This window comes from Lampris incognitus, chromosome 18 (genome assembly GCF_029633865.1).
Source record: "Lampris incognitus isolate fLamInc1 chromosome 18, fLamInc1.hap2, whole genome shotgun sequence".
Lineage (NCBI taxonomy): Eukaryota > Metazoa > Chordata > Actinopteri > Lampriformes > Lampridae > Lampris > Lampris incognitus.
In genome coordinates this window covers 32,267,650-32,335,984 of record NC_079228.1, presented here as the reverse complement: position 1 = coordinate 32,335,984, position 68,335 = coordinate 32,267,650, and the positions used below count along the sequence as shown (strand labels likewise).

At 44.2% G+C, this 68,335-nt stretch overlaps 5 protein-coding genes and 1 non-coding gene across 7 annotated transcripts in view; 5 read left to right on the top strand and 1 right to left on the bottom strand.

The window, feature by feature from the left end:
• The first annotated feature begins 7,755 nt into the window (after positions 1-7,755).
• znf706 (zinc finger protein 706) lies at positions 7,756-13,760 on the top strand. Its single transcript, XM_056298429.1, has 3 exons — positions 7,756-7,895; positions 9,335-9,470; positions 11,821-13,760. The coding sequence occupies exons 2-3, from the start codon at positions 9,336-9,338 to the stop codon at positions 11,914-11,916; spliced, it is 231 nt and encodes a 76-aa protein (XP_056154404.1). The 5' UTR covers positions 7,756-7,895; position 9,335; the 3' UTR covers positions 11,917-13,760.
• Positions 13,761-15,708: 1,948 nt separating this feature from the next.
• On the top strand, positions 15,709-37,581 carry LOC130129075 (14-3-3 protein zeta-like). Of its 2 annotated transcripts, none has more exons than XM_056298872.1 (6): positions 15,709-15,776; positions 20,342-20,637; positions 23,759-23,882; positions 34,616-34,779; positions 35,306-35,401; positions 35,628-37,581. In XM_056298872.1, exons 2-6 carry the CDS (start codon positions 20,344-20,346, stop codon positions 35,688-35,690), a joined length of 741 nt encoding a protein of 246 aa, XP_056154847.1. In that variant the 5' UTR covers positions 15,709-15,776; positions 20,342-20,343; the 3' UTR covers positions 35,691-37,581. The 2 variants fall into 2 exon arrangements, with proteins under 2 accessions (XP_056154847.1, XP_056154846.1); XM_056298871.1 differs by having other exon boundaries at positions 20,339-20,637.
• A 5,317-nt stretch (positions 37,582-42,898) lies between these two features.
• Positions 42,899-54,660, top strand: LOC130128189 (polyadenylate-binding protein 1). Its single transcript, XM_056297808.1, has 14 exons — positions 42,899-43,747; positions 45,374-45,567; positions 46,943-47,058; positions 47,560-47,699; positions 48,054-48,148; positions 48,421-48,558; positions 48,910-49,005; positions 49,094-49,460; positions 49,599-49,709; positions 50,112-50,254; positions 51,184-51,268; positions 52,223-52,353; positions 53,739-53,838; positions 54,248-54,660. Exons 1-13 carry the CDS (start codon positions 43,555-43,557, stop codon positions 53,829-53,831), a joined length of 1,902 nt encoding a protein of 633 aa, XP_056153783.1. The 5' UTR covers positions 42,899-43,554; the 3' UTR covers positions 53,832-53,838; positions 54,248-54,660.
• LOC130129432 (small nucleolar RNA SNORA5) lies at positions 48,649-48,783 on the top strand. The gene has a single exon (XR_008812038.1). It is a non-coding gene; the product is annotated as a small nucleolar RNA SNORA5 (small nucleolar RNA).
• Positions 54,661-55,383: 723 nt separating the features above from the next.
• LOC130128190 (type-4 ice-structuring protein-like) lies at positions 55,384-57,733 on the bottom strand. Its single transcript, XM_056297809.1, has 4 exons — positions 57,649-57,733; positions 57,098-57,168; positions 56,363-56,495; positions 55,384-55,862 (listed from the first exon to the last, which is right to left on the bottom strand). Exons 2-4 carry the CDS (start codon positions 57,144-57,146, stop codon positions 55,649-55,651), a joined length of 396 nt encoding a protein of 131 aa, XP_056153784.1. The 5' UTR covers positions 57,147-57,168; positions 57,649-57,733; the 3' UTR covers positions 55,384-55,648.
• An 8,039-nt stretch (positions 57,734-65,772) lies between these two features.
• lix1l (limb and CNS expressed 1 like) overlaps positions 65,773-68,335 on the top strand; it is a 13,031-nt gene continuing 10,468 nt past the window's right edge. The window contains exon 1 of the mRNA XM_056298275.1: positions 65,773-66,369. Coding sequence (XP_056154250.1) covers positions 66,033-66,369 — 337 coding nt within the window. The 5' untranslated portion in view covers positions 65,773-66,032. The remainder of the gene's footprint in view (positions 66,370-68,335) is intronic.

Genomic DNA, 68,335 nt, shown 5'->3' with positions numbered 1-68,335 from the left:
AAAAACTGGTGATGTTCAAGCTATTTTTTTTGTCATCTGTACCTGCATGTTGCTCCACATGACTTCTGGTATGTCTGCCATGTGGCTGTATGACAACTAAGACAGTGGTGGGACTACCGGATAACTTACCAAAGACAGGCATGGACAAGACTGGTGAGTCAGAGGCCAAGAGCCACAGAATTCCTTCGTTCTTGTGTGTGTGTGTGTGTGTGTGTGTGTGTGTGTGTGTGTGTGTGTGTGTGTGTGTGTGTGTGTGTGTGTGTGTGTGTGTGTGTGTGTGTGTGTGTGTTTTCCACTCTGTGGAAGAGGTGAAATGTGTATCCTGCATACCAGGATTTTTTTCCTTGGAAGAAACAGCTTGTCTGGACTTGGCTGGGATTGGGTGTCTGTGTCTGCCTGTTTTGCAGCTAATCCTTGCAGACCACTGGCAAGTACCAAACGGAGAGGGCAGACAGAGGGACAGAGACAGATAGAGAGACAGAGATGGGAAGAGAGACAGAGAGAAACACACAGAGACAGAGAGAAAAAAGTGGCCATGACAAAAAGAGAGGGAGAGGTTGAGTGACAGAGAGAGGGGGGGGGAGAGGAGTGCCAGATGTTGTCTCCTGAGGGATGGTATGTACGGCGGTGGGGAGAGAAGAAGGTGTTAAAGAGATATATTGAGGGGGAAAGAGGGGATGGATGATTACAGATGTCTATATGGGGGAACCGAGACCAGCGGAAGACATGCAAACATACGCTGATGCCGCATTTCAGCAATTGGAAGAGGCGGCAGTATTTCACTCAGAAGCATTTAAGCACTTTAAACATCGCACCTAAACCAACTGTGATGCCGTTGAACCGACTCCCTCCTGCATATTCACACTGCAGCTGATCTCGGCAGAACGTTTATGACTCTTATGGCTCCAAGCTGTATATCCTCCAATGGACAGGAGGGATCAGAAATCACTTTCATAAAATCTGAATCTGTTGCACCTCCCCAGTAAGTTTTCTCATTAGTGCTGGGCAATATCAGGAATCAGGAACATTTATTTTTCATTTCATTTCATATCGTTTCCCCAGTGCAACACAAAAACACATATCCAAACTACAAGAACAAATTTATCCAACATATCCAAAAACATTTTTCACTGTCCAAGAGAGCGAATGCCAAGATGACTGTCGGAACTGCCGGTCTGCATGGGCTAGCAGTTAGCTTAGCCTGCCCCGCTTCCGCATCCTGTCAGACCACCCTCGGTGTCTCCTCTTCGGGCACAGCCCAGGCAGGGCCATGGTCCCTATATGGAAACTATTATCACAATAATCATTGGGAATTTTACATTAGAATTTACTTGACTCACTAGATTTATATGTATATATATCCCAATATCTGCTTACCTTGTAAAAATACTATATTTAAGAATCCAACTCAGACTCATCACATTGAACTGTTTGGCAATATAAAGTATAACAAACTAAACCTAGTTTTCAAATAATATTCCTTCAAATATTTCAGATTTTATTTTGTGAGAAATTTTATATCTCGGTTTGCCAAGATCCAAATTTCATCCCGATGGAGTATCATTAAAATATGATGATGATGATAATTGATTATATTGATTTACTACCCAGCTCCAATGTCACATACTGGGAATTTGACCTGATGCATTGCTCATTGTGCCGCTTAGAAACAAGACAAAAAAGAAAAAGAAAAAACCTAAGCAATAATATATATATATATATATATATATATATATATATATATATATATATATATATATATATATATATATATATATATATATATATACGTTTGTTTTTCTCTGCCCGAGCATTACACATTTGGACTTGAAGGTCTATAAAATGACCTAAATCAGATCCAATGCTTCTCCTGTTCACTCTTGTCCTGATTAGTCCAAACGGCTGATGGGGCCTTCAGAGCGCCATTGAGTCAGAGGCATGCAGGGGAGCTGTCAACACCTCCACAATCAGCCTCTTTCTCTGTCCGACCAGCTGACCAGCTAACGCCGACCACAACCCTCACCTCACCTTGAAATGCATCCTTTGGGGGCGCAATCTCTGTGTGTGTGTGTGTGTGTGTGCGTGCACATGCACGTGCACGTATGTGATAGCTGAGCCATGTGACACAGGGCCCTCTGGACGCAGCAGTGAAAGCTGCCGGTGTGTTGTGACTGTGTCACGGATGGCATACGGTCCAACTGGTCTGGCAGCATTGTGGCGTGTCAGGGCGGTGTAGTATAGGAGAACTACAGCGGTGGACTGTGGCCAAACCTGTTGGTCTGGGAGAAGAGGGATGTAGTGGGTGAGGACGATGGGGGAGGAGAGGATGGGAGGGGAGGGGCAGAGGGAGAGGAGAGGAGAGGAGAGGAGAGGAGAGGAGAGGAGAGGAGAGGAGAGGAGAGGAGAGGAGAGGAGAGGAGAGGAGAGGAGAGGAGAGGAGAGTGTGTCAGTAGTGTGAACAGAGGAAGTGTCTGACAGGGAAGATGAAATTCAACTTCCTCTTCCTTCAACAGCCTCTCTCTGTATTTATGTCTGTCTGTCTGTCTGTCTGTCTATTTATCTGTCTGTCTGTCTGTCTGTCTACCTGTCTGTCTATTTATGTCTGTCTACCTGTCTGTCTATTTATGTCTGTCTACCTGTCTGTCTCTCTACCTGTTTGTCTGTCTCTCTAATTGCCTGTCTATTTATGTCTATCTGTCTATCTGTCTGTCTACCTGTCTGCCTGTCTATCTGTCTGTCTCTGTCTTTCTACCTGTCTGCCTGTCTATCTGTCTGTCTACCTGTCTGCCTGTCTATCTGTCTGTCTGTCTGTCTGTCTACCTGTCTATCTGTCTGCCAGCCTGTCTCTGTCTGTCTCTGTCTGTCTGTCTGTCTGTCTGTCTGTCTGTCTGTCTGTCTGTCTGTCTGTCTGTCTGTCTGTCTGTCTGTCTGTCTGCCTGTCTGTCTGTTTCTGCCTGTCTTTCTGTCTGTCTATTTATGTCTGTCTACCTGTCTGTCTGTGTCTGTCTGTCTGTCTGTCTGTCTGTCTGTCTGTCTGTCTGACTGTCTATTTATCGATCTGTCCAACAAACGTAGTTGCCAGATGAGGTGCAGGAGACAGGCTCAGGGGTAGTGTCTGTCTTTCACGGCAGGTATAAAGACCACATGTTGAAAGGTATTTGTACAGTCCTTTCTCTACCCCGAGTTAGCGTTTGAAAACAAATGACCTCAGAAAAAAAAAGATCATATCACATCTAATCTAAGATAGCGCCTAAAATATGACGTCACAAAACTTATGGAAAACGGTGGAGAAAAAAACAAAACAAACAAGCAAACACAACGGCGGGTGGGTCGAGCTGAAAAAGAGCCCGAAAGGGCCTCGCGGCGGGAGGAAAAGGGAACCGAATGGGAAAAATCTCAGGCTGTCTGTGACAAAACCCTGCTTTCTCACACGCACAATGGACAGCCAGATAATATTCTCAGCAGCCATTGAGCGGCTGACACCTGGAAGATTTGCTTTCACACAGGCCCCGAGGCTGGACAACCCCACCCCAGCCGAGCCAGCAAGTTACTACACAGCAACCTCGAGGGTGGGGGAACTTGAGCAATGCGTGGCCTTTGTCACAAGACTTTTTTTTTAAGTACCCCCCCCCCCGATCCTTCTGAAAGGATAATCACATCCTTCTCTCTTGAGAGAAATTTCCCGGCCTCACAAAGGACTGTCTCTCTTTTCTTATGATCGAAAAGCAGGTGGAGTGGTGGCGGCGGTGGTGGTGGTGGTGGGGGGGGCGGATGGGGGACATAATGCACATCACGGTGCTGGAAGCTTTTCTCACCATGATAAGATTTCTTTTAAGAAAGTCAACACACCTCACTAACGGGAATATTTTTGATGCAAATATGGCTCTCGTAGAGACTCGGTTAACTAGTGACTGCAAACGTGCACACAGATATATGCACACACGCACACACACACACACACACACACACACACACACACACACACTGAGGATGAGAGAGAAAGCTACGGAGCCTTACTGGACTCGACTTACTTAAAGCGTGTATAACTCGCACACATGCTTTATAAAAATTTTTTGTCCATGTCACCTCCCGGGCTCTGTAGAAAACAGAGAGGACGGGGGAAAAGAGAAAGAGAGAGAAGTTTCTGTGTCCAAAAACCATTGAGGCACTCCTCCATCTGGAGCATCACAAATCGCACCTATCACACTTCGTTTCCTAAAATACCCCCCCCCCCATGCTCTCTGGTGCACTTCTGTGATCTTCTTCCACACCGAAATCCGATGGAGCAGTCGTGTGATGGACGTGTACAGTCAGTCAGCCGTCCGGGGTGATGACTGACTGCAGTGCAAACTCGCGTAGCCCCGAGGAACTGACGGATTGACACACGAAAACATCTTTTCATATAGCCGATTAAATTGTTTCTCTGTTGAATTAGGTTTGTTGGTTCTTGAGGGGTTGGCTTGCCAGCTGGCAGGGCCGCCGTCACGCGATAACTGACATACCAACGGAGCGTTCGGTCCATTTCCATGAAAGGTGAATGTATTCAAATCGCGGGGAAAAGGTGGACAACGTCGGTGTTTTCATTCAATGGCATGAGTTTCAGTTCCTCATAAATGTGGGTACACGGAGTCTAGTGCTCATTATTGGACGGCCTTACCATCCACGCACCAGCAGTGTGTGATTCGTTTGATTATAATCACAATAGTAATTGCAATGACCGTAACACCACTGCGACAACAAATAACTGTGCCCAAAGCTGTGCAGGGTTCCACGTTTGAAGCCACCTTAAGTGCTGAACATGGAGAAGCTGCCAGTGGCCTTTGACCCTTGGTTCCGGTGGTGAGCCTCGATACTATTTTGCACATGTGGCTTCTACCTCACACGGTCCTACTCAATTGTATTGCTTGCAAGTCTGCCCTCTAGTGTTCGCTTCGCGGTAGAAGGTTCTGATTGACTGCACGTGTGATCACATCAGAACGAGTGGTGGGGAGCTCAAACAGAGCCTGCCACGAGAGCCTCAGAAAACACCACCGAGAATAAAATGACCTTTATCTGACCTGATAGAAAAGATGTTTTATCCCTTTTTATGACAGTTCTCATCGATTAATAGAGTCGTTTAAATGGTGTAGCGAATTCGGGGGGCGGCCCGGGAGCCGTCGCCACAGCCGGGACGCGAACCCGTATCTCCCGCCCCCGCATCTCAGCTCCTTCACGCCTCTGGGCGCACGCGCTTCCGATGACCCCACGCTCGCACCATTCCCCCTCTGACGCCACTGTGGGGAATTCGGGGGGGGGGGCAAGTCCGGGAACCGCCACAGCCCGGACGCGAACCCGTATCTCCTGCACCGCAAGCGACAACGTTAACCAGTCGACTAAAGGGCCCGCCCCGTTAGTCAAGGACCAACGTGTCTGCTTGTCCATGCACGTTACAATATACTGTCTTACTGATTTCATTCTCTCCAAAACGGATTGAAAATAACAACAACAGCAACAACAACACGTTTTTGTGTCAGCTGTAACTGTGTTTGTGGCGCTAGCTCATGTTTCTCTCGCGCCGCGTCTTTCTGTCCACACGAATAGAAAATACGGAGCCCTTCGTTTCTCCACAAATATGACAAAGACATACACAGTCCAAGGCACCGAGATATGAGCCGCAGAGGAGTTCTTACAAATCTACCGTCTGAGCTTTAATCAACGGACAACTAAAGAAGCGGACACAGGGGCGGATCTACAGGGTGGCAAGGGGTGGCAGCTGCCACCTCAGGGACACAGTCTTGCCACCCCATTTATAAATCAGATAATATGTTTTTAAAGTATATTTTATGTACATGCATGGTGAAGGTCAATGAGACCCGCACCAAACTCATCTCAAACAGAAGTCGCCGATTTAGAATCCCCCCCCCCTCACAGGCGCGGATCTACAGGGTGGCAAGGGGTGGCAGCTGCCACCTCTGGGACACAGTCTTGCCACCCCTTTGCCACCCCAGGAAAAAAATCTCTAGATCCACCACTGAGCGGACAACAGTAAAAGAAAAGCGCAGGTTTAAAGGGACAAAATCGGACCATTCTAACCAAAATATAGGCGTTAGGTCTTTTGCTGTGGTAGCAATTTTATTTTTGTTTTTTTGCTTGATTTGATCTGTCTGACCACCATTCTTTATAAAACGGCAGGACAACTTGAAAAAAAATCCAAATGGAGCTGGGGGTAATAAAAAGTGACGTATAACCTGAGAGCGGTATCGTTGGTGAAACTGTACTAACTATTTCTGACCGCTTGGTGGCGGTACTGTCGATGGCATGTAGAGTTGGGGCGGCAAACCGCAGCCGTCCGACGGTGCGTTTGGAGGCTTGTCGTAAAATCGTAGATTAGGAATATCCCTGGCCTCGCGTGCCGCAGGTTGCCCACCCCTGTTCTAAGGTAAGATGAAACCTATTTTTCTTGAGGAATGTAGATTGACTGTGCTTTTAGGAATACGTCAATTGGTATTGTATCCCTAATGAAGCCCCTCTTGGTCAAAACATGTTGACGTTTTCATGTGTCGGTAAGCCATTACAATAAACCCCTTTTAATGACGTGAATTCATTCCTCTTCTTTTGCCTTTTGAAGTTGCTGGAAGCTCGTATTCTTTAGGACTTTGTATATGTTTCCAATTAGCTTTTTTCCTCTGTGTGTGTGTGTGTGTATTAATTGTGAAGCGCTTTGAGCGGCTGTTGCAATTAGAAAGGCGCTATATAAAATGCAACTTGATTGATTGATTGATTGATTGATTGATTGATTGATTGATTGATGAGCACCTGCATACATTTTGATTCCTACATTCCTATTGAGCTAAGACAAACCAAGTCTCTAGCTTCTTTTAAATCACCTCTTAAAACTTTTCTGTTTGTGAAAGCTATAACAAATGCTCGGTATTTGTTTTCATTCATTTATACAGTTTTGATTTGGCTTTATTCTCATTTTCTGCCTTGTCTGGTTTTATTTCTCTGTAAAGCACTTTGTAACATTCATCCATTATCCAAACCGCCTATGATAAGCGGTTTGTCGTGTGTGTGTGTGTGTGTGTGTGTGTGTGTGTGTGTGTGTGTGTGTGTACACACATATATGTGGTCCCCCCCCCCCCCAATTCGCTACAATATTATATATTGTAACGTGCATGGATAAGAAGACACGCTGGCCGTTAACTGGCGGGTCTGACCCTTTAGTCTAGCGGTTAGCGACGTCTCCCGCGGTGTGGGCGATACAGGTTCGCTTCCCGGCCGCGGCACTTCCTGTTGTTGCGTTGTCCCCCGAATTCGCTACTATATATATGATAGTACGCTCCTCATTTGTCGAGCGCTTTTATCTACACCGTTGATGGTTTCCGGGGGGGGCGCCATCTATGTCTATCTATATAAAGAATTTACTTGAATCACTGGATTATTTTGCCCCTTATTTGTTGAGCACTTTTATCTACACCGTTGATGGTTTCCGGGGGGGGCGCCATCTATGTCTATCTATATAAAGAATTTACTTGAATCACTGGATTATTTTGCCCCTTATTTGTTGAGCACTTTTCCTACCGTTGAGTGTTTCTTTTAACAAAGTTATATATAAAAACGAAATTCATGGCCTCAGATTCCGCCCCCCCCCCTGAAAATAGAAATAGAAAAGCTCCTTTGGGCGTCGCAGCTGCAGACCCTATGGCGACGAAGACGCCTCGGGTTCCGCTGCGTGTACAGCGCCGCCCCCGGACGTAACGTCACAACACCGAGTCCCGAATCCACCGATTTGAAAGCAGCCCTCCGAACACAGCACGGGTCTCCTGCGCGAGAGTCGAGCTCGGGCACAGCTGCCGCACTTGTGTTCGGGGCGTCAAACAAAGCAAGCCGCACATTAACTCTCTTCGCAGAGGAAGGTAAGCGCTGTCAGGGGGTTGTTTTTTTTTTTTAAATCCATTTTTGATTAACCAAGCATTACCGCAGAAAACGACCAAGTAAAAAGCCTGGGGTCGACGGAAAATCTCCTCCATATGGTTAGCCGGCTAAGCTAGCAGGCTAGCGTCGCTGTAGTCCCGGCACAGCTGACCGCCCGCTTGCCGTCGCCAGCCTCCGTGCCCCCGGCAGACTGGACCGGCTGCTGCTGTATTCCGGTCTGCGCCGTGTACTGACTAGAAGCGGAGCTGTGGGGAGCAGCAGACATTGCTGTTTGCGCCCGGTTTTCCGGATTAAACGAGGGTTTTTTGCGGGTGGCCGACTCGTTAGCAGCAGACTAATGGCTTACTGAGTGACAGCATGGTCTATTTCTGTCAAACGCTAGCAAGCGTCCCCCCCCCCCCCTCGCCTGTCTTCGTTTTCACGTGGCGGGGCTTGTTTGCCACCTGCGATCATCCGGGGGTCGTTGTCTTGGGTTTTGATTAATTTACAAGGCTTATTAGTGGACGCAGTAGTTGGCCACCGTTGACACGACGAGTGAGTATGTCGGGTAAAGCGCCTCGTTTCATGTTGAGAAAGCAATGCATAGGTAGATGGCTCCAGCTGCATACTCAAGACCTGGGAAACGGCTATTGATGGCTCACAACCATCCAGCCGACCACTGAGATTTAAATGAAGACGCTGGCTCTTGAAAACTGTGTTTTATTCTAGATCCTCAGCGTATTGTCGCTCCCTAGGGAGGTGTGTAGTTTCAGGCTAAACAGACCTAAACACAGTTTACCCACCTATTATTGATAGTTAACCCACCTTTAATTTACATCAGAGTGATGTAAGTTAAAGAGAATGGTGTAGTTTGATTGAAAATTACGTAAGTTAACGTTTCTCTGAAAATATTGCCCATATTGTCGGTGTCCCAATGATGATCACTGGCTGAACGTCCTAGTTTACCCACCTATTTGAATTACAGCTGTTTTATCTCTGTCCACTGTTTCAAATGTAAACATCAAGTAATGAAACGAGCTGCCTAACCACTACAACCAGTTAGATAAGATTTTCTTGTGCAGACTGCTTTTGCAGGTGTTGATTTTGTTTCGTTGGGGGCATCAGTCTTACCCAGAATGGGTGGCGAATTGAGCCTTATCTTGTTTACTTTGCCTGACCAGAGCTGAGCTGCTTAAATCAGGTGTCGGCATCCTTATCACACTATATTCTGGGTTTTATCCAGGAAACCTGTTAGATCTAGTGACAGCCCTTAATGGCTGATTGTTGAATGTAAAGGATAGTTACTGCACCAGTAACTGTTCTGTTCACAAACATAAATCATGGACATGTGGGAATAGGTGATTAGTGATTAACTTCTGTGCAGTTGCTACATAAAGGCAAACTTTGAATACCTTGTCGTCATCTTTGATCAACTGGCCAGCATGGCACGTGGGCACCAGAAGATCCAGTCCCAGCAGAAGAATGCCAAGAAGCAGGCAGAGATGAAGAAGGCTAAGGGCCATGACCAGAAGACAGCAGCCAAAGCCGCTCTTGTGTTCACCTGTTCTGTCTGTAGGGTAAGTACAAAGCCTAGGCTGACCAACACACGATAACAAAATGCTTTTTCTTTTTTCAATTTTTTTTCTTTCCTTTTTTTGTTAACTGGTTCGAAGATATGTCTACAACTGAGACATGATATTGTGGGGCTGGGAATCACTAGGCACCTCACGATTCGATTCCAATTCAGAGGGCTACGTTGCGATTATAAAATGATTATTGATGCATCAACATTTTTTATTCCTGTACATGATTTATTTTTTCTCACTGTGTGACTACTTGCTACTTTTAAAGCAGCATATTTGTAGTGACCCATAATTAAAATAAACAGATGAACTTACTTCCATTATTTTTTATTAGTACAGTAACAAATAGAAGAGATGTGTCAACTGAAGGGTCATGTTTCCCAGCATTGCAAAGAACCAACGAGAAAAGAATCCGAAGCGTGCCTGTAGCAGCATCCTTGTTGTAAATTAACACGGGCTTCAGCAAGACTTCCGTAATCACTTAATAACATAAAAAGCTGCCCTCATTCACAAATAAATAATAAAGACTTCAACCAAAATCCTCCTGTTATGGGCAATGAGTACAGAATCCCTCAGACAAAAAAAAAACCAAAACAAAACATTTTGCTGTATATTAAAATCAAGAACAGCTTTCATACAAAAACAACATAGAATTCTGTACCTGCTCTCATACAAAACTAATGCTTTCTGTGGAATATGTGGTAAAACAATAAATAATGGAGAAAATCAAATAATAGGCCACACTGAAATCACGGAAATGCAAGGAAGTGCAACATAGCAAATGGGCTTAGCTGGTGAATGCTGGAATGTGTAATTTTTTGTTTAAGAACAGGAGTTGGTCTACATGCTCTGGTGTAAGTGTGCTCAGCTGTGCAGTAACTATATCCCCTGCACGTGAGACATGAGCTACTAGTCATCAGTAATAAAGTGCGCCGTTACGGTGACATAAGATTCTGTAGCAATGGTTGCGCACGCATCGCATGTTATTGCTATCCTACACGCTTTCCTCAGTGATACCATGACTTTGGGTTTGGTTTCATTGTGGTGTGGTTATCGCTGTGTTGGTGAAAAAAATTCGAGATGGGATGTTGTATCTCGGCTCTGAAGTGTGCAGCATAGCGCGAAAGCCCTCCTTCTCAATGACCGAGTAGGGGCGCAAATCATTGGCAATAAAAGTTGCGATCGACTTTGTGATTCGCTTCGCCCTTTCGGAGTTCAGTGGAAGCTTTGATATCACTTCTTCTATTGCTCTCCGGTTGGCAATGTGAAATATGGTTTCTCATGTTTGTTGTGTTCCCAAAATATTTTTATTTTAGCTAGACACAACTTGCATACAGTGTGGCTCTTGTCCAGGTCCCTTTTCCCTTCAACTTCATAGAATCCAAAATGCTTCCATACGCTGGCTTTTAAGCCAGAGGGTGCCGCTCGGATTGTATCCAACTTCGGTTGTTCGCGCTCAGCCATCCTCGCCAGTACTGAAGAAGTAGCCTAGCTTAGAACGTACACACGACGCACATGTTTTACATCCGTTGTGTTTGACTATCCACTTGGTTCAGCGGCAGCCGTAAGAGAGCGTACAGCACAGTCAAGAACTGAGCTTTAAATTTCCGATTATGTCTCGATGCAGAAAATTCAATAATCTTATGAGAGAATCTCGATGCATCTAAGAATTGACCCCCCCCCACACACACACACACACGCACGCACCCCCCCCCCCCTATGATATTGTCAGTCGTGAAAGGGTGCAGAAAATTGTTGATATGCTTGAAGCAGAAGTTTTGTCACAACCTTTATTATGTTCAGGCTACTGTCAGCTGAGCCCACCTCTGTCACATGCCGTATTCCACTCTGTGAACATAAACGCCCGGTTTGGCCAAGTGTAGAAAGGAGAATTTTATCTAATGTAACATTTTATTGTGGATGATGGTGATCGCTATCTTTCAAAGATGGAGTGGTGATTATAAGATACACGGCCTCTTTAGAATGTCTGGAGACTTGAGCCACATTTCATACCCCCACACGAGTGTGGAACCATGTAACTCTGTCACTCTGGACAACTTGATAATTCTGTCATGCTCAGCAATCAGTTGCTTTAGGCAAGCACAATGAACAACCATTCAGTCCAGTGAAGAGACGTTTATCATAGCTTTCTTGGATTATGGGCTCCATCGTAAAGATCAGCTTTGGTCATTATCTATCACTTAGTCAGGATATACAACCTGGCAGAGGCCTTCAGTTTTTGCTGTTAATACATAAGAAAATCTTTATGGGCTCAATTGAAACATTTAGTAAACCTTATGGTCCAGAATGTTCTAATGATGTGCTCTATGTTTCCTTCCATCAGTCCCAGATGCCCGACCCTAAAACCTTCAAGCAACACTTTGAGAGCAAACACCCTAAATCCCCCATGCCCCCAGAGCTAGAGGGAGTGGAGGCATAAATGTCTGCAAACACTGGAGTCCCACCCTGGATGCCAAACCAAGCTCTTCTTGGCCCTGCAAAAACACTGCACCTTTCTCCATCCGATAGGATTGGATCGATGTAAGCAACATGGTAGTTAGCTTCTTTTAGCCTTCAACAGGCTAGGTTGGCTTTTGTCACACTACTTCCATCAATCCAGCCTTATATCCTTGTGCTTACATATGTAGAGGCTAAGCCCAAAGGCTGGTTTTGTTTTCAGGGACACTAAAGACCCTTATGATTCTTGAACAATGCAAACGGTCAATGCAGGTTTCTCCCTTCATTTTAAGCTGTTGTTTCAGAATGGACTTCCCACTGCCCTAAATTTAGCTCGAAAAACAGTCTGTCTGTTGGGGCTTTGTTCAGGTGAGGGTGAACGTCATCAAATGTTCAGAACGATATGTGATGTGCATATATGACTTCCTAGATGTCTGCTGTATACGTACATCTTCATCTGCATCGGTCTGAAGGTTTAACCCTCTTGACTACATCTGACAAGCAGCTCTTTCTCATTCTCTTTCTTCAGCAAGATGAGTACAACAGTGCGTTTACAAATCAATGGTTTGAACTTGGTTGTTGGTGGGGGTAATAATTTTGGAAATCCAGATGTTTCTTAACCTACTTTTCCTCCTAATCCAAGGTTTGTCCCTGTGAAATTAATAGAAAACAAGAAAAAAAATCGAGTCTATTACTCCTTCAGTTTCCTTTTACTTTGAATATATAGTGTTGAATCAAAAAGGAGATTGTGCTGCTTGTTTTGTCATATCTGCTGTTTAGGATGGATATCGAGATTTGTTTTTCAAGTCCTATTTGTCTTCAGCTGTGATTTTTTTTTTCTCTTTTCATCCAAATAATTATTTATGTTGGCCGCAACAATGTGCTATCTTGCCAGTCAATTCCAAGTGCAACATGACTTGTTTGTGAATAAAATTCTGTTGACACATGTCAGCAGCGTTTGTATGCTCGGGAAATGGAAGAAAAAAACATCTGTGGCCCGCTTATGTAATATAACATTTTAATAAAATTTTACTTTGTTTTACGTCTTGCTTTTTCAACTTGGGGACTTGAAACTTTGAACCAGTTCTTTTATTTTGAGGTTCCTGGGAAGGATTGTGCCATGAAATTGAACAGAGTAACTGGCGGCAGGACACGTATTAAACACGGACATGATTTGTCTTTGTCCCAGAGATCCTGCTTTGGCTTTTGACTTTTTCCGCTGTGTCTGGCCTTCTGGGTATTCTCTCAGGACTGACAGTTTTAGTCTTGGGTCTACATCAAACACTTGTCCAGTCCTTTTTGTTCGCCCAGTCATTTTTCTTTCTTCTGGATATCAGTTGTTTTTTACATGGCCCATTAACATTTACAGTGGAATGTTTTCGGTTTGTCTATCCAAGTATGTTTGTGCTCCAATCACATCCATTTAAATAAAATCTGTATTTGTGGCCATTAAAAATTGATAAAATCATGCTCAGCCTCAGTGAATAATGTAGTTGAATGGAAACTACATTGGGGAACAGTAATTTTGATCCAGCAGGTCTAATAGTGTCCTAAAATGGCCTTTAACTGCAGAAATAACCAGTCTTGTAGTGATTGTTAACATTTTTACTTTGCACACCATTAAGATGTGATTGTGATAAAACTTTTATTAATTCTTACATAAGCCTTGTATTGCTTTCTGGACCAACACCCTTTGCCTCTTGGGTGAGGCCAAAGATGGAAAAGTATAATCTTATTCAATTTAATCTCTAAAATACAACAAAGGTTAGGTGTTCTTATTAGATGATGTAATTATCCAACATAGTAAATAAAGTCCTTTATTAGACAAGCAATATTTCAAGCCACTTTTGGTCAGCAGTGGATGTTTTTTTTTCCAACAAAAGATCCAAGGCATAAAAAGCGATAATACATACAAATCGAATGTCTTGATTTCCCTGCTAATGTCGAGACAATGGATACCTGGCACGTTATATGATGGTCAAGGAGACATCAGTGGTATCAATCGGTGAAGATGTGGCAGATGAGATTCAATAACGGTGTTTCCGCCTCTGTCAATTTTGAGTGCATCCTTCCGAGGAATCGGATGAGTCAGATGGCAAAACGTGTGCAGAAGGAAGTCGTGAGATCAAGTGAGGGGAAAATATAATGCCAAATCTCAATAATTGAAATTCTAATTGGGTAACTATTCATGCTGGGATGCTTACACCATTACTGACTGAGGCTATGTCTCAGTAGGACAGCTGTCAGCAGGAAATTATTCAATATCAGGAGCTGTGGGCCCCTTTAAAAAACAACAAAAACAAACAAAGCGTCCCATCAGGAGCTGTGACTCTTTTGAACAAAAGAAACGGTTGGCTGTGGTTGACTTTCTCGTTTTGGATGCATTCATTTCCTGTGGGCCTTTTCTCTCCTTGTGAAAATAGGTCATTTTACATCAGAATACAGTGGATGCAAAGATGTGGTGTGGGGTTTGACAGACGTGAACATGGCATGCTGCCTGCAGTACTTTTGTAAGTTGTCAGTGACCTGAGCAGGACACGAGCTGCGGTTACAGACATGTGCTCTGTTCAGCTGGTGACCTATGGAATAGGTGACACAACATGACTGCATTTATTTTTAAGATCTGGTTTTGGGTACCATGCTGTCCTCTTGAAATAAAGCGGGTTGAGTAACTTGGCCGCTCCATAGATGTGAATGAGTCAGACTACAGGCGCTGTTGTTTTTTTCCCCATGGTGAATAATCCACCTCCTTCCTTCTTCCTTCCTGTAGTTAACAACTTTGTGAATGAGAAGCCGCAGCATATATTCATTCACAGAAAGTGGGGCAAAACTCCAGATAGCTTTTCCATTAACAAATGACCTTACAATTTCTCAAAATACTTTTATCACTCCTAATCCTGACAATGTTTTATTATTTCAGCATAAAACGTGTTTGAAATCATTCTGTATCTACCAGCGTTATAAAATTTGCAATCAGTTTATAAAAACATGGCAACTGGTAGATATTCAGTATTCGAAAGCTTTTAATATAGCGTATCCGGTTATTTTCCTGCCCGGTGCGGGATTCGATACGGGGTGTACTGCGCCACAAGGCGACATCACTAACCGCTCGGCTAAAAGGTTAGATACGTTAGCTAGGGGCTAACGTGTCTTATTAGTACTTTACAGTCGTCACCCTCCCCGGAAGCGCGCCCTCGCGCTTTGTTATTCCCGCGCTCCGAAGAGACTTCTGAGGATCTGCACACTTCCGGATCCCACCGCTGCCACCAATGTAACCGGTTATTTTCTTGCCCGGTGCGGGATTCGATACGGGATGTACTGCACCACAAGGCGACGTCATTAACCGCTCGGCTAAAGGGTCAGACCCGTTAGCTAGGGGCTGACGTGTCATATTAGTAGTTTACAATAGCTTCTGTACTACTTGATTATTTCCTCTTTTTTGCATCACCTCTGTTGATTAATGATTCTAAAGCGCAAACATCTTGTTCTGCCTTTATGTTACTGCCTGTGGTTATTTTGAGGCGCTCTTGTCTAACGTCCAGCAGTTCGACCTGCATCTCACGTATGACGAGCAGTATATCGTAATTATTAAGTTTGTTATTATTAGTATTATTATAAATTAACAATGAATTGCGCGAGGAAGCGAGCGCGACGTCTCGAAACGCGTGACGACCGACGGTTGCCTTGGTAGCGCCCCGTGACGTCACGGGCCCGTCTGTCCCCCCTCCCGCCGCCCCTGCGCGGAGCTGCAGGAAACCCCGTGAATGAGAGAAGAAGCAGGAGAAACCATCAGCTGTGTCACCGTAGCACATCGGGATCCCGCCGCGCTTACCGGACACGCAGGTCAGTCGCAGTTAATTCAGCCCCGGCTCGTCGACCGCAACGAAAACGCTAAATTGTTCGCTGGCTCGGTTCCCTTTCGGATATCGACGTTTCTAGCTCTGCGTCTGTCCTCGAAATGCTACTCGCTTGGGTGTTTGAGGTGATACCGGGAGGTGGTATGGGGGGGGGGGGATGCTCCGGAGCTCATTGTTTGGCGGTTGTTGAATGGATCTCGCCCACTTGTATTTGGCCGCTCTGGTTAAGCTGTCTTTCTTCAGCAAACCATCGATAACGTATCATTTTCCGATGCTTAGCGGTATCGCCTGGCACTGGGTTATACCTATCTGCCTCCCTCATCGATTATGACAAGCCCTTGCTAAAACAGCACACCCGTCCATTTGTTTTCCGGAAAATGGGAAAAAGGGCGTTCACTCGCAATAAATGAACGTTTCTTGCCTTCAGTTTGAACGTCAAGTGAGCAGACGTCTCCGTTGTTACCGGCCCATCCGCGCCACCTGGGTGTAATGGCCATCAACCAAACATTATTTTTCCTTTTTTAAATGGCTGTCAAAGCCATGCAGTAGGAGCCTTTAATCAGTGCACACCCTGCCCCTCGCTGGGCAGGTGAGTGAAGCTGGTTCGCAGCCATCCGTTAGGTGCCAGCCTTAAATGCTATGCACATGATAAAGCGATGCTGTGCACGTCTTAAGTATTGTCATGTTGGGGAAGCTAACTTATTAGTTGCTGTGTGCGTTTCAGTTGCTCGTCAGTAGACATTATCGACAAAAGAGGGCTGATTAGTACTGGTTACTGGTTTTATTTAATTGGATATTAAGGAATTGGCTATGTTCGGAATGGGATTTAGCGTTATCCGTGTTTGAATTATAATTCAAGCGTTGTTAATGACACCCTAAAATTGTATGCATCGCTTTGGTTATTGCTCATGAGAACGGTTTTGCAGCAAAGGTAAGGAGGTCCCTCCCTGCAATCACAATGATTGTCATCCAAATTTCCTACGTCCTGTCATCCTTTTCTTATTCAAGAGGGGTCCAGCCTAAGCCCTGGAAATATATGTCAGCAAGGCACTATGGTGGGGTCATTTGCTACTGTACAACCTTTGTGATACAGCCAATAAAGGTGAGCTTTATAAAGAGAGGAGCTGTGTAAAGGTGAACTGTTTTAAGGAAGTTCAAGAACTCAACTGGTGATAGAGAAGCTTAAGTATAAAGTATTAATTATAAATGCTGAAATCCATTCATTTTTCTCCACTGGATAATGAAAATTTTGCTTCCTGAACACTTTTGGGTGTATTTTATGGACTTTGGGCTGCTGATCACGAAAATCGCCATAGAATTTCCCTATCACATACCGTGTTGATATAACCTATTTTTGTGATTTCCATTTCCTGCCATATTTTATGTCTTTTAGTATATTGCCCACAAAGCAAGCTGCTTTGGTCAGTCCAAGTGTCCTGGGCATGCACTCATTGTAGGTGCTATGCAAATGTTGTCTTAGGCATGCCTGGGCATGCTTAGTCAGGTTAGATGTTGGCAGACAGACTATGAAAGCTGCTCACATTTACAGATGCTGTTTGGATGCGTGTTAATGCACATGTTCTTCAGGCAATAGCATAGTGAGTATACTTAACAATAGGATTTATTGTGTTCAGGAAGATTTATTGCAGCAGAAATGTCTCGTCAATGTTGCAACAGCTGTCATACATTGTTACATCTGTGGCGAGTATTAAGGCTCAAATATACACCATGACTGCACATATTAAGAAAGCCTATGAGCTCTAATTGGGATATAAAATTGGTGACCAAGAAAAACCCTGGGCTCCTCACATTTGTTGTGCAACATGTGCAGTCAACCTCAGAGCTTGGCTCAGAGGCACTTGGAAGTCAATGCCATTTGCAGTCTCGATGATATTACGAGAACAGAAGGCTCACATGACGGACTGTTACTTCTGTCTGACCAATGTATCTGGTTTCTCTACTAAAAATAAGAAATCTGTTGAATACCCCAATCTACCTTCAGCCATGACACCAGTGTCATATGATGACATCTTGCCAGTACCGAAGCCACCAGAGACATGGAGCCGAGATGAGGCAGATGAAGATGCCACAATGCATAAACCAGATGTGGAAAATGACACTGATCCAGATGCTGAACCTTTTTATGCCAGGTTATCCTCATCTGATAACACAGCCAGAATTAAATGACCTGGTCAGGGACTTAGTTATGTCAAAAGCTAAAGCAGTGGGTCCGCAGTGGTGTAGCGGTCTAAGCATCGGCTTTGTCGATGCAGTTGCCCACTGGGGACCGGGGTTCACGCCCCGGTCTCGTCAGATCTGACTATGGCCGGACTCGATGAAGGAGCAATAATTGGCAACGCCGTCTTTGGGAGGGGGGCGGAATCGGCTTGTGTTCGTCACATGAATGCGTCTGTGTGTGTCGGAAAAAGCAGTGGTTCGGCCTGGATTCACCTTGTCACAAAAGTGGCGAGGCGTCGCCTTCGAGACTGCTGGCCGGAGAGATGCAGTTGGCGAACGCATGCAGTACGAGGGTGGGTGTTTGAACTAAAATGGGGAGCGATTGGCCACTAAATCGGGAGAAAAAAAGGGAAAAATCAGAGATAAACGAAAAGCTAAAGCAGAACTACTTTGTTCAAGATTGCAAGGATTGGGTATGCTGTCACCACGTCCAAAAATTTCTGTCTTCCGGAATCGTCAAGAAAATTTGACAAACTTCTTCACGCAGGTTGACAACCGCTGTTTCTGCACTGACATTGAGGGATTGTTCATGGCTTATCAATTCGTCAAAGTTAAGCCTGAAAGCTGTCCTGTTACACAATGGCACCCTTCAGTAACCATTGGCTATGCAGTACACAAGAAAACCTACAATAACATGGAACTGTTGTTGAAACACATACAGTACAACAATTACGACTGGAACATCTGTGGTGATCTAAAAGTGTCGGCACTGCTACTAGGAATGTCGCTCAGATATGCAAAGTACTGTTGTTTCCTATGTTAATGGGATAGGTGTGCTAGAGAGTCACATTCCATTAAAAAGAACTGGACGCTCCGTGAGCATTTCGTTCCAGGGCAGAAAAGTGTGGCGCGTAAACCACTTGTCACCCCAACAAAGATATTTCTGCCTCCTTTTCATATAAAACTCAGATTGATGAAACATTTTGTGAAAGCACTGAACATAGAAAGTGATGGATTTTACTATTTGAGACAGGTGTTTCCAAGAATCACTGATGCCAAGATTAAGGAAGGCACCTGCCCCCCTTTTCTCCCCCATTGTACTAGGCCAATTACTCTATTTTTCCAAGCTCCACCCCTTCTGCCGATCCGGGGAGGGCTGCAGACTACCACGCCCTTCCTCCAATACATGTGGAGTTTCGCCAGGGGGATGTAGCGCGTGGGAAGATCATGCTATTGCCCCCAGTTCTCCCTCTCCCCTGAACAGGCGTCCCGACCAACCAGAGGAAGTGCCAGGGACACCCTACCAAGCCAGAGGTAACACGGGGACTCGAACCGGCGAGCCCCGTGTTGGTAGGCAACGGAATAGACCGCTACGCTACCTGGACGCCCAAGGAAGGCATTTTTGTTGGTCCACAAATCAGACAGGTCATCAATGACAGGGAATTAAAAGATCTGTTAGTGGGGCCAGAGAAAATAACATGGAATACATTTAGAAATTAAGTCTACTTTATTAATCCCCTTGGGGAAATTCAGTTACTGCAAATTGACCCATCCTAGCTGTGATCTGTGTAGCTAGGAGCATTGGACTGCTTCCTTCATGCTGGGGACCAACTCCAGTTCTTTTCCCATTGCCTTGGTCAGGGGCACAGACAGGACTATAAACCCTAACATGCATGTTTCTTTTTGTTGGTGGAGGAAACGAGAGCACCCGGAGAAAAGCCACCACAGACACAGGGAGAACATGCAAACTCCACACAGAGGACAACCGGGGATGACCCCCAAGGTTGGACAACCCTGGGGTTCGAACCCAAGACCTTCTTGCTGTGAGGCGACAGTGGTTAGCGCTTTAAGGATGTTGTCGAGAATTTTCATGGCAACTACAGAGCACCAAACTTGATAACATGCTTAAAGCATGCAAAACCATGAAGTGCAACATGTCATTGAAAATTCATTTTCTGCATTCACACTTGGACTTCTTCCCTGCTGATCTTGGTGTAGTCAGTGACGAACATGGTGAAAGGTTTCACCGGGACGTTGCGACCATGGAAAAGAGGTATCAGGGCAGCTGGAATCCATCAATGCTGGCCAACTATTGTTGGACACTGACAAGAGAAGCACCAGATGCTGAGTACAAACAAAAATCAGCTGCAAAACATTTTAAGCTTAGTTGAACTTACACAATTTGTCAGCATCATTATACAATTAAACATGTTAAATTCAATAAAAGTTATTTTAATGTTTCTCCAAATTCCTATGTGATAAAGCAAATCTGAAATTATTTTTGTGTTCAGCTTGACATTGTCTATCATAATCTCTATATTTTTTTCAGGAAGCAAAACGTTTGAACATTTTCTTTTGTCCACTTATCAGCAGCCATGACAGACAAGGAGGACCTGGTGCAGAAAGCCAAGTTGGCCGAACAGGCCGAGCGCTATGATGACATGGCCGCCGCCATGAAGGCTGTGACCGAGGAGGGTGGGGAGCTCAGCAATGAGGAGCGCAACCTGCTCTCTGTAGCCTACAAGAATGTGGTGGGTGCCAGGAGGTCATCCTGGAGGGTGGTGTCCAGCATTGAGCAGAAGTCCGAGGGCAGCGAGAAAGCCACCTTGGCTAAGGAGTACAGGGAGAAAATCGAGAAGGAGCTGAGGGAGATCTGCACCGACGTGTTGGTGAGCAGAAGGAATGGAGAGAAAGGAAAGACAGAAGACAGACAGTACATTTTTGGGAAGGCGTGGAGGAAGAGCAGTTAGAAGTGGATAGCTACTGGTGGGGTGGTAATGGAAGGGGGGTAGTTTGAGTCACTGGAGTGATGTGATTGGGGAAGAAGAACAGTAACTATTTGCTATTTTAATGTTTGATTTTATCATGGGAAAACCCCAGAGGAAACTCAAGATTCAATTCCTGGTTTCCAGTGGGGGGTTTTTGTGCCAACAGATTCACTTAAAAAAAGTGATTCCCAGTTTATAATTTATTGATATACATAAGCATAATTTAAATGTTTTGGTCATATGGCAGCTTGTGACATACTGGTCTAGCCAGATCACCTCTTGCAGTTGGGTAAGTTGTCACTTTCTTTGTGTATGTCCCCACAGTATTCTATATAAAATGACTCTAACATTTACTTACTGTAGTCCAGACTGAAATAGAGTCTCTAAATCCTGTCTTGACTCTCTTAAAGATAGAAAATAAAATTTGCTTGATGAAATGTCAGTAGAAAAACAAAGTTGCAATGGCATCAGCTCTTCAAGCTTGACATTTTGCCTCATTTTCAGCCTAGTTTGACATCTTTTTTTTCTTTTCTTTTTTGTGTCACCGTCTCCCAGCTCCAGTTATATGTTGTGAATGGGACCCATTCTCAGGCTAGCTTTGACAAAATAGCTAACAGAAAATCCCATGTCTTCACTATGACTTGGAAGTAAATAGTTGACAGTACATGGGAAAATGCTGTATTTGTACACAAACTCTGAACCATAGCCCTTTAGGTTAAAAGAATAAGAATAAGCTACTAGTTATGGCTCAGGAGCTGCCAGTCACCAGTATTTCAGCTGCTGTTGCGCTGCTAAATGCTTTATTTAAAGATAGTGCTTGAAATTGGATTAAAGTAGTGTTGGCCAATGGAAAATATTATCATGATACTCATAAGGAATTTAACATGACAATGATATACATCTCGGTAGATGCTTGCATATGAAAAAAATATATTTAGGAATCCAACTGAGGTTCACGATATTGACCTGTTTGTTAATATATAGTATAATACCAAACCAAAACTAGATTTCAAAATACTTCCTCAAATATTTCAGACTTCATTCAGTGTGAAATTTAAGGAAGTAGATTCTTGTCATCATTAATTTAGACCACAAAATTGTGTATGACGACAACATACAAATTTAATTCCAATACAATGTCATTTTAAATATGATGAACAATAAGTGAGCAGGGCAAAGTCTGCTGCCTAGATAGAGGACATTTCTGTTTTCACTCTTCAGATGACTGCCTAGGCATTCATATACAATGAATACTGCAGGTGAAAGTAAAAGTGCTACTTTTTATGTATTTTAACCTTTATTTGTATTCTTCTACTCTTGGGGAACAGTTGAGCCAACACTTAACCAGTGATTTAAGACACAGTGGTAGTTGTGGTAGGAAGGTGAAAAACTTTTCTGTCAGCATGTTTCGCATTGCAGGTGAAACAATGCAAATAGTTTCCATCATGGCGGTGTTCTACAATAAACGCATACATGTAACTATTCAGATGGTCAGTATTGATTTTTTTTTTTAATCATTTATTTTATTTCAATGGTTTGATAAGGATTACCTCTCATATATCTTCTTCAAGTGGTGGAGTCAGGTTGTACCCGACCAGTCATTGTTCGGTCTGTTAGCCAAGCTGATAGTACATACAATGACTTTTTTGTTTAGGAGTATACACAATGCAGAAAAGAGAGTGGTGTTCGAAGGAAATGAAGGTTTCCCTGTGGTTGCATTAAAGGATGTTTGAACGGCCATAATATACTGAATTATCTAGGCCACTCGATTGCAAGGCTCATTATGCACAAATGCAAATATTATATGATAGTGTTGCTGCAGGTTAATTTCACACTGCTGGTAGTTTTACAAACTAGGCTTGGGCGATTTGACGACTATATCGGCAATTGGCGATTACCTGAGGCCAATCAGCTGTTGTTGGTTTTTTTGTGCTATTTTTGTCCTTTTATTTTGCTAATTTAATGGTCTGCCTCCTCGAGAATTCAGCTCGGTAAATAATTATCCTGTAAAGCATAATTCAAAGCATGCATGAGGAGGAATTGGCAGTTGGAGTTGGGCCATATGCATGTTCTTGTTGCAGTGTATTTCCGACAAATCTCACAAAACAGGGTAGTGACAAGATTACAATTGAGCCATCTTTAGTGGTTGCTGTCTGATCGATTGGTTTAGAAAAGCAGCGTCAATTCATAAATCTTATTTGAGAACTAGACCAAAACCTGTATGTGCAGTTGTGCACCCTGATCATTTAATAGCATAGTTATGTTATTCATGTTTGTTCATGTGGAGGCGTCTTTCATCTGATGCCATCAAAAAAAAAATTTCCCCTCAAATCATGTCAGATAGCTGTTCAGCCTGTCTTTAAAGTTTATTGTTTAGCAAAGATCTCAAGATGATTTATTTTAAATGAATGAGTAGCCTATAGGCTGTCATGTTCCAGCAAATGAGATTGTCACATTAATGCTTGTGCAAATTAGTAGTGTTAGAAGCTTTTGCCCACACTATTTTTGCAAAGACTGCAAATTACTTCATTAAGGTCCTCCGACTTGCCGATTGCGTCAAGTTTAAAATCAGAATAATCCCAAATAGGGGATTTTTTATTCTTTTTGGGCTGGTAGGAAAATTTTGACATATCGCCCAACCCTAATACAAACATTATTTAGTGGGTATCCAAAGGAGTTGAATCAAGTGCAACTGGACTTGGTATATATCCGTGAAGACGTTTCGCCTCTCATCCAAGAGGCTTCCTCAGTTCGTGCCTTTCTGACTAGACCAAGCTAGTCTGAAAGGTCTAGTCAGAAGGGCATGAACTGAGGAAGCGTCTTGGATGAGAGGCGAAACGTCTTCACGGATATATACCAAGTCCAGCTGCACTTGATTCAACTCCTTTGAATAACCATGACCTGGATGAATGAGAACATTCACAGACATTATTTAGTGGGAATTACGTTGAGTTGTCAATTGTATGCATTGCTGATTCAGTACTGCACATCATCACTCACCAACCCCCCATCTCCACCCTAGGCCCTGCTTGACAACCACCTGATTCCTAAAGCCACACCGGCTGACAGTAAAGTCTTTTACCTGAAGATGAAGGGAGACTACTACCGCTACCTGGCTGAGGTCGCCACCGGAGATGACAAGACCGGTGAGTACAGCTGAACTATCTTCAGCTGAGACTTATGTCTTTGTTAATCATAGTTTTTGTTATACCAGTGTAAAGTTTTGGGGTCCATTAAAAAATTTTAACGGTTAAGGATGGAGTTGGGTTGGTCTTGGTTTACTGGTCCATTTCGGTGCACGGGCTTAAACCGGTTTGATTTTACACAAACCGACTGAAACGGTATTTGTCACCATGAGATGTTCTGGCAAATTAAAAAGTAGCCTACTACATCAGCAACCTGTGGCGTCAGCATCATACCACTAAATCCAACTTGTATTTCATTAGTAATAATAGCGATGTGATTGTGTTTGTTTGTAAATGGACTAACGGAGTCACTAGTGTCTGACAGGCCGTGCGCATTTTGTCGAGTTGAGCCGGTACCATGCAGTGGAAAAGCGGCATTAGTGCCAAGCCCGAGGCCGGCAACAAGAAGATCAAATTTCAGTAGAGTTGGGTGGGGGGGAAGATGTGCACGGTGTCTTTTTTTACTTTGTTTGGAGGTGACAAGAGAGACAAGACATGGCAGTTGGTGTCAGTGAAAGCGAAAACCACACCAATATGGCAACATTTTGGATACAAAGTCAACAAGAGATGAGCCGAAAAGCATGGACAAGATTTTGATACTTTGATTATTTGATCTTTTCTATTTGATATTCATTTATTTGATATTATATTAACAAAAATCAAATAAGTCAGTCAAAAGTCAGTAAGGTCTGTTGGTAAAAGAATCAGGTGGTCCTCTGTGTGGAGTTTGCGTTTTCTCCCTGCGTCTGTGTGGGTTTCCTCCGGGTGCTCCGGTTTCCTCTCGCAGTCCAAAGACATGTAGGTCAGGTGAATCGGCCGTACTAAATTGTCCCAAGGTATGAAATTGTGTGTGTGTGTGTGTGTGTGTGTGTGTGTGTGTGTGTGTGTGTGTGTGTGTGTGTGTTTGTCGGCCCTGTGATGGCCTGACGGCCTGCCCAGGGTGTCTCCCCGCCTGCCGCCCCATGACTGCTGGGATAGGCTCCAGCATCCCTGGGTCCCTGAGAGCAGGAGAAGCAGTTTGGCTAATGGATGGATGGATGACATTTTCTCAAGTTGCACTAGGCCTAAGTCTTATTTTATTATTTTTTTGTTTAGAAGAAGAAAAGTTAAGTTGAATGGCTGTTGTGAGAAATAAAAATATGATGTGTCAGGGAGTCGCTACGCTCATTCAGTGTCATTATGTTACACTCGGGAGTAGACTCACAAGTCAAGTCTCTAAACTCTTCGCTCAACTAGTCTGAGGGCAATCTCCCAGCTTTTGTTGCTGAAATTTGGTGGAAACCGAGTTTAATAAAAACTGCATTGCAGAACTAATCCAAAGTCTGCAGGTTGGCCCTTCATATTGAGGCGGTGACATGCAGAAGTACTGTGCTTGTAAACACTGTCGCACCAGCAACACGTGCATTATAGGATGCCTAGCCACAGTCACCAAAGAAAACTCCTTAAAAGTTTGTTGATGTTTGCAGCGAAACATTGATCGGTTAAAAACAAACACAACCTTTGATTAGGACATGACTCATCGGCCCAGCCAGACTACACATCTGGGTATCCATTTTCAGTGTTTTAAAAAGCTCTCTCCGTGTTACAAAGAGATTGGCTGTATCTCCAGTTTTTCCACTATGAGTAGGATGGGGGTGAGACATTATTTCCGATAAGGCGTGCCCTAGATTTCTAAAGCAGTAGGCGTAGGTTTGTATGTGGCCCTTGTCGCCCCGTTCTCTTGCATTTAGAAGTCCCTTGACATTGGTAGGCGGAGATGTCCGATTGTCTATTATTGCGACACTGCTCTGGAGTGGTGGCTGCTGAGTCAAACGCGACACCTAGTGGTAAAATTGGGTATACCGGTTTGGTCCAGCATTTGGCTGTCAAGCCGGTTTGAAAATGTTTAAACTGGCCCAACCCTAGTTGGGGAGGAAAGTTACCGTTTATCCAACGTGTCTGCATGTTGTGATGCAGGTTTTTTCTTTGATTAGTCTCAAAATCTATATCCATTTCTTTTTTTGTTTTGATTATTGCTCATAAGTCACATGAGATGAAAAATGGATGGATCAGTGCATTACTCAGAATCTGCTGATACCCCGGTCTGAGCCCAACTCTGCCCACTGAATAATAATTTTGAAAAATGCTAAAAAATAGGCGGGGGGGTTGGGGGTGAGGCAGGAGTAGCTGAGGAGCTCCGCAAGAGGGGCCTGGCGCGAGTCGCTGGCTCACCACCACACACCGCCGTACCCAGTCCCCTCCACTGGCCCGCCTTCCGGTACGGCGTCAGACACCTCCCCACAAAGTCGCCCTGATCACCACCATGTGGATGCGCTGCAGACGGAGGGGGGTCCGCAAGATGGGCTGCGGCTTTCCGGCTGCAGAGAGGGGCGGGCGATGAGGCGACTGTTCCCCCAGCTGTGGCACAAGCCCAGCCCGACTGACCCAGTTGTCCTGTGGTGCTTCTACAGTCGTCAAACGCGCAAGTCTGAACCATTGCACCAAAATTGAAAATGATGAAATAATATAACTATGGTGAAATTGACTTGACTTAACTAACTCTAAATTGAGATAAATTCAAAAGGTTGGTTAGAAAATGTAATAAAGGCGAAAGGACAGGTTAATTATGTGTCTTGATCAGTATATATTTGAAAATGAGCTTGGTCTCACAGACTCAGACTCAACGGCGGGGGCTGGGAGAGGTGGGTCACCCAACTCAGATTAGAGAGCGATAGCATTCTTTTTTTATTTCATTATGTCGATAAGTCCCAAATGAGAGGGAGGACAGTGGGATGGTGAGGATACAAGGAGTAGCGGTGATGAAGGCGTATGGGTTTAAATACTTGAGGTCAACTGTACAAAGTAACAGGGAGTGCAGAAGAGAGGTGAAGAAGAGCATGCAGGCAGGGTGGAGTGGATGGAGAAGAGTGTCAGGAGAGATTTGTGACAGGTACCAGCAAGAGTTAAAGGGAATGTTTACAAAATGGTTGCGAGACCAGCTACTATGTTATATGGTTTGGAGACAGTGGCACTGACGAAAAGACAGGAGGTTGAGCTGGAGGTGGCAGAGTTGAAGATGCTAAGATTTTCATTGGGAGTGATGAAGGAGGACAGGATTAGGAACAAGTATATTAGAGGGACAGCTCAGGTTGGACAGTTTGGAGACAAAGCAAGAGAGGCAAGGTTGAGATAGCTTGGACATGTGTGGAGGAGAGATGCTGGGTATATTGGGAGAAAGATGCTGAATATGGAGCTGCCAGGGAAGAGGAAAAGAGGAAGGCCAAAGAGGAGGTTTATGGATGTAGTGAGAGAGGACATGCAGGTGGCTGGTGTGACAGAAGAAGATGCAGAGGACAGGAAGAGATGGAAATGGATGATCCGCTGTGGTGACCCCTAATGGGAGCAGCCGAAAGTAGTGGTAGATAAGTCCCAAGTCAAGTCAGTTGAATCTTATTTGTATAGCCCATTATCACAAATTACAAATTTGTCTCCGTGGGCTTTACAGCAATTCAGCATCCTGTCATTAGACCCTCACATTGAATAAGAAACAACTCCCTGAAAAACATCAGCATTGAGGGCGTCCGGATAGCGTAGCAGTCTATTCCGTTGAACACCAACATGGCGATCGCCAGTTCAAATCCCCGTGTTACCTCCGGCTTGGTTGGGCATCCCTACAGACACAATTGGCTGTGTCTGCAGGTGGGAAGCCAGATGTGGGTATGTGTCCTGGTCGCTGCATTAGCACCTCCTCTAGTCGGTAGGGGCGCCTGTTGGGGGGGGGCTAGGGGGGGAATAGCTTGATTCTCCCATGTGCTACGTCCCCCTGGTGAAACTCCTCACTGTCAAGTGAAAAGAAGCGGCTGGCGACTCCACTTGTATCGGGAGGAGACATGTGGTATTCTGCAGCCCTCCCCGGATCAGCAGAGGAAGTGGAGCAGTGACCAGGACAGCTCGGAAGAGTGGAGTAATTGGCCGGATACAATTGGGGAGAAAAAGAGGGGGGAAAATCCACAAAAAAAAAAAAACCCCATCAGCATTGGCTTTGCAAGGTTCAGGGCTGATTTAAAACAGTAGATGGCTTGTTGAGCCATTTTCAATCCATGAAATGCTGATTCTTATAAATTTGGTAAGAAATGTCAACATTAACACCAATATTGATGTTTCATCACCGCACAGTTATATCATTCAGTTTACAGCTCAAAAAATACGTTTAAGTGTTTATTGCTTTTTTCCCCCCCTTTTTCTCCCCAATTGTACTTGGCCAATTACCCCACTCTCCCAAGTGGTCCCAGTCGCTGCCCCACCCCCTCTGCCGATCTGGGGAGGGCTGTTTTCCCAGGGAGACGTAGCGCGTGGGAGGCTCACGCTATTCCCCCCAGTTCCCCCTCTCCCCTGAACAGGCACCTCGACTGACCAGAGGAGGCGCTAATGCAGCGATCAGGACACATTCCCAAGTCCGGCTTCCCACCCGCAGGCACGGCCAATTGTGTCTGTAGGGATGCCCGACCAAGCTGGAGGTAACATGGTGACTCGATCCGGCAAGCCCTGTGTTGGTAGGCAATGGAATAGATTGCCACACCAACTGGACGCCCGTGTTTAATACCGCTTTAAAGACTCATACTTGAATTCGATATCGGCAGTGAAAATGTGATATTGGTGCTTTCCTTTTTTGGGGGGGGGTTCCCCCTCTTTCTCCCCAGTTGTATCCGGCCAATTACCCCACTCTTCTGAGCCGTCCCGGTCGCTGCTCCACCCCCTCTGCTGAGGGCTGCAGACTACCACATGCCTCCTCCGATACATATGGAGCCACCAGCCGCTTCTTTTCACCTGACAGTGAGGAGTTTCACCAGGGGGACGTAGTGCATGTGGGAGGATTAAGCCATGAAACTATAGAGAAGGTGTCAACTGAAAACCGAAAAATATCTGCCAGTCAAGAAAGCCTTAAGAGATCAAATTGGAGGAAACAAGAATGGTTAGCAAGCTCGCTAACAGATACATTTTATGCTGTTTATTAATTTAAACAAAAAAATACTGACAAGTAGTAGTTTTACTGGAGTGATTAAACCAAGACTAAATTGTTCCTGACGTGGCGTGACGGTCAACAGAAAATATCAGAGCCCTTTGTCTTTATCCCTCCATACAAGTGAAAAGGTAAATAATGTGAAACCACACCCACGTGCTAATGACCGGAAGTGGTAGTAACCAAAAAGAGTGTGCAGCCTAAACAAGTAATAAACAACACAGGCTGGTCACACATTTTTAGCTCCTACAAAAAGACAGACGGCTGAAGAGGAGAAGAGGGCAAGGCTGAGGCATATAGCAAAATAGCAAAAGTGTGCCCTTGAGAAACTGGTCTAGGCCAAGAAGAAAAAATAAGGACAGACCCCCTTTAGCCCCCCCACCATCACCACCACCAATCCTAAAGCATAGGATACTCTTGCATATTCAAATTAGTAATTTTTCTTTTCACATTTTAACATGGTATGTGGCACAGACTGGATATGGAGAGTAATCATTTTGAAAATAATTGTAATAAGTTGCGTACCTGGTGGGGCTGCCCTTTGTTCATTTTTTTTGTGTGAATGTGAGCACATCATATGTAATGGTAATAAATTAATACTTTGAGTAAATCTTGTAATTCTGTTAGCTTGTGTACAGTACCAGAGTAATGCTAAAACATCAGAAATTAGCATTTAGTAGCTTTAAAAAAATCTTTAGGAGAGCATAACCCCCCGGACTCCCATGCAGGTCTGTTTTTCTCTGCTCACACATCCTTCTCACGTTTTCTACTCCTAACCAGTTTGCATACCTGTCATTTCTTATCCTGATAATGATACATATCACATTATAGAACATTTTCTGTAAATTCAATGAATAAATAGTTTGTGGTCCATGCCCCCCCCCAGCGTGTGCACAGTGTGTGGCAGTGTTGTAGTCGAGTCTCGAGTCCCCAGTGTTCAAGTCCAAGTCGTCAAATAAGAGTCCGAGTCAAGTCCCCATTACCTAAGTCCAAGTCATCAAGGTTGAGTCTGAGTCGAGTTCTAAGATGGGCTCCAGTGCTTCACTCTGGCACCGTAAAAAAGCTGCCATACAAATAAAAAAGGTCTACATTAAACAAAAATGACACAGCTGTCACCATTTCAAAGGGAGTTTATTTACTTTGTGACACAACAGCCAAACAAAAACAAAAAAAACAGTCTTTATCAATTAACAAGTCCGAGTCCTCATCTCCAACTTCCAAGTCCGAATGCAGTCAATGCTCGAGTCCAAGTACAAGTCGTCAGTGCTCAAGTCCAAGTCGAGTCACGAGTCCTGAAAATCAGGACTTGAGTCGGACTCGAGTCTGAGTCCTGGACTCGAGTACTACAACACTGGTGTGTGGAGGGGCATTCCTGTCCTCGCTGAACCACAAGAGAGGAGAGTAGCATGACCATAAATGACATCAAAATGCAGTAGAAACTCCTACTGAGCTGATATAAAAACTAGTTAAACAACATAAATAAAAATGGTCTCTACTACGTTTTGCGGTCATTTATGGTCATGTTATTTTCTCATCTCCTCTGCTCTGTTTCACCGTGGGCGGGGCTCAGCCCGTCGACACACAGAGCTCATCGGAGCGAAGGAGAGAGAGATGGCAGTGGAGAGTTGGCAACAACTACACTAGTTACGTTACTGTAAGTGACATAAAAGCTTCACGAGTAAAAAACCAATGAGAGTAATTTATTAATGTAATCCACGCAAAAGATGGACAGAGTGCGATTTGTGACACAATAAAATTAACGATAGAACATAATATGAAACGATAAGACGTTTTTCTATCGTCACACATATATCGTCATATTGCACAACCCTAGTGGCACTTAAAATTCACTTTAAGATGAATGGGGCAGCACTCCCAGCCCTTGACCTACAACTGTCAGCCTAACCACTGGCTAGGGTTGCTGCTGCTGGGTTGTCATGGCAACAGCAGCAGCACCAGAGAGCCGGGAAGCGTGTCCAGACTCTGTTTCCACTATTGCATCCCAGGCTGCCCCAGTCAGGCTTTAGTAGAGGCTAAAAATTTGCCTTTTTCTCAATCTCCAATTGTCCTGTTAATTTAACCATTAATGTTGTTTGGGGGGAGAGTCAACTCCAGATTTTCCAAACATGTTCTCAGTTATCTAAACCGTCCTTTGCAAATTGATCATTAGTTCTCTGGCTGCCAGTTTTGGGAGAAATTTGTGAACAAACTTTGACTGGACTAACCTAGATAAATGTGATCAATAGATCAGTATTCTAAAATTACATATGTTTTTTTTTATTGGTTACTGAATTTGAGTTTCTTTCTTTTACAAAAGCGTTTTCATGCTTTTCATGGTTTTTAAGGATTTGGCCCCATTAAGTTAAATGCTTAATCAATGTGCCTCATAATTTAAAGTATGTGAGTGTTAACTTTACCCACCTAACCTAGGGCTGGGCAATATATTTATTACTAGCAGAGGTACCCGGTGTTGCCCGGGGGAAATGTTCTCACCAAAACAACCAACACGATCGGATCTTGACGATATAATTGATGATGAAATATAGGATAATTTATGATATGATACATGTGATAAACGAATGTTGAATAAACGACTCTTATTAATGAAAATTATCAAATGTCATAAATTTCTATCCATTCGTCAAGCTTCTTTACCAATGTGTTTATTAATCACTCAGTGCTCAGGCGCCTCAGGGTAAACTACGTCTTACTATTTGGCGCTAGGATAGAAAGCTTTTCTGCACTACCAGTTCTGGAGGCAGCTCCACACAACTGGCCGTGTGAGAAACATGGAGCAGAACGATTTACTTAAATTGTTTTAAAAGTCTGTCCTCGGGCTTTGTTGATGGTCATTGCAAAACATGGCTTGCAGCAAAACCGGAAGGGCAGCTCGGAGTCGGAGGGATCAAATGTCTTAATTTTCAATCCATTCATCAAGCTTCTTTGCCATTGTGTGTATTAATCGCCGCAAATCACCACAAAATAAACTCAATTTCACAAATCAAAATTTTTACTTGGTTTTTGAAATATTTTTCGAACTGTGCAGTCCTTGGAAAGTGCTGATTCTAAAGATACCTTTCTTTTTGTTCTATAATGAGTATTTCTGGAGTCTTAAGGGAACAAACAAACATACACTCTTGCTTTACATATACAGTGCATCTCAGAAAGTATTCACACCCCTTCACTTTCCCCACATTTTGTTATGTTACAGCCTTATTCCAAAACGGATTAAATTCCTTTTTTTTTCTCATCAATCTACACACAATACCCCCTAATGACAAAGTGAAAAAGGTTTTGTAGAAATTTTTGCAAATTTATTAAAAATAAAAAACTGAAATATTGCATGTACACAAGTGTTCACACCCTTTGCTATGACACTCAAAATTGAGCTCAGGTTCATCCTGTTTCCACTGATCATCCTTGAGAAGTTTCTGCATCTTGATTGGAGTCCACCTGTAGTAAATTCAATTTATTGGACATGATTTGGAAAGGCACACACCTGTCTATGTAAGGTCCCACTGTTGACAGTGCGTGTCAGAGCAGAAACCAAACCATGAAGTCAAAGGAATTGTCTGTGGACCTCCGAGACAGGATTGTATTGAGGCACAGATCTGGGGAAGGGTACAAAAAAAATTCTACAGCTTTGAAGGTCCCGAAGAGCACAGTGGTCTCCATCATTCGTAAATGGAAGAAGTTTGGATCCACCAGGACTCTTCCTAGAGCTGGCCGCCCAGCCAAACTGAGCAATTGGGGGAGAAGGGCCTTGGGTCAGGGAGGTGACCAAGAACCCGATGGTCACTCTGACAGAGCTCCAGTGTTCCTCTGTGGAGATGGGAGAACCTTCCAGAAGGACAACCATCTCTGCAGCACTCCACCAATCAGGCCTTTATGGTAGAGTGGCCAGACGGAAGCCTCTGCTCAGTAAAAGGCACATGACAGCCCGCTTGGAGTTTGCCAGAAAGCACCTAAAGGACTCTCAGACCATGAGAAACAAGATTCTCTGGTCTGATGAAGCCAAGATTGAACTCTTTGGCCCGAATGCCAAACGTCACGTCTGGAGGAAACCAGGTACCTCTCATCATCTTGCTAATACCATCCCTACAGTGAAGCATGGTGGTGGCAGCATCATGCTGTGGGGATGTTTTTCAGCGGCAGGAACTGGGAGACTAGTCAGGATCGAGGGAAAGATGAATGGAGCAAAGTACAGAGAGATCCTTGGTGAAAACCTGCTCCAGAGCGCTCAGGACCTCAGACTGGGGTGAAGGTTTACCTTTCAACACAACAACGACCCTAAGCACACAGCCAAGACAACGAAGGAGTGGCTTCGGGACAAGTCTGTGAATGTCCTTGAGTGGCCCAGCCAGAGCCCAGACTTGAACCCCATTGAACATCTCTGGAAAGACCTGAAAATAACTGTGCAGTGACGCTCCCCATCTAACCTTACAGAGCTCGAGAGGATCTGCAGAGAAGAAAGGGAGAAATACCCCAAATATAGGTGTGCCAAGCTTGTAGCTTCATACCCAAGAAGACTTGAGGCTTTAATCGCTGCCAAGGGTGCCTCAACCAAGTACTGAGTAAAGGGTGTGAATACTTATGTACATGCAATATTTCAGTTTTTGTTTTTAATAAATTTGCAAAAATTTACACAAAACCTTTTTCGCTTTGTCATTATGGGGTATTGTGTGTAGATTGATGAGAGAGAAAAAAGGAATTTAATCCATTTGGAATAAGGCTGTAACATAACAAAATGTGGGGAAAGTGAAGGGGTGTGAATACTTTCCGGATGCACTGTATAGAGAGAGAGAGAGAGCGAGAGAGAGAGACATTCTATATCGTGATATAAGACTAGGTATCTGGGATTTTGAACATCGTGATATGACATGAGCGTTGTCTTTTCCTGGTTTTAAAAGGGCTGCATTACAGTAAAGAAATGCAGTTTTCTGAATTTATTAGACTGTTGTAGCTGTTATACTATTTGTCTGTACCTTTTTGGACATCATATCCACATTACTAATGAATGTTAATCTAAAATGTCAATATGTAAATATTTTGTGGGAGTCATCTCTACGATGTCATCAAAACGTCAATATCGACGTAGGTCAAAAATGTTGTGATATTTGATTTTGTCCATATCGCCCAGCCTTAACCTAACCTGAGCACAAATGGACTCCAGGCAAGTAGCTAGCTCATGATGGGTTTTGGATAATTTGATAATAAGTTAAACTCGGGTAGGACTCTAGTCCTCTTTTATTATTTAGGTTCCAGGACTTAAGTGTGACACAATGACATTCTTATTTGTTAGTTGTGTATTTGTTAAAGCGGTGGTAGCTGTTGCATCTGATACTATAACGGTTGGGGTGTATTACCCTGCATATATTTACTGAAGGCCATACAACTATCAGTCCTCTAATGCAGTGGTTCTCAATCTGGTCCTCGGGAACCCCAAATACTGCTGGTTTTCTATTCTGCCAGTTTTTATGTTCACCTGTTGTGTTAATTATCTCAGCAACTAATCATGATGTTTTTTAGACCTGGCATGACAGGTGAAAGTAAAAACTGGCAGAATAGAGAGCAGCGGTACTTTCTGATACTATTCACACACCTCCACTCAAGACAATTATAATGTGAATTGGCGGTCTTCTCTTCCCCATTTAAAACCTCTGCTGCCTAACATGACTTTTGCATCTGTGTGCAGCCATCATCAGCAACTCCCAGGAAGCCTACCAGGCGGCTTTTGACATCAGTTCCAGTGACATGCAGCCCACCCATCCCATACGCCTAGGCCTGGCCCTCAATTTCTCTGTCTTTTACTATGAGATACTGAACTCCCCTGAGAAGGCCTGCAAACTGGCCAAGACGGTAGGAGCGCTCCTCCATTCACTTACAGTATTTTTTCTTTGCCTCTCACTGTTGTTCCACCTTGTGTTTCATTCACCGTTTCTTGATATTGATTGATATTTTTAGGGTGTTTGTTGAAGACGAAATGTTAACAGTTGTGGTACCAATGAATGTAATGGTCAATATTGTAATGAATGTAATGGTCAATATTAAGTGTAGTGGTGGTACAGAAACTTGTATACCTCCAGTTGGTTCACGATTGGTGCTTTGAATGTTAAAACCATACAAAGATGGGTGACTATAACTCAATATTTCAGTCTCCCCAAACAATGTTCCTTCTGCAGGTAACAAACTGAATTATTAAGGGTTACTTTTTTATTTTCAATCCCCAAATAGCTGTTTGCCAATGTTTTATTGCTGTCTCCTTTGCTCTTTTTCAGGCCATTTTTTTGATTTCTTACGCTCCACTTACTGCTCCGGTTTCACACATTTGCACACCTACATGGTTGTTTCGGTGTTGCTGATTGCTGCCTGTTTCACCCTGTAGGCCTTTGATGATGCCATAGCCATGCTGGACTCCCTCAACAGTGACTCCTACAAAGACAGCACCTTGATCATGCAGCTGCTCCGGGACAATCTCACAGTGAGTGCCTTGAGCCACATTCCCACGTGTCTGTCGCGTTCAAGTTATCTGCTCCTAATCAGTGCAATTAGTATCTGTTCTGTGATTGCTTTTTTGTCTTTCGAGCTGCACTTGTTGTTTTCACACTTTAATCCCAAGTCTTTTTCCTAATAAGTATTTACAGATGCAAAATTTTAGCTGGGGTCACCGGTGCATATGCATCACTGTCTGCTTTGTTTCATTGCAGCTGTGGACATCAGACGCCCAGGGTGAGGGAGAGGAGACGGAGGAGGGAACTGAGAACAACTGAGTCTCAAATCTGTCCATTTTTTTTTTTCAAACACACAATTTTTTACCTCTCACCAGCCTAAGTTGTGTGTGGTTGTTTGTGTGTGCATACATGCACAGCTATGTATGTATGTTTGCACTTCACTCTGTGTATGTGTGTGCGTGTGTGTGTGTGTGTGTGTGTGCGTGCGTGCGTGTGTGCGCGTGTGTGTGCGTGCATGTTCAGGTACACTGAAGTGTGTGTGCGTGTGTCTGTCACAGGATGGGATAAACTTGATTGTTTATATTGAGCATTACTCATTGTGTGAAGCAACTGATGTTTGACCTGAGTTTGTGGTTTAACAGGAAGCTGACATGAATCTCAGACCTAATCGGGCCCATCGTCTTCAGCCCGCTTCACTGTAGCGTACTGCTGCGTTAACAAAAAGGAAAAAGATGTGGAACTCCAACTTTGGTGGTTGTGGTGGTTTTTATGGTGGTATCTTTACAGACATGGAAAAAATTGCTTAAAAGCCCATAAAATTAACAAAAAAAAAAGTTGTAAACCCTAGAGCTTTTCCGGTTGTTTTGAGAAGATGCAATTTCTTTTTTCTTTTAATATGACTGCCGTATCCTAAATAGCCATCTGGTTTTCCCGAATGTCAGATGTGGTGAGGTGGTTTTAATTCAAGGTCCCATGAAACGGCGTTTAGAGCACCACAAACATTTCATTCGTATAACTGAATGAAACGAAAGTCGGGTGGGATCAATTTGATTTTCTTACCTGGATCATGCATCAAGACAGGCGGGTGGGATTTTGTGAGGGTAGAGAGCTTGGTTTGACTCACAGCTAATAATGGCCGGCTATTGGCTAATTTCAATTTGGTGGTAGAGAACACTCGTCTTTCTCTGTCTCCCTCCCAATTCATTAGACTGTTGTATTTTGTTGTGTTTTTTTCTCTCCTATTATTTTTTTGGTGTATGCCCGCAGTTGCAGGATGGCGTGACTAATATACAATTTGTCATTTGTCAGGAAGAGAAAAACATTCTTCTTTAAATCACAGGAGGATTTTTGTGTCGATTTCTAGACCATAGTGTCAAATAGATGTAAACTGAGTGCAGATAAGCGGTAACAAGAATGAAAATACTCTTTGCATTTCATGGGATCTTTAAGGATACAAGATTCATGGGTCAGATCACTGCACGTTTTGGCTAAGGGTAGGGGTCACGTTGGTTTTCAAGGGCACAATATGGCTGACGGTGGGTCACAACTGTTTTTAACTGACATCTCTTCAGCTTGGGTGAAATGGGAATACCTTATTTTCTTGTATCATGACAAAAAGGTGTAGACGACCTTAGAACAAAGTTAACTTGATACAATGGCTTGATACTGTAACTTTAATATTTTATCTTCTCAGCAGTGTGGCGAACACTTTGCCATTTGCTTTCTGTGGTTACTTGCTATTTTCTATTGAGGTGGTTTGTATTAATTGTGTATTTTATCCCCCTTTTGCCTTTTGTTTTGATACCTGGAATGTACATGGTTTTCAGTAGTATGGGAGGTTAGGGTGGAGAGCGCTTTGGGATTTGCAATTTTTTTATTAATATTTTTGCTTGCGTTAGGTAATTTGCAGGTATGTCTACTGAGGAAGTACATGGTGGAAAGGCAAATAGGATTTTTAAAAGATGCTACAAATTGACAAAAAAGTAGCACTTTGGAGAAAGCCACACTACAACCTGATTACATACGAGTGGTGCCAACTTCTTAAAATTATGATACTTAGTAAAAAAAAGAAAAGAAAAAAAAAGCTGGGGTGCAAGATTTAACATTCACAAATGTTCAAATTGAACACTTGATTATCTGTTTTGGTTACGTGCTTTCGTGTAAGTGGAATTAAACATTCTTAAAACCAAATGTCACATGTGTTTGCGACTTGATTATGTAAGCCGCCGTTCTTACAGCATTTGGCGAACAAACAGCATGTTGGTGTTTGTTCTTTTTCTTGGCTAATGCACTAGCGTTGCCCCGAGTCTGAAGTCCACTGCCATTTATCATGCCGAGAAGTGGGTTGGCTAGTCTCGCTGGGGACCTGCTCGCAGTGTCCTGATCATGTGCCTGGATTCAGCCTTGAACCAAATACCAGGGAATGAGAACTGCTTGCAGGAGGAGAATCTCCCGCTAATGGATGCCTTTATGCACTCACACAAGCGTGGTCTGTGGCGTTAACTGGAGGCGTAAACCTGCAGGTATCGTGTCTTAAGCCCTTTGCGCGTAGGGTTATGTTTTCAGTTCTCGCATCCCATACTAACACGGTTCACGCGTTTTAAAAGGTTTTCCACACTCAGACCTTTCAGGGCCTTGAAAGAAGCAAGAGTCCAGCATAGTTGCCTGATAGCTGTCAGTATCAAGGGTCCAACTCTAAGTTGATTTTTAAACCGTTCCTTTGGGGGTAGGGGTATAACAAGTGGCAGCAGCATTTCAGTCGTGGTAACAAACTACAAATACAAATCAGGATTTCCAAGTTTATAGTTCACAGGTTGCAGCAATTTTTTTTTTTCAACAACATTTTGGCCTTACCCTAAATAAGACTTGGAGTGATACTTAGCAGTTGTTGTTTCCCCCCCAAGATGAGGTTTTCTGGTATAAATTTCCGAGCGTCTGCTTTGGCTAGTTTTTGGCTAAAGGAACATGAGGATAAAAAGGTTCCAGCATATTTGTTTTTCCTGCCACAGGAACCAATGTGGTTTTTCCTCGGTCACCATTCTGTCACAAGGCCTGTTCACTTTTGCATCAGTTTTCCTTCGATCCCCTGGTACTCGTGAACTTAAAATGGGATGTTGGGCTGCATTATTAAAACTGTAGGTGGTGTGACAGTTTGGCAGTGGGGTGGAGCTACAGTATTGCAGCATTTAGCTTATTGGGTGGAGCCTCTTCTGCTGAATGCTATTATTATGTCTTCCTCAGTGAAAATATGGCCAGTGGTTCATCTGTGTCTGAGATGAAATGACTGATAACTTTCACACCATCCGGTGGAGACTGTTGGGGATGACTTGAGTCATTCGGCGAGAACACACTGAGCTGCACAGACCGCTGGAATGTGATGGACTTCTGACAGCTTCCTTAGAAATCGGTTGTCTGTACAAATCCTCAAAAGGGAAGCGTGTACAAGGTTACACAAACACTGACTGTTAGTCACATGACTTTGGCCCACGTAAGAGCTTGGCTGCCCTGCAAATGTTAACTCCACTGAACTTAAAAAAAAAAAACAACCCACCTTCTCCAGCCCAGAACTGTGGTATAGCTTTTTACAAGGTCAAATCGTGAGCGTAGCCCAAAAGTGGAAATTTCGAACAATGCATTGCTGATAATTGTGAATTTTGAGCAGCAGCCTGGCTTGAATATGAGAAATGTGATTAATACCCAGCCTTTTTAGGCTCAGTCATGGTCTCTCACCAGCTTTCTAAATAAATGTCCATTCTGAAGACATACTAAAGAAGGCCGTCCTAGTGTTTCCTTCATATTTTTAATCTATTAAAGCAATACAGTATGTTAGCCATCAATGGCCTGCAACATCCGGTGGGTTACGTGACCTTTATCAACAGCTGCTAAACTTACACAAAACTGATACTGATGAGATGAGTCACAGGATGACGGGCGGTGCATATCCAGACCAGAAATGTGAATAAAAATAGACGTCGGTGCAATTTCCTGCTGACTCAAATCTACGCAGTTCATAGATTGCAAATCATGCCTAAGCATGACTCGGATACAATGAAGACGTATTATGCTGGTGGTAGTTCGAGTCCATGTCAACTGATTTCAATACAAACATATTAAAAGCTGTTTCCTTCGCTGCGTGGTTTGCAATAAGAGGCTGACGACAGTTCAGCTGTCAGCCCACAGCCTCATCTGAGACTGCCGAAGCCATTTAGATGAGTGATGATGAGACGTTTCTCCCACTGAATGTTGTATCCAGATGAACTGAGTCACCTTTCTGTGATTTCCGTACCCGGACTATTGAGCAAGCATAAAGACTCTGTGCTGGCCTGTTACAGTACATAACCAGATGTGGGAAGAGCAGCACATCATTCCACTCTTAGCGTTTCGGTAGTGTCCACGAGCAGCAATACACCACGTTCGACAGCTTGCTGAGCCGATTCATTTTGAAAGAGCAATGGCCAATAAGGAAACTCCCACTTCCATTACCATTGGTCACCCGACCCAGCGGCCCTATCCTGTCAAACTGATCACTCAGTCAGTCACTCTAAACATGAATATGAGAGGCCGTATAGGCCATATTCCATACTTTACCTCTCACATACAACTGAAAATCCTCTTACATACAACTATTGCATTTCAGTAGTATGTGAGAGCATTTTCAGTAGTATGTGAGAGTATTTCACATATGTATGTGAGAGCATTTTCAGTAGTGTATGTGAGGGGTAAAGTATGGAATATGGCCTATACGGCCTCTCATACATGATCACTGTTGCTCAGTCAGTCAGTCAGTCAGGAACATTCAAAAATGAACAACAAAAAAATCTGATTCTATCAGAACACGTGCTTTAAATACAATGCAATTATTATTTTATCAATTTCAGGTTTTCCCGCAATCCACACTCAAGCCCACATACCCTCTCATTTGCATTTACTATAAAAAAAACTATATCTCTCTTTCAGTGCTACGGTGATATATCCCCACAAAGGATCATTTATTTCCAAAGACGAGTAGTTATTGATCTTATGTTCTAATATAGGGGCAGCCGTGACCCAAAGGTTAGAGAAGCAGGCTTGTGACCAGAAGGTCGCTGGTTCGATCCCCGGACTGGCAGGAAAATGTGGGTGGGGGTAGTGAATGAACGGCGCCCTCCCCTTCCCCAATACACACGGCTCCCCTCGGCTGGCGTGCCCTTGAGCAAGGAACAGTGGAACTGTAAAGTGGCAAACAGTAAAGACTGTGGTTGTACTGGGCAGCTCCCAGGTGTGAATGTGTGGAACGGTATGAATGCAGGCCTGCCCACAGAAATGGCTGTGCCCCAGAAAATGTCCAGTAAGTGCCCCCCCCCCCAATCTGCCTCATTCATGAATGTGTATGCTCTCTCTCTCACCCACTAAACATGCACACTAAGAGAGACTTGCTCAGTAACAGGGGCTGCATAGGCACACACACACACACAGTAGAACTCTATGACTCACTTAAACGCACATCAACAAAGATCACAACACTTACACCACACATTTCTTAGCAGAAAATGCAATTTCTTACCTTAAGGCTGCATCTTTGACTCTCATGCAGCCATCTTCCTTGTCTTATTGGATGCAAAGTCCTTTATAATGTATTGGCCAGTTCAAACTCAATGGCAAGTATTGCTATTATCGTTGCTTATATTTAGGATGAACATGCTGGCCTCCGTGCCCCCACCACCACCACCACCGCCCATGGGCAGCCCCATGTGAATGTGTAGGACATTGCTGAAAAATTGCACACGAGCCGTACTATCCTGGGTAAATAAAGGTTAAACATTTATTTGCTGGACCCTGTCAGTTAGGGCTCTTGAAATTGTGTCACCTTTCTACAGATTCTCAATTGTACTTCTTGAGGAAATTTCTTGCAACAGCCTGTACAAGATAACAGCTTTCCTCCATGCATATTTACATAAATGTCCTTGCACTCTCACGTAAGTAGGCAGGTACAACTACATATATTACAAACATACGAACAGGACGTTCAATGGGACATGGGAAAATGTGTGCACGGATTCAGACAAGGCCTTTCAACAGAGTATTTTATTTAGAGCCGCCTATGGCAAAGGTGACGCAACTTTTCTCCAAGATGTGGACCACGATACTGACCTGCATCTGGTGAAGCTGAGAATAGATTAAGGGGGTCTGATAGGAAAGCAATGCTTTTGGAGGCAGTGTGTGTGTGATATGTTTGAGCTTGTTGTGCAGACAGTCCCGATGACAATATCCCATCCACATCAACGCCTTTCAATTCGAGGTTAGTTACAGCTTTAAAACAGTTAAAAGATAATATGCATCGTTGCCACTCCAACAACCTAACCAACCCTGTCCCGTCCCTTAATGCTGCAGTGCACTGTTTAGGGTCATCCCTATTATCTTCTCTTTCTATATCCAGAAAAGATATCACAGCTTTTGTCCCCCTACTTGCTAGCTAGATTGGTATGAAACTGGAAATCAACCATCTCCCTTTCATATTGTAGCGAATTCGGGGGGCAACCACAGGAACTGCCGCGGCCGGTACGCGAACCCGTATCGCCCGCACAGCAGGAGGCATCGCTAACCGCTCGACTAAAGGGTCAGACCCGCCAGTCAGCGTGTCTTCTTATCCATGCACGTTACACTACCTCCCTCCTTCGGGAAGCGCGTCCCCGCGCTTAAGAATATACGCTCCTTCACGCCGCATGCGCTTCCAATGGCCTTACGATCGCTCCATCCCACTTCTGACACCAATGTAGCGAATTCGGGGGACAACGCAACCACAGGAACTGCCGCGGCCGGTACGCGAACCCGCATCGCCCGCACCGCAGGAGGCATCGCTAACCGCTAGACTAAAGGGTCACACCCGTGAGCCAGCGGCCAGCGTGTCTTCTTATCCGTGCACGTTACAATATATCATCATCATCATCATCATCATCACCCTTAGATGAGAAAAAAAATACTATATGATGCTGTATCATTGTCCCTATTACTGACAATTATTGCCCCATCTGCTGACTGCTGTTTTTGGTTTTGTTTTGATCCTCTGGGGGTTTTTTGTATGTCTTTTTTATTTATCCTATTGTTTTATAAGCTATTTTGGTGTTTGTCGGCATGTCCGTTTCTAAAATCTTCGTGTTTTTACAAAAATATTTGCTTTGCTATGTCTTTATGCATGCTCAGTAGTCCAGGTAAGGAAATCACAGAAAGTGGGATCGGTTCATCGGGACGCCACGTTTATGGAGAGAGACGTTTTCATCAGTCGTCTGCGTGACTTCTGCCCGAGACTGGAGAGGTCTCCGTGATTTGCTCTCCTGCTTTTAGGTACGTTCTCCTGAAAGCCAATAAACAGTTTTAAAAAAAAAGTTTTGACATGATTTCACCGTCATGCTCTCAGTCGCCACCTCCGTGGAACTTTTGGTTTTTTTTTTTGGTTTTTTTTTTTAAGAGTCGTACTGAAAGATGACTGGTCGGTTTTCGTGACGTCACAGCCTTATAAATACAGTTACTTCCTCTCGCCCCTTCCCCTTCAACCCCGGCTGGTAGTGCGGTGTGAGTGCGTGTGTGCTCCTGAGCTCGCTCGGCACACGTTCTATAAAAAAAATAAAAATACAAAAAAAAATTTTAAAACATTTAAAAACGCTAAAAAATCTTTTTTTCTTTTCTTTTCTTTTTTTTTTTTTGTAACAAAATCGGTGAAGCTGGAGTAGGACGTCGGAGGACTTGGACGGTACAAGAAGGGGGCCAAAATCGAACGACCAAAAATTTTCTCAATCAACGTTTGTTGCCTGTTAAGCCAGGGGAAGCCAGGAGAAACCAGGAGAAGCCAGGGGAAACCAGGAGAAACCAGGCCAAGTAGATTTTTTTTTTTTTTTTTGCTTTTATTCGCGGATAAATTTGACTGCAAAAGTTTCAGCGATACAGTATAACAACACGGCTCGTTGACTTATAGTTTTACATTTTAATTATCCGTCACATTTTTACTGAATAGCTGGGTTGTCACGCCAACGGTCTCGCTCGCGCTCCGGTTCCCAACTGATATCTGCCCCGCAGCTGGCGGCCGTCAGAACCGGCCGAGACCTTCCTCGCGCCCGCGGCGGAAACTTTTCCGCCTTCCATTTTTCCTCGCTAACTTTCGCACCAGTCAAGCTCGCCTGCCTGCCTGCCCGCCTGCCTCGTCCCGAAAATGAACCCCAGCGCTCCCAGTTACCCCATGGCCTCGCTGTACGTCGGGGATCTGCATCAGGATGTGACCGAGGCCATGCTGTACGAGAAATTCAGCCCTGCCGGAGCCATCCTCTCCATCCGGGTCTGCAGAGACATGATCACCCGGCGATCCCTCGGATACGCCTATGTCAACTTCCAGCAGCCGGCCGACGGTAAGGGATTCGTCTTCACGGCGCAGTTAAACTGACGTCTGTGTGTGTGTGTGTGTGTGTGTTCTTAAATGGCAGCGAGTGACAAGTCTGCCGCCATGTGACTCTGTCCGACATATTGTCGAGTCTCTCTTTTTTTCCACACGGGCCTCCCACAGCACAGCACTGCAATCTGGAAACCAGAGGCTGTGTTGTGTGTGTGTGGGGGGGGCGGAGGGGGGGTTGCCCTAGAGAGTGACCAGCCTTTAATGTCATCCGTGAGCCATCGATAAGAGGGACATCACAAAAGCGTTACTTTTACAGCAATCCCACAAATTAATGTGTGGCCAGTAAGGCTGCCCTTCCTATCATTGGTTGTCAACAGTGTTATGTCTGTTCACAGGGGGCCAAAAGGACGCCTCAGGGAAGTGCCAGAGGGGTGGGGGGGGACCTTGAGATGATAGGAAATTATTGAAAGCCTCAGTCAATAAAGCATCAAGATATGTTAGTAATTATTTAGTTAAAAGGACGACTTGAAGATTGTTGTGTTGTAATGTTGTTATTTTATGTTAAGTACACTGAGAGAGAGCCACAAAACCCGAGTCGAAGTCCATGTATGTGCAAATCTGCGTGGCCAATGGACACGGTTCTGATTCTAAATTAGTAACGCAAAGCAAGTAATCGATACTATATAAGATACAATGCTTTACTCTGTAGATGTCAAACTCGTGTTTGCCATAAATGGGGGAGCGTTTTCATGAATGTGAGGATTGCAAGGGCAGGTGTTTTTTAAATCACTTTCCTAGAGTACTCGTATAAAGAGGATTTTGCTAAATTTTGTTTCCTATTAAGCAGTGGGAGTTTTAGCTCAACATGGCGGATGGGCCCAGTTTGCCTTTTGTTGCATCCTTTGCAACATGCCTTTTGCACATGTGTTTAGTACTGCAATGTCAGTTGTAAAACAATATACTGTTCAACCCTACTTTGTACGTAAAAACCTGTGAGAGGTTAATGGAATTCACTTAAAATGACAGGAGTGGTTTGATCATTCCTGTAAATGTCACGCTTCCCTGTAATGTGTTAGGCCTGTTTAACAACCCAGATGCCAGAGGGAGCTGACTAATCCTCTTTAAAGAATTGTCTGCATACTGTTGATAAGAAATTTGTCCCCTTCCTGACTTGGGTTTGGTCTTGTAGTGGCTAACCAAGATGGATTCTAGGGACACTCCTATAACAGTTATGTCTGATCTGTCCAAAACTTAACAGTTTCTCTGCCTTGCACAAATATTTTGTAGCTTATGTGCCTGAATAGGGCTTTTCTGTTTGTAACATTTGAAGAAATCAAGACTAGACGACTAAATGACTTTGCATTCTGTCGCCATTCACACCCCTCTAGAGGTGGAGCAGCAAACAGAAGTCGTGCTCGAGTCTTCATTTTGTGGGGTCACCACCATTTGATGAGCTTTTGGCTTTTCTTTTCTTCTTTTTTTGAAAAAGAAAGCGGCTTTTAATTCGGGCGTAGTGTGTTTTGATATGCTCTTACCTCCAGACCACACATGGTTGGCCCTTTAAATCAATCAGTAGGTTTATTGTTGACTAATAGAATATGCTTAGTAACAATGACTTATGTGCCCCCTGTCCTCGCCTTAGCTGAGCGTGCATTGGACACCATGAACTTTGATGTCATCAAAGGACGGCCTGTGCGCATCATGTGGTCCCAGCGTGATCCCTCTCTGAGAAAGAGTGGCGTGGGAAACATTTTCATCAAAAACCTGGACAAGTCCATCGACAACAAGGCCCTGTATGACACCTTCTCTGCTTTTGGCAACATCCTGTCCTGCAAGGTGAGAACCTCTTCCCTGTCGTAATATTCGTGTTCGCACTGCATTCTGTATATTTGCGTTATGCATGCATGTGTGTACTTTGTAAATGCCCTTAAGCTGTGGTTGGACAGTAAAATAGTTGGTCTGTTGACAGGCCACACAAAACACCTCACTGCATCCCAACTAACAGAAAGGTTAGATCTTGCTCACTTAAACTGTACAGTTGTGGATTCTCTTCCCATAGGATGAGGGGTGTAAACAACGGATCATTGATGGTATCTTCACGGACATCTTTATGATTAATGTCTAGAAATATATTAAAAATGGTAATGCTGCGGCTAAATTTTTTTGTTCCTTTCAGTTGCTGCTCTGCTTTTCTCCTTACTGGTTTTCAAAACCAACTTGGATTGTGGTCATTTTTTGTGAAAATACAGTATAATTGCAGATTAACCGAGGCAACTGTTTTCCAAAAAACTGAAAAGTAACCTTCAGTTTGCTCTAGTATTCAGATGACAATGATTCATATCTGGTTAAATATTGTGCAGCATTAGGTTGTAGAAGGAAAAAAAAACACCGGCATAGGAGACTATTTGCTTGTTTGCCCACCACAGCTCCATCAGCTTTTTTGTGTGTTTGTGTAAGTGGCGCTGTGCAGAGTGAGATTACATAATTATTTTCCACAAAAATGTAACTAGGTGCACTTATTTTCATGCACCTGGGGGGAACCATTTGGCAAGAAATGGTGAAAAACTGCAATGCTGGAATGCATCTTTGCATCAGAGGGTAAAATTCTGGTCAACAAGGCAACACCCTCCAAACAAGAAAGTATGGTAGAGATCTGTTATGGCCTTCAGTTTATACATGGGCACCTAGCCTGCTTTGTTTGAATCGATCATTTGTTGGCTCATGTGCTGCTGAGTTTTGTCTTGGCACGCTGTGTGTACAGTATGTCAGACATGATTACTCTTAAAATGAATACAAATTCCTGCCTAGCTGGCCTCCAGAGCTTGCCAACCTGCTAAAAGATTGGACCCACATATAGGAGTCATGCACATCGAGACATTCGTATATTCCAGACTTGCTTTATACCACTTGGCAACCAGATGATGAAGCAGTTTTGAACGGCACTCTTGGATATTGATGGGAATAATTAGTCAGGTTCATATTAGTAGTGTCCAGCATCTCTAAAATTTGAACTCTTCCTGTTTCCCAATGGAACTATTGATGAAGGAATATTCTGGGGGAATATTTTCATGTAAAATGTGAAAATTTATGGCAAAGGAAAAAAAACACTTTTTTGGCAAATGTGTAAACCCACTGACCAGTTAACATTTGCTGCATTGGTAATGCATGTGTGTGTTGAGTTTGTGCCCTGCATGTTTCTCCTTTCTCCAAGGTGGTTTGTGATGAGAATGGGTCTAAAGGCTACGGCTTTGTACACTTTGAGACTCAGGAGGCGGCTGAACGAGCCATTGAGAAAATGAACGGCATGTTGCTCAATGACCGAAAAGTGTAAGTGCCTGGTTCAACAAAATTTAACCTTGCTCATTGCTTTTATATGAACTAACCTAACCTTATTTAACTAACTTGAATTGTTTGAGAAGGCATATGCAGGTTGATTTTGCAGATTAACTTTACAGATTACCTTTAAGAATGCAAGCTCAGTGCCAGATTTTGAAAGTTCAGTTTTGACACCGTACTGCAATAGCTATTAAGATGTTTGATCATCCTACTGTTGTGTGATGAGAAGATGGATATAGCCCACTTGTTGAAATTGTATTTAGTGGATTTCAGTGTCTACTTAGAAATTTTTCTAAACTAGCTTCTACTGTCATTAAATACAGACAGTGTGCTAAAGGACAGGTGTACGATATAGTAAAATTGTGGATGCAGAAAGGAAGCTGCTGTCCACCTCGTTCCACAACAATACGATTATCAGAGATCATGGGCAAATGTTGGTTTGTTCCTTGAATTGAAAGTTAAGAATATCAAATTTTTACTAAATGTCTGTAGATTTGTGGGCCGCTTCAAATCCCGCAAAGAACGCGAGGCTGAGCTCGGAGCCAGAGCCAAGGAGTTCACAAATGTCTACATCAAGAACTTTGGGGAGGACATGGATGATGAGAAGCTGAGGGAAGTCTTCAGTAAATATGGTTCGTTTCTTTATGGAGGAACCTTGTACTAGCCAAAATGTAATTTTTAATTAACTTGTAAAGGGCTGGGTCAACAAATGTCTACCTAACACAAAAATATTTTTTATTAGATAATTGAAAACACTCGGCTACTGTTTTGTTTACCATCATGTTTCACTGACATTGAACATGTATTTATATGCACATCGTACAGGATGACAGGTGTAGTAGAATGTATGGAATAACGTCATATAAAGGCCACACTCTTATTTTGTCAAACATGTTTATACGTACACCAGAATGCATACATCCTGTTTTATGCCCTATGTGTTGAAATACTAATTGCTAAATAAAAGGTATTTCCCTGTTGCCTAGGCAATGCCATGAGTATCCGCGTCATGACAGACGACAGCGGCAAGTCACGAGGCTTTGGGTTTGTCAGCTTTGAGAGGCATGAAGATGCTCAGAAGGTCAGTGATGTTCTGCTCAGCTGTAAGACTGTGCAAGACTTGCAGATTATAAAACTTGTAATTCATTGTCATGTATTAATGAAGATACATTTTGGCTTAGGTTGTAGCTTAAACTAAGTCAGCTGTGTAACAAAGAAATATTGGTGTGTATCCACTGGGTATTTACTTGGAAAAAACAGTAGTAAGAACCTTTACAATAACAAAAATGAGTGTCACTATTCGAAATGACCCACTGAAGCCACCATGGGTTGTTTTCCTTCTGCTTGTTCCAGGCAGTGGATGAAATGAATGGGAAAGAACTGAATGGCAAATTGATCTACGTGGGTCGTGCCCAGAAGAAGGTGGAGCGACAGACCGAACTCAAGCGCAAATTTGAGCAGATGAAGCAGGACCGCATGACTCGCTACCAGGTCCATTTTGATTAATGACCTTTGACGCTAATCTCTTATACCCATCAGGGACTTTTTGTAAATTTTGTTTGGTAAAGAATATCAAAAGAACGCAGCTTTGTCAAATTCATTGCTCCCTCCTCAGTAGGGTGCATTGGCCAAAATGGCTGCAACAGTAACTGTAGTTCATGGGCCTCATGTCCCTTTAGCGTGGACACTGGGGATAGAGATGCTCTACAGACAAATACAGTAGCTGTACGGTGAAGGCAGATGCATTGTTGGATGTTTAGTTGGTTTGATTGTCTGTGATTGATTCATAGGTTCTTTCTGGAAAACTGCTGCATTACTTTTGTCCCAATATTGTGTTTTCAGGGTGTCAACTTGTATGTGAAAAACTTGGATGACGGAATTGACGATGAACGACTGCGTAAGGAGTTCACGCCGTTTGGCACCATAACCAGCGCCAAGGTAAATCCCTTCAGGGCCTGAAAGTCCACCTACCTGCCCTGTGAAAGGGTCCCTGATAAATCAGCATTAACTTCCTGCTTTCTCTTAGGTCATGATGGAAGGCGGGCGCAGCAAAGGCTTTGGCTTTGTCTGTTTCTCGTCCCCGGAGGAGGCAACCAAAGCTGTGACGGAGATGAACGGGCGCATCGTGGCCACCAAGCCATTGTACGTGGCCCTGGCCCAGCGCAAGGAAGAGCGCCAGGCCCACCTAACAAACCAGTACATGCAACGGATGGCCAGTGTGCGTGCCGTACCAAACCCCGTTATAAATCCCTACCAGCCAGCCCCTCCCTCAGGCTACTTCATGGCGGCCATACCCCAGGCCCAGAATCGTGCTGCTTACTACCCAACCGCAGGACAGATGGCCCAGCTCCGCCCCAGCCCACGATGGGCCACCCAAGGGGTCAGGCCACAACGTTAGTAGTCTAACCTACATATTTAAAGTTGTTGTTTGTTAATTTTGCATATATGCCCTCATGTCTGTGGAAAGTAGAAATAAAATGAACAGAAAAATAATGTTTCAGTATTTTGATGGAGCATGTCCGTTTGTTTAGACTTCCAGGGCATGCCAGGTGCCATGCGCCCTTCGGCCCCACGCCCTCAGACTTTCAGTACCATGAGGCCTGCCTCCCAGGTGCCCCGAATGATGTCCACCCAGCGTGTTGGTCAGTCACCCCCAAAACAGTCTACACTATATGATTAGTATAATATGTTGGGTGAGCTTCACAGGCTCTGCCAGTGGAGGGTTTCATCTGCTAAATGCCGTTCAGTGAAAACATTTTTTTCTATTTAAAATTCGTTAGTTGACACCTTAAGAATAAATGAATTAACCCTCCCAAAGCATAACCAAGTTCCAAAAAAAAAATCCCCGAGATGACCCAAAGCGTGACCGTTCACCCAAAATGCGTTTTAAGTTGGTATTTTTTAGGACTTGGTGTTCATATAGATGATTTTGGAATTTAACAGAAAACATCAACCTGTGTGTATTTTGGTGTGCAAGTTTTTCTTTTATTGATTTATTTGTCTTCTTGTGTTCCCCCAATCAATGCCTTTTTTTTTCCTATCAGCCCAGACCATGGGCCCTCGGCCAACCGCTGCAGCAGCTTCCGCAGCAGCTCCTGTGCGTGGGGTCCCCCAGTACAAGTATGCCGCAGGGGTCCGCAACCCTCAACAGCACATGACAGCACAGCCACAAGTCACTATGCAGCAGGTGAGAGTGCAGCCCTGTAAACGCACACACACACACCCACACTCAGCTGCTCTTGTACTGTGGGCTTCCCGATTCCATAATGTGTAATGGGACCAAGTCTAGACCAGCAGTGTTGTCTGTCGACTTTTTGACAAAAAGGCTAGTCATTCTTAAATAAGCATCTCTAAAAGACATAAACACAATAAGTTGATAACTTTTTTTTGATAAAATGCAATTAAATTTTATACAATTAAAATACCACCAAACTTATAATTGAGGTCATAATTGCAGACTTTTGGTGCATGCTAGTTATTTTGTGGAAATGTGTTGGTTGAAATGTTTGCTTTTACACATTCAAATTTTGTTTAAATATAAACAGCTTATTCATTCCTATTAATCCTCCCTTGTTAAGAAATATTCATATCCCATATCACAAAGCCTTTAACTTGGCGTTGTCATGTAAGTTACTCTGAAGAGAAAAAACATTATGTCCAACTTGATGGATGCTGAGGTAAATACAAACCAGAAGTTCAGAAAAGCAGAATATGATTCATTATTCTAATTTTGCTTTCTCCGTAATTGGCATGTGCTTAATTTTTTTTCTTTTGTAAAAACATTATTATTTGAATATCCCAGGGTTTACACTGAAATCTGCATGATGAATGCAAGTTCTTGTGCTATGTCTACATCTGCGATGCTGTTGATAGCAGGAAATGTTGCAATGTAGTGTGCAAGGGATGGCTTTCTCAGTACACGTTGTTGACCATATTTAGCAGTTGTTTATATGGTGATGTGCCATTTGGTGCTCATTCTAATATATTCAAATATTTTCGGCAAATTTTTGAGAAAAGGAAAGACTTTACAACCCTTTTCCAGAGATGAAGCCTTAGGTAAGGATGTATACATGCTATTTTCTGAGTTTCAGTGTTTTATTGCTTCTCCCCCTCCAGCCTGCTGTCCATGTGCAGGGCCAGGAGCCTCTGACCGCCTCCATGCTGGCTGCTGCTCCACCACAGGAGCAGAAACAGATGCTGGGTAAGGCCTGGAGACTGTTAATTCTCTAACACTGCCCAACTTTTGTGTTTGCCTCACACACAGTTGTTGATCTTTTTTTTCCTTTTTTTTTTAAACCCTGATTTTGTTGGACTGTGCTCCCTTGATTAACTCCTGGGGCCCTATCTTACACCTGGTGCAAAGCGCAGTGCAAGTATCTTTGCTAGTTTCCGACAGACGCAGTCGTCATTTTCCCATCCAGTGCCCACATTGTTAAAATAGCAAATATACTTGCACTCATCTGTGCGCCCATGGGCATGTTGGTCTTGAAATGAGGTGTTGTCAGGCGCGTTGCTATCTTGAGGCAGCGCCATGACCAACAAAAACCTGGTCTAAAGTCAGTGCCGCAGTATTTTCCTGCTATTTAAAGGACGCATTATTCAGATAGTAAGATGCGACTACATAGGCGCACACGTACACTCTGCTTGTTACAGGGATGCGCAGCAGTGCACAAACATGCAAAGATTACAACTAAAAACATTACATTGTGAAAGGTTATCATTGTGTACATCACGATATTTCAGAAATAAATGTCAAAATGGAATCCAAACTTGGGTGGATTCCTGCTGCTCCCGTAGATGATCTGCTAGTGCGCTTTTCACATTGCGCAAGAGCAGATCCATTCCCTCAGCAGAAAACCGTTCGTTTCTCCAACTTGCCGAATCCGCCAAGGTGCAAGCACACCTGGTTTTTAAAGGGAATGGGAGATGACTCTCTGGTTTAATTCATGTTGCGCCCCAAAACACACCGGTGATTAATTAAGAGACTAAATACAACCCTTTTGCGCCCTGCACCTTTGTGCCCAGATTATGCGCCGTTTAGCCAGCAAAAGTGGATTTGGACACGCCCTAAATGCACTTTCACCATGCACTCTAGACTGCGCTATAGATCTTTTAAATAGGGCCCCTAATGTTTGTGTGTTGGCTGTTCCTCCAGGTGAGCGTCTGTTCCCCTTGATTCAGAACATGCATCCCAGCCTGGCAGGGAAGATCACTGGCATGCTTCTGGAGATCGACAACTCTGAGCTGCTCCACATGTTGGAGTCCCCTGAGTCTCTCCGCTCAAAGGTCAGTCTACAGGTTCTGTGAATGTCCTCGGTTTCCTTTCACAGCTTCAGAAATCAGAAAGTGTCGCACATTAGAAGTCATTGGGTCCTGGTTAGGGAACGCTTTAAAGGCACAGAATTGATAGAATTTTTGACGAGTATTATTAATAATAATTATGATGATGACAGTAGTGATAATAATGGTCAACTTAATATATATAGCATCCTTAACAAAGTTACAAAGTTCTTTACAATAAAATGAAAGGGGGAAAGTCCTATGTTTGTCTGTTGCCTTAACACTAGAGCAACAAGGATTTCACTCCTACCTAAGACGACACTGGGCGGTCAACATGACCGCCGGTTTTTAAACTCTATATTCTGTCCAGAGAAATACCCAACTGAGATATTAATGCATTGCATATGTTAGCATATCTGTTAGGAAACGACTGACACCAAAATGAACATTTTAACAACTATAATACTATCTTTAAACAATTTAAACTTCAGAGAGACATGGTCGAACTTGAATAAGAAAATATTACCTGAAGAACAAAACGGAAAACACATATTGCTAATCTAATAAATGTAACAAGGCCTGTAAAACGTGAAATGGAAAAAAAAAGAACTGAAAAGAAATATTGAAACTGTCACAAACAACGACTGGAACTTAAAAACTACTAGAAAGACCATCCGCCATGGTTTTTAAACTCTATATTCTGTCAATATAAATACCGAATTGAGATATTAATGCATTACATAATGTCTGTTAAGAAAATAACTGACACCAAAATTAACATTTTAACAACTTTAATACTATTTTTCATACAATTTGAAATGGCCACTGTCCAACGCCTGTAAATACTGCAACACGTCAGTGGGTAGTCATGGTGCGTCTGTAACGGCGACTGTAACCAGACATGTTGGCAATAATCAAAAATCAAGTTTAGACTTTTTCTCTGCACTGCAGAACGCTAGTTTTTTTTTCTAGAACAGAGCAATGAACTTCGCGAAGGAAATGATGTGACCAACACACATTATAAATTGTGACATGACGCACACGATCACGTGCAAATTATGAGCGGTCATTTTGACCGGTCATAGTTGTTTTAGGTAGATCTTATCATAACTTTTTTTTGTGCAATTGGTCTAAAACTCGTTTTAATGCAAATATATGCAATTTTTGGAGAATTCAGGGGGCGGAAGGTCTGTATCTTTATTTTTTTTACAAAGGTATTAAGCTTTGAAAATCCAAAACAGTCATAATGATCATCTTGGTCATTCTGGTGCTAATGGAGAAAGGAAATATTTGATGGTTATTCTTCTTTTGGGAGTGGGGGTTGAATGTATTTGTGTTGTTGTCCTGTGTTCTGGTCTTGGTACTATTAAATGGTGTTGTTATTATTGTAGGTGGATGAGGCGGTGGCAGTGCTGCAAGCCCACCAGGCCAAGGAGGCTGCCCAGAAGACTGTGACCAACTCAACTGGTGTCCCAAGTGTCTGAACCCAAGGTACCAAAGCTCTGCAAATCAGCTCCTCCGCAACACAGATGGAAGAATATAAGAAAGATGTTGTTGACACAGGAGCACCATGTGTACACAATGACAAACAATGCACAGAATGAAGAAACCCCTAAAAAAAAACAAAGTTCACGAGAGTTTCACAGATTTCATAAATCTAGTGTTACCATCGAGACACGGCCATGAATTAATAACATATATGTGGGATGTGTGAAAAGCAGTAGTAAAACCACAGTTTCATTTCCTGGCTCATCACTACCGGTCCCTTGTATTCACATTTTCACAAAACCCTGTATTGTGAAACCAAATGATGTGGTGTCAATTTGAGGAAATGACAATGAATAGATTTAAATCAGTTGGCAAAACAATACTAATTGTTTTTTTGTTTTCTTATCTACAGGAAAGGGGAACCTTGAGCCAAGCTTCACCGATCAGAGGGGGAAAAAAAAAATTAAACATGGAAAAAGAGAAAATACACAAAACAAAGTAAAAAGAAGTGAAATAACATGATAAAAAAGAAAGAACTATATCCAGCCAGACCTAGAGAACAGAAGGCTAGGTCTTGTTTGTTCAAGTTTAATAAAAAAAAATGCACAAAAAAATGAAAAAAGTCAAAATAAAAAATGGATGAGTATGTTTTTAAAAAGAGAATTCCATAAGCATTGAAAATGATGAAAATGTTTCTTTCTGGCATTTTATCCCTTTTAAATGTTTGACTGTTTGGGCTGTGGTAGACTCACAGGGACAGCCCAGTGTTGTGAAATTCCCCATGACCCTTGACCCCTGCTTGCTTGAATAAAACTAATAAATTACTTTGTTCTGGTTGAATCTTCATTACAAAGTTGACAAACCTAGGTCATTGACTTTGTTTGACCATGGCTCACAGTTGCAACAGTAGCCTGGTACTCCATACTTTCTCCATTGTTTTTTAATAGATACCCTATTGTCCTACAAGAGGATGTTTGTTTGTTTTCACCTGTTTGTGGTTATTTTGAACGTATTTGCATGTAGTAGAGATGCAGATGTATACTGTGAAAGATGAACATTTCTTTCATTCTCTGGTCTGAGTGGCCATCTTCTGACCGATGATCAGTAGTTTTTTTAGGCACAGCGGGTCTTCAGCAGGTCTCCTTCAACTCAGTGTGTTCTCAGTGATTTTTAAGTTTAATGGATATTCTCTTGAGGTTTACCTGTTAACCAAAATCCTTATGCCTTGAAGATTTAGGTATTCTCTGAAGGGGTACTGGTGTGTTTTCTATGAAGGCACCATTGTAATTTTTTAAAGCTCACTACTGGCAAGCTGAGATTGGAATGCAGTGTAGGTTGTAAAATTACAGATTGCAGATCAGGTTGTGCCACACTTGGACATAGTTGTCAAACCCATATGAGGAAAAGAAAAACTGATTGGAAGGATATGTATTCTGAACAGAGAACACTATAAATGAGTCAGACTAAAATGGGTCTTCTTGTCATAACATCCCCCAGACCTTTAGAGGGGTAAAGTGATCAGTAAATAAACACATGAATGCCACAGTATCGTGTTCCAGATTTTAATTGGGCCTTCTGACAAAGTTTACTTTTGCATACAGCATCAATGTCACCAAGCACCAGAACACATGTTGTTGTCTTTGACTAGCTCCATGGCCAAGGCCACTGCAATTGGCAATTCAGCTCTCACTCCACTGTGGAATAGGAATTGGCTGTGTTTATCTCTTTCACACAATGATGAGAGAGAGGGTCGAGGTGGTGGACGAGGACCTTAGCAGCGTTGGCTCCCTTGTGTAGATGGGGTGAAGTGGGCTTAGTTGCCGATGGCCTTGGCCTGCTCCATCAGATTGCGGAACATCTCTTCCATCTGGGTCTGGAAGTTTTCGACCATCGGCTGGAGCTGGGCCTGCACGTTAGCGGCCAGGGGTTTGAGCTGTTCCTCGACATTGGTGGCAATGGGCTTCAGCTGGCTGTGGATCTGGGTAGCCAGGGGCTCCAGCTTGGCCCTCCCATCCTCCAGGAAGGTCCTTGTGGGGAAGAAGTGACAGAGCACAGTGCCTTGAGTAAAGTAAGTGCCAAATAATCGTGTTTTGCTAACCAAATGTTAAATCGGATGCCCTCTATTTGTCTCAGCTTTTTGTGGAGAGTCACCTGTTGGTCAAAGTGGGCTGGGCTGACTGAAGGTGCAGCTAATCCTCAGAAAAGCTGGTTAAATTCCTGCCTTTTATTCAATAAATACAAATTTGTACAATACCAGAAGGAATGTGTATTCCAGTTTAATTGTCCACTATCAGCCTGTCCTTTCACTACTTAGCAGCAAAAGCCAAAATAATTCCGTGCAAAATAATATCGGGGGGGTCGAAGTTGATGGTTTTTCTATGCATGTATTAGCTTTGAGTGCAATTACAGTAACTACTGTAATTCAGCAAATATCAGAATAGAGAAAATTTCATTCGCCAGGTTTCTTGAATACGTCCTGTGGCTTTATATCCCGGTTGGGGAATGGAGGATAAGATGTGACACTCACTGAGCCTGGTTTGCCAGCTCCTGGGTACGGATAGACTCGCTCAGCTCCTGAGCTGTGGCCATCAGCTTGTTCTTCATGTCCTCGAAGAACTGAGTCATCTGCTCGACCTCAGGAGACTCGGCTGAGAGGCTTCCTGTGGAGGGTCAACAAATCAAGAAAGGCCCCAAGGAAAGGGGGAAAAAAACTCTTGTCTATTACAACCACATGTTACCAAAGGGTTGCATTTCAGTTTTACATCAGAGTTCATCCGAGTTTTATTTATTTATTTGCTCAAAGGTCAGATTGTAAACCAAAGACTACAGACTGATAAAATGTGGATGACTGCGAGGGTTTGTGTGTACCGGCGGCCACTGTTTGGCTGAATAATACACAAGCAAATGTTGTATTATTCAGAAATCCCTATGACAACACGTTTTTACAAAAGAAATGTGTTTCAGTTGTAAATTAAAAGTCCGTTTATGTTGCCGAGTTCTTTCATTCATCTGAAGGTTGAAGAAAGCAAACCAAAGACTAAAAACTGACAAATGGTTTTCGACATAATACATTGTGCATCGTGTACAATAAACCTACAGTGAAAAGCATAATAAAGTGCTTTTTACCAAGATTTCCTTTAACTTCCGGTTTGCTCCTTTGCCCTTTACAGTGGCAGCGGATATGCGTTTATGTTTTGCCCTGAATGGAAAACAGAAGTTCCCCCCCAATGGGGATGATGAAGATGAAGATGAAGAACGTTACCTCGTGCCAGTGCGAGCACAACAATGGCGGCGATGATGGAGTACTTCATGGTTGCAGATAGGAGGAGTCGCCTTGGGAGACAAAAATCAGCCTTGACGTTAACGCACCATCTGTCTAAACTAGCGTGTTCCCTCTCGTGCCACGGCCAAAAGATAATGAGTTCCCGATTATTCAACAGTCACGTGCACCGCTGCCAGCGCGCGCCGGACAAATAAACAGCAGCTTTGCGATGAGGCACGTCCACGAGTTCACGAGCTGGTCGCTTTGTCATCTTTAATAGTAAATTCAAATCCTCGTTTCATTCGCGACAGCTTGAACGGTAAATCAATATATCGAGGGAACAATTAAAAGTTAAATTAATGTCGGCTGTCATTTTGACTAACATGAAATGATTTGGACCGAGGCTGTTTTTTTAGAAAGAAAGAAGAAGAAAAAAGCAGCTTATTCCTTATGCAATTCACACCTGAGTTTAACAAGCTGAAAATAGAGGTTATGGAGAATTTCAAAACCTGCAGGAGAAAGACCGACCACCGGAGAGGAGAGAGACTCACCTGTGTCGTGGGGAACAACGTGGACCGGATGGTGCCTTGCTGTACAGCGGGCAGGCCTCTTATAGTCCCCCCCGGAGAAACGCGAGGGGGGCTCTGATCTCATTGGACAAGACGCCCGGGCTTCAACGTTCGATCAGACGCGTGCAGGGGGCGGGGGGGGGACGGGGGGGGGAGAGCGACACAAGTTTGACCCTTGCTGCTCAGCCTGCCACCTCGGCTGTCTGAGGCAAAGTCCAATAGTCCCTCCTCTGTGGAGGACTGCTGACGACTCAAACAGAGTGGGCGTCTTATCGTGGCATTGATTAAATAAAGCATTTAATCCTCGTAAATAGCATCCACATGATGTCAATGACTGCCACGCTGAGTAAACAAGATTAAGAAAGATTAACTTTTTGCACAGCCAACTCAACTTAGAGTCATCCCGATAACGCGGGATGAATCACAGTGGATATGGGCGCTTGTGCAGCCTGGTTTTTCTTCTTTTCTTTCTTTCTTTCTTCTGTCATTTACGGCATGTGTGCTCCAAACGGTGGGCCGTCCGAGGGAAGACTTGCCGGAGGGCCTTCTCTGCACGCCCTTTCATTCCTGTCACAAGATGTATCTCTTGTTTGTTTGATTACTACTACGTCGTTTACAACGTTCCCTTATAACCGTCAATAGTGTTGTTGTTGCGCGGCCCCCAGCCGGAGGCCTGCTGTGGCTCGGGCTGAAGACTTCCCTCAGAGGAATTGTGTGTTGCGTCTAATGCGGAATGACAACAAAGTTAATCAAACGTTGCCGTGTCCAAGTCAGATACCTCCGAAGGCCGGCCCAGCCGATAAACCGCTGCGGTTGTTTATTGTGACAACAGCCTTATTGATGGCAACTTTATTAGTAGGTTGGACGACAGACCTCCGGGGGGGGGGGCATCTGACTTGCACACATCAACGTTTGATTCACTTTGTTGTCATTCTACATTACATACGACACAACTTTTGCAGTAGTTATAATAACAACGGTGTTTATTGGTTTTATAGTAACGACAACCTTACCGGTTGATCGGACGGCCGGCCGTAGGAGCTGCGTTCGCCCAACTAGTAAGGTTTTATTATTCATGTAAAAACGACTCATGGCCCCGAGTAGCTGTCCCGCTAAGGGAGCGCTGAGGAAAAGCAATGCGGCTGTTGTTGAAAGTCAATGACAGACATTGTTTATTCACCCTGAACGCACAAATCAGGAGGGGGACATCACGTGTAAACACACAAACGTTCTCTGTCATTCAAGAAGCAAGTGACTTTCTTTGTCTGGAGTCAACTGTTTACTGAGGGAAAACACGAATCAGACGGATTTCAAGCGCAATCGAACCTGAAAACCATGTTTTGCACACATGCCTGCATACGCTCTGCCAAACGAGTCTCGTACGTAAGTTAAACATTGGCTAACCCGGCCTCTTTCAAAGAAAAAGAAAAAAGTTGTTATGCTAGGTATCCTGTTTTGGATGAAATGCCACCCCCCCTCCCACCACCACCCACCACCACCCTCTTTGTGATGTAGTATTGAAGATTTCCAGTTAACCTTATGTCAATGGACAGACAGTACAGGATTACAATCTGAACCAGAGGTGAATCGCCACGTCTCCAGCTTTAAACACACCCGGCCTCCTGCCACTCATCACTCCACCCAACCAATAAACATTTATTTGTACTGTATTCACAAGTATCTACTATGGGATGCAAATTATGAGGTGTCTTGGATACCCTTTGAGACCCCCCCCCCCAAAAGAAGCCAGCATTCTTCCTATGGGGTGGCCTTACAATTGAGTTAAAGCCTATATATATATATATATGTGTGTGTGTGTGTGTGTGTGTGTGTGTGTGTGTGTGTGTGTGTGTGTGTGTGTGCGTGCAGCATGACGGCAAGTGGTTAGCGCTGTCGCCTCACAGCTAGAAGGTCCTGGGTTCGAACCCCAGGGGGGATCGTTCCAGGTCGTCCTCTGTGTGGAGTTTGCATGTTCTCCCCGTGTCTGCGGTGGGTTTTCTCCGGGTGCTCCGGTTTCCCCCACTACCAAAAAGACATGCATGTCCTGTCTGTGCCCTTTCCCGAGGCATGGCAAGACGAACTGGAGTTGGTCCCCGGGTGCTGCACGGCGGCTGCCCACTGCTCCTAGCTACCCAGCTAGGATGGGTTCGATGCAGAGCGTAATTTCCCTACGGGGATTAATAAAGTTTATTAAAAATGTATATATATTGGCATTATGGTGGTGGAGACAAGTTCCAAGGTAAAACGAGCGCCCCAATTACTTGCAGTTACTACAGCGATTAATTGATGTAATTTGCACACTAATGTACAGGTTGAAGACAAGCTGAAACTGTGCATTACATCACCCTTTAATTAGTTATAACGCATATTTACCTCCTCCCAACACCCCTGTGGACTGTAGCAAGCCTTGTAGGCAGCTGTTGTCATAGTTACACTTCATATCTACTATAAAGAGACCGGCTGCTTGTCCACCATGTTGACCAATACCAGCTCTTCTTTGAAGGACATGTGGTTGAGCCTGATTTGTAAGGGGCGTGATGGGTGAAGTTGGAAGGAAGGAGCTATTTAGTGATCCGAATGACATCCTCTGGGATGGACACAGTCGAAAACAACGACCAAGTGGGAAATGGATGGATTTGTGCACCCCTCCGCCGTGTTCTTAGATCGACTGAGGGGATTGCAGGACAGATAACAACGAGAGTCTTGCAAAGTCTGTCTTTCATTTATCCACTGGAAATTCAAAATGGGTTCTTCATTTTGACAAACTTGTCTTGGGAAGGTATGCGCTTAAATGCAAGCTTCCTTTCACTGCAACCAAGTGTCTGCTGTGTTCCCTTCATCTTATGGGTTTTTAGAGATTTATCGAGAAAGGTGCTTTACTGTCCGCATGTTCGTCTGACTACAGACATGTGTACCTTAAGACGGAGAAATGATACTGTGACATCATAGTGGCTGAAGTTTAGCTTGGCTTCACTCTCAAGGTACATTCTACAACTACCAAAAGCCCAAAATGTGAGTTTGAGAAGCACCTTCACAATCGATTGTAGCTGTAGAACGAGGCACAAATTTGCCCTTGTTTTACACACAAAACTTTTAGTCCTGAAATGAATCATTTGAATGATGAGCCTGATTTTTGGGCTCTTCTGCTATTGGAATTCTGTGATTTGATTAATGGTTTGCCTCTCATTGACCCTGCCTCTGGCTATGAGTCTCTCTAATGAAGACGTGGCACCTGAAGATGGTCCCTGTCAAAGATCCAGACCTCCGTCTCCTCTCCTCCAACACTTCCCAGTACAGGACCAGTGGCTGAACTGGGACCAGCTGAACCAAGGCCCACGACTTGAACCAGCTGGACCGGGAACCGCTGGACTGGAGCCATCTGAACTGCAGCCCGCTGGACTAGGACCATCTTCACTGGGGCCCGCTGGACTAGGACCATCTGAACTACGGCCTGCTGGACTGGGACCATCTGAAATGGAACCTGCTGGACTGGGGCCAACTGAACTGGGGCCTACTAGACTGGGACCATCTGAACTGGGGCCTGCTGGATTGGGGCCTGCTGAACTGGGACCAACTGAATGAGCCAGCAGCCTGCTCCCACCTTACACATAAATGCAGAGCCAACTGAAGGATTTCGGTGCTAAAAGGCCAAGATGGCGAGACGATAGCGACTCAGATTCACGTTGCCGTCCCAGACATCAAATCCCACTCAGGTTTCTATCAACAGTAATGACCAGCCCACTATGCAACAAAGGTGGCGTTTAACTTACTGTATCTGCTAATTTTTCCACATCTAAATTCTCTACAGATTGGTGAAATAAACAAAACTGACATTCTGTAACGTTTGTGATAGAGTCTTCTTTCTTTTTCTGCTTGTTTTTTTCCACATTGACTTTGAGTGCAGTGACGGGAACACAAATGACTGAAGTGGAATAACATGAATTATGGATTGCAGCGGGCCAAAAATAGATTTGAATCTTGTCTCAATATTTAAACTATTTGGGTTTGCCTTCTCTGTATTAAATTCTTTACTTACACATTGTTTGCAATTTATTTGAGGCGCTTTCAAGTTTTGGAGGAGAGAGAGAGACTAAAGCCAAAACACACTTGGGCAAAGTGTGAATAAAAGTATGAAGCAGTGATTGAAGTTATTCGGACAAAGAAACGGAAGAGAAAGAGAGAGGGAGAAGAGATTTGAAGAGCACGAGTGTTAGACTGGACGTGGTTGGGTCAAGGACGTGTACAAGAGTCACTTTCTGTGCAAATAAGATTGAGGCCTGAAAAGATAAAACAGCACAGTTGTCAAACCGGGTCGTATCGGTACAAGCGTTGTCATTTATTGGGTCCACGGACGACGCAGTATCTTCCAGGTTGGTGTTAATTTATCTCAGAGACCGTTAGTCCAGGATTCAGATAATTTCAGAGGCGCAGAATCTAATCTATGTGATGCGTCAGCTGCCCGTCAGCACATGTACACACCGCCCAGTGAAGCGAATGGCTGCAAACATACAAACCGAGTGTAATTAAAAAAAACATGCTATACACTAGGACGAGCAAGATGAGAGCAAACCTGATTTCTACTCCAGACATCATCATCATCATCATCATCATCATCATCATCATAGTAATGCTTTTATTTATATAGCACTTGGAGAAAACAATCAGTCTGGGGACAACCTAACACAGAGTTACTGCAACTTTTGACTAGTTTATTTTCAAGTCTCCCGCCCTGCTCAGCGGGCCTTTAACCTTTTGAGTCGATGCAACTTTCCGAGAGCTGTGGAAGAGTGGGATTTAGCGTCAAGCCCACCGACAGCAGTGCATTTTTACGTCCGTTGAGCTTTCCTCCAATGCAAAGGCTGTGACAACCATCCGTTTATGTACACTTTTCAAGATCTTTCTTGTGCATTTTGCATTTGTAGACTGTCTTTTTTTTTAACCCGCTTTTCTCAGTGGCGCCCCCAGACATTTTTCATAGGGGTTGGCCAAATGGGGCCACTGAAAATCTTGGGGTGACACACCAAAACCAAAAGCCATGACTGAATTTCGGGAATTCTATGCTGCTGTTGCAGTATACTGTGTAGGCTAGTTGAAAACTGTCAATATGAGAGTTAAGAAAAATATACATTATTGACTTAAATGAACAGCACCTAATGTAAGATATCAGATAGAAGCATATTATGCATATTCTGCATATGCGACTTGTGGCTGGGCGGGGCCAGCGGGGGGGCCAGGGATAGTATCAGGGTGGCCGTGGCCACCCCTGGCCACCCCTTGGGGGCGCCACTGGCTTTTCTCCCCAATTGTAGTTGGCCAATTACCCCACTCTTTCGAGCCGTCCCGGTCGCTGCTCCACCCCCTCTACCGATCCGGGGAGGGCTGCAGACTACCACGTGCCTCCTCTGACACGTGTGCAGTCGCCAGCCGCTTCTTTTCACCTGACGGTGAGGAGTTTCGCCAGGGGGATGTAGCGCGTGGGAGGATCACGCTATTCCCCCCCAGTAACCCCCTACCCCCCCCCGAACAGTCATCCCGACCGACCAGAGGAGGCGCTAGTGCAGCGACCAGGACACATACCCACATCCAGCTTCCCACCCACAGACACGGCCAACTGTGTCTGTAGGGACGCCCGACCAAGCCAGAGGTAACACGGGGATTCGAACCAGCGATACCCATGTTGGTAGGCAATGGAATAGACCACCGTGCCACCCGGACGCCCCGTAGACTGTCTTTATTGCAGTGAACAAAGCAGTAACAATGGGGGGGGGCACACACACACACACCAGTAGTACCAATGAAAAATGAAAAATAGATTGGTCTGTTACCATGGGTGCTCTTGGTGTGTCTACTTTTGTATTGACAGGACTTGTTATGATGACTTGACACTAAATGCCACCCTTTGCATACACAGAAGTTGTGTTCGGACTACACATATTACACAACTGAAGGGACACCTTGAACGGATCACCGCATTTGGGGTAAACAGTTCATTCGGGGTCTTCAGTCGGATAGAGTCCACCGGGCCGGATGGACATCTCTGCATGTAAGCGAAGCCACTGCCATGTGATGCGCCTGTCCGGTCAGCCCGGAGGCCCCGGCAGTCGGGGACTCTGATGGTGTGGAGAATAGTGCTCACCAAGGTGGGTGAAGCCATGCGGGACGCTGTTTTTGAGACACATCCCCCCCCCAACCGCCTCGTCTTTGCAGGGACAAGAACAAGTTGGAACAAGATTCGTGTAAATGCTGTGAAGTCTGGTTTGACCGTGGTGCCAGAAGTAACGCGTCCCCGTCAGGGATCTGTTGGAAAAGAGTAACCTCTTTAACGATATGAGCAACAAGTGTGTATGGGCCGTATGCTCGTGGCTCCCTGCCACTAGCTAGTCAAAGACAAATCACCTAACCTGGCATGAAAGGCAATAAAGACATGTAATTTACAACTGCAAGCCTTCAGACTGTTGGTGTTGTTTCTCTTTCTTATCCATTTAATTATAGGTGGCAATCACAGTGGCTCCAGAAAAGGCCTCTCGGTTGATGGGACTGTAATCAAGTAGGTTTTAATTACACGAGACTACAGCTGTAAATGCGTTGCGTATGCATTAGCGCGGGGAAGAAGAATAGGCCTTCTCTCAAAGCTGATTATTAATACTTTTTACTCGTTAGCCCAGCGTTAACAAGTTCTCCAAATCAACATTTTCACAAGTACGTGCAAAATCCCAAAAACCGGACTAGAGTTTTGAACTAACTCTTTGTAATGGCGCTTTGCGTGTTTGTTTTTAGATTATTTTGTCGTGTTTGTGTGGGTTTTATTCTAACAGTCCCGGTATTGCAGAATGTAAACAGGACTTCACACCCTGTTCCTGTCTTCTCTTGCCACACACGCGCACGCGCACACGCACGCGCGCACACGCACACAGAGTGTCTGCTGTAGTAAGCTGATCTGTTTACATGTAAGCAGACCTAAAACGCCTCTCTTTTAGATGAGTCTCGGTACGTCTCAACCTAAACCCCGTTATCCGGATAGAGTAGTAGCGCCCTCTACCGTCTGGTGACACGGTGGAGGGGGGGGGCGGATGCTCGCGTTTCCACGGCTAATGTTTCTCCGCCTCTCTCCGGTGTGCTGCCTTCAAGACAACCCCGAAATTAGAGATGTCAAGTTGGAGATTTCCGACTTCCAATCTAAAGGGGTTAATTCGGGGAAAACAAGACCAAAAAAAAGAAAAAGAAAAGAAAGGAAAGCACGTCCACAGGGAACTACGTCATTTTTGTTCATAAAGGAATATATTGAATATATGCAGCAGCATAAACACTTCTTCCCGTGCGATTTGAAGAAGGGATGAGATGCATGAGGTGAGAGAAAATATCTAATTATATATATATATATATATATATATATATAGAGAGAGAGAGAGAGAGAGAGAGAGAGAGAGAGAGAGAGAGAGAGAGAGAGAGAGAGAGAGAGGGAGAGAGAGAGAGGGAGGGAGAGAGAGACACAGAGAGAGAGAGAAAGAGAGGGAGAGAGAGAGGGAGAGAGAGGGGGGGGAGAGAGAGGGAGAGAGAGAGAGAGAGAGAGAGGGGGAGGGAGAGAGGGAGAGAGAGAGAGAGGGAGAGAGAGGGAGGGAGGGAGAGAGAGAGAGAGAGAGGGAGGGAGGGAGGGAGGGAGGGAGGGAAGGAGGGAGAGAGAGAGAGAGGGAGGGAGAGAGAGAGAGAGAGAGAGAGAGAGAGAGGGAGAGAGAGAGAGGGAGGGAGAGAGAGAGAGAGAGAGAGAGAGAGGGAAGGAGAGAGACAGAGGGAGAGAGAGAGAGGGAGGGAGAGAGAGAGAGAGAGAGAGGGAAGGAGAGAGAGAGAGAGAGAGAGAGAGAGAGAGAGAGAGAGAGAGAGAGAGAGAGAGATGCTGAAATATTTTTAAACCACACGTTTTTTTTCAGCGGCTTTCAAGAAGTCGGACATTTATCTGACGTCACCGATCCGATGTTCGGCTGGGCTAAACCGGACTAGGGGGCTGAACGATACCCGTACTTTAGTTCCGTTTATTCCGGGTTCCCCCCCCTCCCCTCCCTCCGCGACCCGAATGGGGTGCCGGTTTCTACGAGTTCTGAAGGTGGTGGTGAACGCAACGCAGCCCGGAGAGCAGCTGCCGAGCGGCGCTGGCGTGTTTTGAAGAAACGTCGACGTTCCTTCCTCCTTTGTGGAAACGCTGCAACGTTTTCGGCGGATCTGCTGCGTCTGTCGGCTAATCGAGGAGTTCTCCGTTTGATCGCCGCCGTTTCCTTTCCTTCCTGAACCCCCCACCCACCCCCTCCACCCGCCCGCTTTGAATCCACAGCTCTCGGTCTGTCGGACGGACGGACGGACGTGTCGTCGGGATAATGGAGTCCGTGTCGGACAGTATCCGCCCTCAGAGGCTGCAGCCCGGGATCGGATTTGGATCAACGGGGACTCTCCGCTCCTCTCTCCGGCCCGGGGTTACGGTTCCCATCGCACCCCTCTTACCTCCCCCGGCCTCCCTGTGCGCCGCGTCCGGCCCACCTCCCCCGCCGCCCCCGCTGCAGTTCCACAGTCTGTACGGCACTATGGGAGGCGCGGGGCCCGGATCTGGGGCCGCCGGAGCCGGACTGTGCAACCCGGGGAACCCGGCGGTGTTGAAGGAGGCGGTGGAGGCTGTAGTCCGCAGCTTCGCCAAGCACACGCAAGGTTACGGAAGAGGTAGAGAGGTTGTTTTTTTCTCCCCCCCTCCTCTTTTTGTTTAGTGGCCCTTAACTCGTTTTGTGTAGGACCCTACTGTGGCAGATGTGTGTGTGTGTGTGTGTGTGTGTGTGGTGGAATTTGAAGCCACCATATGGAAGGGGCACTTTTTCAAAGTGGAGTCTCTAATGTGACAGTCCAGGTTAATAACGTAACATAACATAAATTGACATGACATGACAACATAAGATCAACAGAGTGAAATGTCATAGACATCATAGAATAGCTAAAAGGAGGATTTGTAACAAAAATACAAGACGAGACAAGGATAAAAAGTGGATTAAATTAGAGAAGGAATGTGATAGTCCTTTGTATACCTTATACACTAGTAGGATAAATAGCTTGATATCCTGTGAACTTGTTTATTTGTAGTTCTTGTAATACAGGACACAAGTACAACCCTAACCAGACAGGCTTTATTTACACAGCACGTTTTATAGATTAAAATTCAATGCAACAGATAAAAAAGTTGGTAGCCTAACGACAAAGGATGAAAACGAGAGCGATAAAACCAACCCATTCTGAGATGAAGAGGAAATAAACAGCTAAAAAGGAACAGATAAAAACTCAAACCTTAATAGGACAGAGTCAAGAAAGTGTGAAAGAACGATGAAATATGATAACAGTCTGTGCTTGTTAGACATGAAATGCAGCTCAAGGTGCTTTACGTTAGAAAGACGCAGACAAATTAAAACCATCACAAGCGGAAGACAAATACAATATAAAAAAGGCAGTTTAAAAGAGCAACAGCAGAAGAAAAAAAAACTTTCGCAATATTTAAAAGTAAAATATTACAGCAATTACAATAATGCTTCAGGCCAAACTACAACGTGGAACTGATTTAAGTGTCCTTGTCTAATGCAGACTAATAGGATTTATTATTGTGGCAATAAGCTGCCACTACCTGGCTTCCTCGACATACAGACACAGATCATTTATTTAAACAGCGCTTTAAAAACACCAGTTACAACCATGTGCAAAAGACTGAAAACAAATGTTCATTAAAAGTCTCTTCTCTCTGTGTAGCTCTGGTCTCTTCGTTTGGGGTGTGGAACCAATTTATGTGTCCTGAGTCAATTAGACCACCTCAGGACAGATGGTCCACACCCCACGCTGCCACACTTATCAAAATACTGCCCCCCTTCTAGCAGAGTGAACTGTCTCTTCTTATTAGTCTCCGTTTTAACACACTCTCCACCCACCACCCGACTTTCGTGAACATTAACTTTAACCCATTTAACGGATCCGGGTGGTGTTTCTGTTTTGCGGGGCCCCCGGATGGGGAGGGTGGGGAGAGTAGGGAGGGTGGGGAGAGTAGTGAGGGTGGGCTAGGTGGGGAGAGTGGGTATGGTGGGGCAGGAGGGGAGGGTAAATAGAGTGGGGATGGTGGGTTAGGTGGGGGGAGTAGGGACGGTAAAAAAGTAGGGAGGGTGGGGAAGGTGGAGAGAGTAGGGAGGGTGGGGATAGTAGTGAGGGTGAGCTAGGTGGGGAGGGTGAGGAAGGTGGGGAGGGTGAGGAGAGTAGGGTAGGTGGGGAGGGTAAAAAGAGTGGGGATGGTGGGGAGGGTAGAGAGGGTGGGTTAGGTGGGGGGAGTAGGGAGGGTGGGGAAGGTGGAGAGAGTGGAGCAGGTGGGTGGGTTGAGGGCAATTGCGTCGTAAAATTTCTGGAGGGAGCCTCATATTTCGTCTAATATAAATCGCCTTTCATCCCCAGACGATTTTTTTTTCACTTACCAATACCAGTTTTGATTTTTACACATTCATTTCCAAACAAATAAGCTTCCCGATAAGCCCGTCGTTTACCCTGACCTACATAAAAAGTAATTACTCCCAAGTAACAGACAAATCTTGGAATTACCAGAGTATTAGAGTGTATTAGGCCACAGTAGAAACAAATATGTTGAGGCAGACTGAAAAGACAAAGGCAG

What these genes read in the sequence shown, in the direction of transcription:
- LOC130128189 (XM_056297808.1), top strand. Translation starts at nt 43,555, where the DNA reads ATGAACCCCAGCGCTCCCAGTTACCCCATGGCCTCGCTGTACGTCGGG. An exon ending in GCACCATAACCAGCGCCAAG is followed by an intron (nt 49,006 to 49,093) that starts GTAAATCCCTTC and finishes GCTTTCTCTTAG; the next exon opens with GTCATGATGGAAGGCGGGCG. An exon ending in GATGTCCACCCAGCGTGTTG is followed by an intron (nt 49,710 to 50,111) that starts GTCAGTCACCCC and finishes TTTTCCTATCAG; the next exon opens with CCCAGACCATGGGCCCTCGG.
- LOC130128190 (XM_056297809.1), bottom strand. Translation starts at nt 57,146, where the DNA reads ATGAAGTACTCCATCATCGCCGCCATTGTTGTGCTCGCACTGGCACGA. An exon ending in TGTGCTCGCACTGGCACGAG is followed by an intron (nt 56,496 to 57,097) that starts GTAACGTTCTTC and finishes GACCCTCCACAG; the next exon opens with GAAGCCTCTCAGCCGAGTCT. An exon ending in GAGCTGGCAAACCAGGCTCA is followed by an intron (nt 55,863 to 56,362) that starts GTGAGTGTCACA and finishes CTTCCCCACAAG; the next exon opens with GACCTTCCTGGAGGATGGGA.
- znf706 (XM_056298429.1), top strand. Translation starts at nt 9,336, where the DNA reads ATGGCACGTGGGCACCAGAAGATCCAGTCCCAGCAGAAGAATGCCAAG. An exon ending in TCACCTGTTCTGTCTGTAGG is followed by an intron (nt 9,471 to 11,820) that starts GTAAGTACAAAG and finishes TCCTTCCATCAG; the next exon opens with TCCCAGATGCCCGACCCTAA.
- LOC130129075 (XM_056298872.1), top strand. Translation starts at nt 20,344, where the DNA reads ATGACAGACAAGGAGGACCTGGTGCAGAAAGCCAAGTTGGCCGAACAG. An exon ending in AGATCTGCACCGACGTGTTG is followed by an intron (nt 20,638 to 23,758) that starts GTGAGCAGAAGG and finishes TCTCCACCCTAG; the next exon opens with GCCCTGCTTGACAACCACCT. An exon ending in TGCTCCGGGACAATCTCACA is followed by an intron (nt 35,402 to 35,627) that starts GTGAGTGCCTTG and finishes GTTTCATTGCAG; the next exon opens with CTGTGGACATCAGACGCCCA.